Here is a 71,012-nt window from a genome sequence, read left to right as displayed (position 1 = left end):
TGTGCTATGTGCTATGTTGCTATGTGCTATTTGCAGCGGAGGTAGGAGATGAGAAAACGGCGCTTGACTTAATTGTCTAAGAAAAGTGAGGAGAGAGGAAACAGCAACATAATTAGGTCTTTAATCAATAACTGTTAAATGTGCCTGGCTTTATAAATCATCCATATATCTCTACAGGAAGAAGACAGATCCTGCTTCTGTTGCCTGTTTGAGTGTCTGTTGAATAGCCTACTGATTCCGTGCGCACCAAGCCTCGCGCAACCAAGTCGGATAAACAATTTCACAAATTTGTCTGTTTTTAATCTTTTTTAAGACTTTACACTTTTCCCTCGTTAGAACAGCCTCTCTTGTGTTATTTATAATCTATTTAGTGTTGTTTACACTGTTACAAAGTGTCAGAAAAATAATATTTATAATAATAATGACCCTCCTTTTTCTTGATCTCCTGATTGTTATTATTATGATCATCGGTAATATCATTATCATTAGTAGACTTACTATAGAACCACCATGTCATTATCATTAGTAGACTTAGTATAGAACCACCATGTCATTATCATTAGTAGACAGAACCACCATGTCATTATCATTAGTAGACTTACTATAGAACCACCATGTCAGTATCATTAGTAGACTTAGTATAGAACCACCATGTCATTATCATTAGTAGACTTAGTATAGAACCACCATGTCATTATCATTAGTAGACAGAACCACCATGTCATTATCATTAGTAGACTTAGTATAGAACCACCATGTCATTATCATTAGTAGACAGAACCACCATGTCATTATCATTAGTAGACTTACTATAGAACCACCATGTCAGTATCATTAGTAGACTTACTATAGAACCACCATGTCATTATCATTAGTAGACTTACTAAAGAACCAACATGTCATTATCATTAGTAGACTTAGTATAGAACCACCATGTCATTATCATTAGTAGATTTAGTATAGAACGACCATGTCATTATCATTAGTAGACTTACTATAGAACCACCATGTCATTATCATTAGTAGACTTACTATAGAACCACCATGTCATTATCATTAGTAGATTTACTATAGAACCACCATGTCATTATCAATAGTAGACTTACTATAGAACCACCATGTCATTATCATTAGTAGACTTACTATAGAACCACCATGTCATTATCATTAGTAGACTTACTATAGAACCACCATGTCATTATCATTAGTAGACTTAGTATAGAACCACCATGTCATTATCATTAGTAGACAGAACCACCATGTCATTATCATTAGTAGACTTAGTATAGAACCACCATGTCATTATCATTAGTAGACATACTATAGAACTCCCATGTCATTATCATTAGTAGACTTAGTATAGAACCACCATGTCATTGTAATTAGTAGACTTAGTATAGAACCACCATGTCATTGTCATTAGTAGACTTAGTATAGAACCACCATGTCATTATCATTAGTAGACTTAGTATAGAACCACCATGTCATTATCATTAGTAGACTTAGTATAGAACCACCATGTCATTATCATTAGTAGACAGAACCACCATGTCATTATCATTAGTAGACTTACTATAGAACCACCATGTCATTATCATTAGTAGACTTACTATAGAACCACCATGTCATTATCATTAGTAGGCTTAGTATAGAACCACCATGTCATTATCATTAGTAGACAGAACCACCATGTCATTATCATTAGTAGACTTAGTATAGAACCACCATGTCATTATCATTAGTAGACTTAGTATAGAACCACCATGTCATTGTCATTAGTAGACTTAGTATAGAACCACCATGTCATTATCATTAGTAGACTTAGTATAGAACCACCATGTCATTATCATTAGTAGACTTAGTATAGAACCACCATGTCATTGTCATTAGTAGACTTAGTATAGAACCACCATGTCATTATCATTAGTAGACAGAACCACCATGTCATTATCATTAGTAGACTTACTATAGAACCACCATGTCATTATCATTAGTAGATTTAGTATAGAACCACCATGTCATTGTCATTAGTAAACTTATTATAGAACCACCATGTCATTATCATTAGTAGACTTAGTATAGAACCACCATGACATTATCATTAGTAGACTTAGTATAGAACCACCATGTCATTATCATTAGTAGACAGAACCACCATGTCATTATCATCAGTAGACTTAGTATAGAACCACCATGTCATTATCATTAGTAGACTTACTATAGAACCACCATGTCATTATCATTAGTAGACTTAGTATAGAACCACCATGTCATTATCATTAGTAGACAGAACCACCATGTCATTATCATTAGTAGACTTACTATAGAACCGCCATGTCATTATCATTAGTAGACTTAGTATAGAACCACCATGTCATTGTCATTAGTAAACTTATTATAGAACCACCATGTCATTATCATTAGTAGACTTAGTATAGAACCACCATGAAATTATCATTAGTAGACTTAGTATAGAACCACCATGTCATTATCATTAGTAGACAGAACCACCATGTCATTATCATCAGTAGACTTAGTATAGAACCACCATGTCATTATCATTAGTAGACTTACTATAGAACCACCATGTCATTATCATTAGTAGACTTAGTATAGAACCACCATGTCATTGTCATTAGTAAACTTATTATAGTACCACCATGTCATTATCATTAGTAGACTTAGTATAGAACCACCATGAAATTATCATTAGTAGACTTAGTATAGAACCACCATGTCATAATCATTAGTAGACAGAACCACCATGTCATTATCATCAGTAGACTTAGTATAGAACCACCATGTCATTATCATTAGTAGACTTAATATAGAACCACCATGTCATTATCATTAGTAGACTTAGTATAGAACCGCCATGTCATTATCATTAGTAAACAGAACCACCATGTCATTATCATTAGTAGACTTAGTATAGAACCACCATGGCATTATCATTTGTAGACTTAGTATAGAACCACCATGTCATTATCATTAGTAGACAGAACCACCATGTCATTATCATTAGTAGACTAAGTATAGAACCACCATGTCATTATCATTAGTAGACTTACTATAGAACCAGCATGTCATTATCATTTGTAGACTTAGTATAGAACCACCATGTCATTATCATTAGTAGACTTAGTATAGAACCACCATGTCATTATCATTAGTAAACAGAACCACCATGTCATTATCATTAGTAGACTTAGTATAGAACCACCATGTCATTATCATTAGTAGACTTAGTATATAACCACCATGTCATTATCGTTCGTAGACTTAGTATAGAACCACCATGTCATTATCATTAGTATACTTAGTATAGAACCACCATGTCATTATCATTAGTAGACTTAGTATAGAACCACCATGTCATTGTCATTAGTAGACTTAGTATAGAACCACCATGTCATTATCATTAGTAGACAGAACCACCATGTCATTATCATTAGTAGACTTACTATAGAACCACCATGTCATTATCATTAGTAGACTTAGTATAGAACCACCATGTCATTAGTAAACTTATTATAGAACCACCATGTCATTATCATTAGTAGACTTAGTATAGAACCACCATGTCATTATCATTAGTAGACTTAGTATAGAACCACCATGTCATTATCATTAGTAGACAGAACCACCATGTCATTATCATCAGTAGACTTAGTATAGAACCACCATGTCATTATCATTAGTAGACTTACTATAGAACCAGCATGTCATTATCATTTGTAGACTTAGTATAGAACCACCATGTCATTATCATTAGTAGACTTAGTATAGAACCACCATGTCATTATCATTAGTAAACAGAACCACCATGTCATTATCATTAGTAGACTTAGTATAGAACCACCATGTCATTATCATTAGTAGACTTAGTATAGAACCACCATGTCATTATCATTAGTAGACTTAGTATATAACCACCATGTCATTATCGTTCGTAGACTTAGTATAGAACCACCATGGCATTATCATTTGTAGACTTAGTATAGAACCACCATGTCATTATCATTAGTAGACAGAACCACCATGTCATTATCATTAGTAGACTAAGTATAGAACCACCATGTCATTATCATTAGTAGACTTACTATAGAACCAGCATGTCATTATCATTTGTAGACTTAGTATAGAACCACCATGTCATTATCATTAGTAGACTTAGTATAGAACCACCATGTCATTATCATTAGTAAACAGAACCACCATGTCATTATCATTAGTAGACTTAGTATAGAACCACCATGTCATTATCATTAGTAGACTTAGTATATAACCACCATGTCATTATCGTTCGTAGACTTAGTATAGAACCACCATGTCATTATCATTAGTATACTTAGTATAGAACCACCATGTCATTATCATTAGTAGACTTAGTATAGAACCACCATGTCATTGTCATTAGTAGACTTAGTATAGAACCACCATGTCATTATCATTAGTAGACAGAACCACCATGTCATTATCATTAGTAGACTTACTATAGAACCACCATGTCATTATCATTAGTAGACTTAGTATAGAACCACCATGTCATTAGTAAACTTATTATAGAACCACCATGTCATTATCATTAGTAGACTTAGTATAGAACCACCATGTCATTATCATTAGTAGACTTAGTATAGAACCACCATGTCATTATCATTAGTAGACAGAACCACCATGTCATTATCATCAGTAGACTTAGTATAGAACCACCATGTCATTATCATTAGTAGACTTAGTATAGAACCACCATGTCATTATCATTAGTAGACTTAGTATAGAACCACCATGTCATTGTCATTAGTAGACTTAGTATAGAACCACCATGTCATTATCATTAGAGTTCAGTGTGTCAAATCGGAGGGTCTGCTGTCCGGACCTCTGGCAGTCTCTATGGGGGTGCCACAGGGTTCAATTCTTGGACCGACTCTCTTCTCTGTATACATCAATGAGGTCGCTCTTGCTGCTGGTGAGTCCCTGATCCACCTCTACGCAGACGACACCATTCTGTATACTTCCGGCCCTTCTCTGGACACTGTGTTAACAACCCTCCAGGCAAGCTTCAATGCCATACAACTCTCCTTCCGTGGCCTCCAATTGCTCTTAAATACAAGTAAAACTAAATGCATGCTCTTCAACCGATCGCTACCTGCACCTACCCGCCTGTCCAACATCACTACTCTGGACGGCTCTGACTTAGAATACGTGGACAACTACAAATACTTAGGTGTCTGGTTAGATTGTAAACTCTCCTTCCAGACCCATATCAAACATCTCCAATCCAAAGTTAAATCTAGAATTGGCTTCCTATTTCGCAACAAAGCATCCTTCACTCATGCTGCCAAACATACCCTTGTAAAACTGACCATCCTACCAATCCTCGACTTTGGCGATGTCATTTACAAAATAGCCTCCAATACCCTACTCAACAAATTGGATGCAGTCTATCACAGTGCAATCCGTTTTATCACCAAAGCCCCATATACTACCCACCATTGCGACCTGTACGCTCTCGTTGGCTGGCCCTCGCTTCATACTCGTCGCCAAACCCACTGGCTCCATGTCATCTACAAGACCCTGCTAGGTAAAGTCCCCCCTTATCTCAGCTCGCTGGTCACCATAGCATCTCCCACCTGTAGCACACGCTCCAGCAGGTATATCTCTCTAGTCACCCCCAAAACCAATTCTTTCTTTGGCCGCCTCTCCTTCCAGTTCTCTGCTGCCAATGACTGGAACGAACTACAAAAATCTCTGAAACTGGAAACACTTATCTCCCTCACTAGCTTTAAGCACCAACTGTCAGAGCAGCTCACAGATTACTGCACCTGTACATAGCCCACCTATAATTTAGCCCAAACAACTACCTCTTTCCCAGCTGTATTTAATTTTAATTTATTTATTTATTTTGCTCCTTTGCACCCCATTATTTTTTTATTTCTACTTTGCACATTCTTCCATTGCAAAACTACCATTCCAGTATTTTACTTGCTATATTGTATTTACTTTGCCATCTTGGCCTTTTTTGCCTTTACCTCCCTTCTCACCTCATTTGCTCACATTGTATATAGACTTGTTTATACTGCATTGTTGACTGTATGTTTGTTTTTACTCCATGTGTAACTCTGTGTCGTTTTATCTGTCGAACTGCTTTGCTTTATCTTGGCCAGGTCGCAATTGTAAATGAGAACTTGTTCTCAACTTGCCTACCTGGTTAAATAAAGGTAAATAAATAAATAATTAGTAGACTTAGTATAGCACCACCATGTCATTATCATTAGTAGACTTAGTATAGAACCACCATGTCATTATCATTAGTAGACTTAATATAGAACCACCATGTCATTATCATTAGTAGACTTAGTATAGAACCACCATGTCATTGTCATTAGTAGACTTAGTATAGAACCACCATGTCATTATCATTAGTAGACAGAACCACCATGTCATTATCATTAGTAGACTTACTATAGAACCACCATGTCATTATCATTAGTAGACTTAGTATAGAACCACCATGTCATTGTCATTAGTAAACGTATTAAAGAACCACCATGTCATTATCATTAGTAGACTTAGTATAGAACCACCATGTCATTATCATTAGTAGACTTAGTATAGAACCACCATGTCATTGTCATTAGTAGACAGAACCACCATGTCATTATCATCAGTAGACTTAGTATAGAACCACCATGTCATTATCATTAGTAGACTTACTATAGAACCACCATGTCATTATCATTAGTAGACTTAGTATAGAACCACCATGTCATTATCATTAGTAGACGTAGTATAGAACCACCATGTCATTATCATTAGTAGACTTAGTATAGAACCACCATGTCATTATCATTAGTAGACTTACTATAGAACCACCATGTCATTACCATTAGTAGACTTAGTATAGAACCACCATGTCATTATCATTAGTAGACTTACTATAGAACCACCATGTCATTATCATTTGTAGACTTAGTATAGAACCACCATGTCATTATCATTAGTAGACTTAGTATAGAACCACCATGTCATTATCATTAGTAGACTTACTATAGAACCACCATGTCATTATCATTAGTAGACTTAGTATAGAACCACCATGTCATTATCATTAGTATACTTAGTATAGAACCACCATGTCATTATCATTAGTAGACTTAGTATAGAACCACCATCTCATTATCATTAGACTTAGTATATAAACACCATGTCATTATCATCGGTAGACTTAGTATAGAACCACCATGTCATTATCATCAGTAGACTTAGTATAGAACCACCATGTCATTATCATTAGTAGACTTAGTATAGAACCACCATGTCATTATCATTAGTAGACTTAGTATAGAACCACCATGTCATTATCATTAGTAAACAGAACCACCATGTCATTATCATTAGTAGACTTAGTATAGAACCACCATGTCATTATCATTAGTATACTTAGTATAGAACCACCATGTCATTATCATTAGTAGACTTAGTATAGAACCACCATGTCATTATCATTAGACTTAGTATATAACCACCATGTCATTATCATCAGTAGACTTAGTATAGAACCACCATGTCATTATCATCAGTAGACTTAGTATATAACCACCATGTCATTATCATCAGTAGACTTAGTATATAACCACCATGTCATTATCATCAGTAGACTTAGTATAGAACCACCATGTCATTATCATTAGCAGACTTAGTATAGAACCACCATATCATTATCATTAGACTTAGTATAGAACCACCATGTCATTATCATTAGACTTAGTATAGAACCACCATGTCATTATCATCAGTAGACTTAGTATAGAACCACCATGTCATTATCATTAGTAGACTTAGAATAGAACCACCATGTCATTATCATTAGTAGACTTAGTATAGAACCATCATGTCATTATCATTAGACTTAGTATAGAACCACCATGTCATTATCATCAGTAGACTTAGTATAGAACCACCATGTCATTATCATCAGTAGACTTAGTATAGAACCACCATGTCATTATCATTAGTAAACAGAACCACCATGACATTATCATTAGTAGCCTTAGTATAGAACCACCATGGCATTATCATTAGTAGACTTAGTATAGAACCACCATGTCATTATCATTAGACTTAGTATATAACCACCATGTCATTATCATTGGACTTAGTATAGAACCACCATGTCATTATCATTAGTAGACTTAGTATAGAACCACCATGTCATTATCATTAGACTTAGTATAGAACCACCATGTCATTATCCTGCCGTACATACCTACACGTACGCTGCGGTCACAAGACGCAGGCCTCCTAATTGTCCCTAGAATTTCTAAGCAAACAGCTGGAGGCAGGGCTTTCTCCTATAGAGCTCCATATTTATGGAACGGTCTGCCTACCCATGTCAGAGACACAAACTCGGTCTCAACCTTTAAGTCTTTACTGAAGACTCATCTCTTCAGTGGGTCATATGATTGAGTGTAGTCTGGCCCAGGAGTGGGAAGGTGAACGGAAAGGCTCTGGAGAAATGAACCGCCCTTGCTGTCTCTGCCTGGCCGGTTCCCCTCTTTCCACTGGGATTCTCTGCCTCTAACCCTATTACAGGGGCTGAGTCACTGGCTTACTGGGGCCCTCTAATGCCGTCCCTGGAAGGGGTGCGTCACCTGAGTGGGTTGATTCACTGATGTGGTCATCCTGTCTGGGTTGGCGCCCCCCCTTGGGTTGTGCCATGGCGGAGATATTTGTGGGCTATACTCGGCCCTGTCTCAGGATGTTAAGTTGGTGGTTGAAGATATCCCTCTAGTGGTGTGGGGGCTGTGCTTTGGCAAAGTGGGTGGGGTTATATCCTTCCTGTTTGGCCCTGTCCGGGGGTGTCCTCGGATGGGTCCACAGTGTCTCCTGACCCCTCCTGTCTCAGCCTCCAGTATTTATGCTGCAGTAGTTTATGTGTCAGGGGGCTAGGGTCAGTTTGTTATATCTGGAGTACTTCTCCTGTCCTATTCGGTGTCCTATGTGAATCTAAGTGTGCGTTCTCTAATTCTCTCCTTCTCTCTCTCGGAGGACCTGAGCCCTAGGACCATGCCCCAGGATTACCTGACATGATGACTCCTTGCTGTCCCCAGTCCACCTGGCCGTGCTGCTGCTCCAGTTTCAACTGTTCTGCCTTCTTATTATTCGAACATGCTGATCATTTATGAACATTTGAACATCTTGGCCATGTTCTGTTTTAATCTCCACCCGGCACAGCCAGAAGAGGACTGGCCACCCCACATATGCTCTCTCTAATTCTCTCTTTTTTTTTCTCTCTCTCTCGGAGGACCTGAGCCCTAGGACCATGCCCCAGGACTACCTGACATGATGACTCCTTGCTGTCCCCAGTCCATCTGACTGTGCTGCTGCTCCAGTTTCAACTGTTCTGCCTTATTATTATACGACCATGCTGGTCATTTATGAACATTTGAACATCTTGGCCATGTTCTGTTATAATCGCCACCCGGCACAGCCAGAAGAGGACTGGCCACCCCACATAGCCTGGTTCCTCTCTAGGTTTCTTCCTAAGTTTTGGCCTTTCTAGGGAGTTTTTCTTAGCCACCGTGCTTCTACACCTGCATTGCTTGCTGTTTGGGGTTTTAGGCTGGGTTTCTGTACAGCACTTTGAGATATCAGCTGATGTACGAAGGGCTATATAAATACATTTGATTTGATTTGATTTGATTATCATTAGTAGACTTACTATAGAACCACCATGTCATTATCATTAGTAGACTTAGTGTAGTAGCCTGGTATAACCACCAAGTCATTATCATTAGTAGACTTAGTGTAGTAGCCTGGTATAACCATCATGGAGCTGTAGGCCTTAGAGCCCATTCTGTTTCGTCTTAATACCGTAATTTACTGAGACCTATATTTCATTGCTTATTATATAGGCTACAGTATCAATCAATCATTCATTTGTTCGTGTCATGACACAACATACGAGTCATGCATGATTTGAAATGCAAACAAGCATTTTAGTTTTTAAATAAAATAACAAAGCAACAGTTTGAATAATTAGTGCAAACAAATAAATAATCCTTTCCATTTCGTAAATTGCATTCACGAATGAATGCGGCCGCTTTTAGTCTTTGCTGCCTTTACAATTGTTTTGTTTTACAAATGTGACAATAGACTCTGGTATGCTTATCATTTATTTAGTGTTGTCTTCATTGTTCCAAACGGTCAGAAGAATTATATTGTAATCTAACAGCACACAATATGCAACAGCACCTGTTTGGCACACACAATATGCAGGAATGGGAGGATTTCTCGGGTGTTGTATTGGGCAGTTCAATGGTGAGAAATGTCTCAGTGCTTGGAGCAAAAATGTTGTGCTATCCAGGAGCAGGACATCAATTATCTGCTCCCAAATGTTTTAAGCCTGCATTAGGAAATTAAGTCTAACATAGTTCATGTGGGATTCAATTACATTATAAAATAGCCTACCAATCAGCCTGTAAGCTTCCTGCCATCCAGGACCTCTATACCAGGCGGTCAGAGGAAGAACCTAAAAATTGTCAGAGACTCCAGCCACCTTAGTCATAGACTGCTCTTTCTGCTACTGCACGGCAAGCGGTACCGGAGCGCCAAGTTTAGGTCCAAATGACTTCTTAATAGCTTCTACCCCCCAAGCTATAAGACTCCTGAACAGGTAATCAAATGGCTACTTGGACTATTTGCATTGTGTCCCCCCCCTCAACCCCTGCTTACACTACTGCTTCTCTCTGTTCATCATATATGCATAGTCACTTTAACTATACCTACATGTACATACTACCTCGGTTAGCCAGACTAACTGGTGCATGTATGTAGCCTCTCTACTTTTATAGCCTCTCTACTGAATATAGCCACTCTACTGTATATAGCCTCTCTACTGTATATAGCCTCTCTACTGTATATAACCTCTCTACTTTTATAGCCTCTCTACTGTATATAGTCTCTCTACTGTATATAGCCACTCTACTGTATATAGCCTCTCTACTGTATATAGCCTCTCTACTGTATATAACCTCTCTACTTTTATAGCCTCTCTACTGTATATAGTCTCTCTACTGTATATAGCCACTCTACTGTATATAGTCTCTCTACTGTATATAACCTCTCTACTTTTATAGCCTCTCTACTGTATATAGCCTCTCTACTGTATATAACCTCTCTACTTTTATAGCCTCGCTACTGAATATAGCCTCTCTACTGTATATAGCCTCTCTACTGTATATGGCCTCTCTACTGTATATAGCCTATATACTGTATATAGCCTCTCTACTGTATATAGCCTCTCTACTGTATATAGCCTCTCTACTGTATATAGCCTCTCTACTGTATATAGCCCCTCTACTGTATATAGCCTCTCTACTGTATATAGCCCCTCTACTGTATATAGCCTCTCTACTGTATATAGCCTCTCTACTGTATAGAGCCTCTCTACTGTATATAGCCTCTCTACTGTATATAACCTCTCTACTGTATATAGCCTCTCTACTGTATGTAGCCTCTCTACTGTATATAGCCTCTCTACTGTATATAACCTCTCTACTGTATATAGCCTCTCTACTGTATATAACCTCTCTACTGTATATAGGCTCTCTACTGTATATAACCTCTCTACTTTTATAGCCTCGCTACTGAATATAGCCTCTCTACTGTATATAGCCTCTCTACTGTATATAGCCTCTCTACTGTATATAGCCTCTCTACTGTATATAGCCTCTCTACTGTATATAGCCTCTCTACTGTATATAACCTCTCTACTGTATATAACCTCTCTACTGTATATAGCCCCTCTACTGTATATAGCCCCTCTACGGTATATAGCCCCTCTACTGTATATAGCCTCTCTACTGAATATTGCCTCTCTACTGTATATAGCCTCTCTACTGTATATAACCTCTCTACTGTATATAACCTCTCTACTGTATATAGCCTCTCTACTGAATATAGCCTCTCTACTGTATATAGCCTCTCTACTGTATATAACCTCTCTACTGTATATAGCCTCTCTACTGTATATAACCTCTCTACTGTATATAACCTCTCTACTGTATATAACCTCTCTACTGTATATAGCCTCTCTACTGTATATAACCTCTCTACTGTATATAACCTCTCTACTGTATATAGCCTCTCTACTGTATATAGCCTAGCTACTGTATATAGCCTCTCTACTGTATATAGCCTCTCTACTGTATATAGCCTCTCTACTGTATATAGCCTCTCTACTGTATATAGCCTCTCTACTGAATATAGCCTATATACTGTATATAGCCTCTCTACTGAATATAACCTCTCTACTGTATATAACCTCTCTACTGTATATAGCCTCTCTACTGTATATAGCCTCTCTACTGTATATAGCCTCTCTACTGAATATAGCCTCTCTACTGTATATAGCCTCTCTACTGTATATAGCCCCTCTACTGTATATAGCCCCTCTACGGTATATAGCCTCTCTACTGTATATAGCCTCTCTACTGTATATAGCCCCTCTACTGTATATAGCCTCTACTGTATATAGCCTCTCTACTGAATATAGCCTCTCTACTGTATATAGCCTCTCTACTGTATATAGCCTATATAGTAACTGTATTTATAGTTTATTAAGGTGTATATAACTGTATTTATAGTTTATTAAAAACAAGTTGTTGATTCATTATTCACTCTCTATCAACAGTGAATTGAGTCATGCTTATTGACTAGGTTTGACGTGTCCATGTCTCAGTTATAATACAACAGTAGGCCTTATATATCAGAGTGAATGTCATCTTTAACAATATATGTCCATATTGAAGCCATGCAATTGCTTAAAACAACGTGAACTACAAACATGTTTAACGTATTTAGTAAAGATGGGATAAGCCTACATTATATTATTTTGTTTCTGTAGGCTATTTAAATAACCAACTAGGCTATAACGCACTACCATTCCAACTGGAGTTGATGCCAACGCAATACGTACAAGAGCGTAAATACACAACTTGAAGCCACAACATGTGTCGCCATGGAGCCATGTTCTGATTGGCCAGTGAAGGGGGTCAAGCCTACTTTCTTCATCGAAACCCCAGCCTTTTCCCGCCACAGCCAGCTACTGCGCCCATAATTCCTTGTAGTGAAATTAGCAAAAATATTTCTGACACACCCCAGGACGTATAGCACTACCACCAGCGCTAAGATTTACCATTGAGTTAGGTTTAGAGCATCGAGCAAGTTGAAGTGAATATCAGGTACATCATTCACATGAATGTTTGTTACATATATTTTTTTTTATAGGAGTGGTAAGTAACTGAGGGATGGGAAGTAGACCTATTCTCGTTAGTTAGTTTGAGATCCAGAGGTGACAGTAAATGAAGTTGTAATGAGTTGACGATACTGATACTGAAGCTTTTCAACAACAACAAAAAACACTGACCGGTCGCTCCACTCCACTCTGTTTGCGGAATGTTCAATTAGAACGCTAGGTGTTGTGATGTAATAGCCAGTGATTATCTCAAAATGCTTAGACCTGCATTAGCAATTAACCTTTTCAACTAACGCTTTTATTTAAATGTGGGTCCCGGGTGCAAATGCAAGGAACACTGACCATTTTGTGTGGATGTTTGTAAATCTGTCATGCTAATTACATTTTTGGCAGCCAGGAAGCTAGATAGTTGCTCTAAAAAGTGTGTGGGTGTGTGTGTGTGTGTGTGTGTGTGTGTGCGTTTGTGTGCGCGTGTTTGTCCACTTAGCGACATATTGGCTGGCTCAGTAACAGCGGCCCACATTGCAGAACGTTGCAGGGCTGGATAGAGAGAGAAGCAGGAAATGACCTTTCCCAGGCCGGCCCCCTTGTCTCATCTCACCCAGAAACCCTTGCACCTGTCGTTAGGTCACCTGGCTAACATTCACCTCCATTAGCTACGCAGCACAAATCCAATAAAACTTATCAAACTTTATTTGTCACGTGCGTCCAAACAACAATACAACAACAAGTGTAGAACCTTACTGTGAAATGCTTTACTTACAAGCCCTTAACCAACAGTGCAGTTCAAGAAGAGTTAAGAAAATATTTACCAAATAAACTAAAGTAAAAAAATGTAAATACATTAAAAAAATATCTAAAAAGAAAGAATATATATATTTTTTAAATGATAAAAAAACAATGACAAATAACAAAAAGAAAGAAAACAATTCTGCTAAAAAGTAACACAATTACATGACAATAAGGAGGCTATATACAGGGTATTACGGTACAGAGTCAATGTGGAGGCTATATACAGGGTATTACGGTACAGAGTCAATGTGGAGGCTATATACAGGGTATTACGGTACAGAGTCAATGTGGAGGCTATATACAGGGTATTACGGTACAGAGTCAATGTGGAGGCTATATACAGGGTATTACGGTACAGAGTCAATGTGGAGGCTATATACAGGGTATTACGGTACAGAGTCAATGTGGAGGCTATATACAGGGTGTTACGGTACAGAGTCAATGTGGAGGCTATATACAGGGTGTTACGGTACAGAGTCAATGTGGAGGCTATATACAGGGGGTACCGGTACAGAGTCAATGTGGAGACTATATACAGGGTATTACGGTACAGAGTCAATGTGGAGACTATATACAGGGTGTTACGGTACAGAGTCAATGTGGAGACTATATACAGGGTATTACGGTACAGAGTCAATGTGGAGGCTATATACAGGGTATTACGGTACAGAGTCAATGTGGAGGCTATATACAGGGGGTACCGGTACAGAGTCAATGTGGAGGCTATATACAGGGGGTACCAGTACAGAGTCAATGTGGAGGCTATATACAGGGTGTTACGGTACAGAGTCAATGTAGAGGCTATATACAGGGGGTACCAGTACAGAGTCAATGTGGAGGCTATATACAGGGTATTACGGTACAGAGTCAATGTGGAGGCTATATACAGGGGGTACCAGTACAGAGTCAATGTGGGGGGTATATACAGGGTATTACGGTACAGAGTCAATGTGGAGGCTATATACAGGGTATTACGGTACAGAGTCAATGTGGAGGCTATATACAGGGTATTACGGTACAGAGTCAATGTGGAGGCTATATACAGGGTATTACGGTACAGAGTCAATGTGGAGGCTATATACAGGGTATTACGGTACAGAGTCAATGTGGAGGCTATATACAGGGTATTACGGTACAGAGTCAATGTGGAGGCTATATACAGGGTGTTACGGTACAGAGTCAATGTGGAGGCTATATACAGGGTGTTACGGTACAGAGTCAATGTGGAGGCTATATACAGGGGGTACCGGTACAGAGTCAATGTGGAGACTATATACAGGGTATTACGGTACAGAGTCAATGTGGAGACTATATACAGGGTGTTACGGTACAGAGTCAATGTGGAGACTATATACAGGGTATTACGGTACAGAGTCAATGTGGAGGCTATATACAGGGTATTACGGTACAGAGTCAATGTGGAGGCTATATACAGGGGGTACCGGTACAGAGTCAATGTGGAGGCTATATACAGGGGGTACCAGTACAGAGTCAATGTGGAGGCTATATACAGGGTGTTACGGTACAGAGTCAATGTAGAGGCTATATACAGGGGGTACCAGTACAGAGTCAATGTGGAGGCTATATACAGGGTATTACGGTACAGAGTCAATGTGGAGGCTATATACAGGGGGTACCAGTACAGAGTCAATGTGGGGGGTATATACAGGGTGTTACGGTACAGAGTCAATGTGGAGGCTATATACAGGGTGTTACGGTACAGAGTCAATGTGGAGCCTATATACAGGGTATTACGGTACAGAGTCAACGTGGAGGCTATATACAGGGGGTACCGCTATATACAGGGGGTTCCGGTACAGAGTCAATGTGGAGGCTATATACAGGGTGTTACGGTACAGAGTCAATATGGAGGCTATATACAAGGTGTTACGGTACAGAGTCAATGTGGAGGCTATATACAGGGGGTACCGCTATATACAGGGGGTTCCGGTACAGAGTCAATGTGGAGGCTATATACAGGGGGTACCGGTACAGAGTCAATGTGGAGGCTATATACAGGGTATTACGGTACAGAGTCAATGTGGAGGCTATATACAGGGTGTTACGTTACAGAGTCAATATGGAGGCTATATACAGGGTGTTACGGTACAGAGTCAATGTGGAGGCTATATACAGGGTATTACGGTACAGAGTCAATGTGGAGGCTATATACAGGGGGTACCGGTACAGAGTCAATGTGGAGGCTATATACAGGGTGTTATGGTACAGAGTCAACGTGGAGGCTATATACAGGGTATTACGGTACAGAGTCAATGTGGAGGCTATATACAGGGGGTACCTGTACAGAGTCAATGTGGAGGCTATATACAGGGTGTTACGGTACAGAGTCAATGTAGAGGCTATATACAGGGGGTACCTGTACAGAGTCAATGTGGAGGCTATATACAGGGTGTTACGGTACAGAGTCAATGTGGAGGCTATATACAGGGTGTTACGGTACAGAGTCAATGTGGAGGCTATATACAGGGGGTACCCGTACTGATTCAATGTGGAGGCTATATACAGGGTATTACGGTACAGAGTCAATGTGGAGGCTATATACAGGGTATTACGGTACAGAGTCAATGTGGAGGCTATATACAGGGTGTTACGGTAGGTAGCCTAGTGGTTAGAGTGTAGAGGAGGCAGGTAGCCTAGTGGTTAGAGTGTAGAGGTGGCAGGGTAGCCTAGTGGTTAGAGCGTAGAGGAGGCAGGTATCCTAGTGGTTAGAGTGTAGAGGGGGCAGGTAGCCTAGTGGTTAGAGCGTTGGACTAGTAACCGGAAGGTTGCAATATCAAATCTGTTGTTCTGCCCCTGAACAGGCAGTTAACCCACTGTTCCTAGGCCGTCATTGTAAATAAGAATTTGTTCTTAACTGACTTGCCTGGTTATATGTAATAGTCCAGTAATTAATTGTTCAGCAGTCTTATGGCTTTGTGGTTGAAGCTCTTAAGGAACCTTTTGGTCCTAAACTTGTCGCTCCGGTACCACTTGCCGTGCGGTAGTAGAGAAAAAGGTCTATAACTTGGGTGACTGGAGTCTGACAATTTTATGGGTTTTCCTCTGACACTGCCTATTATATAGGTCCTGGATGGCAGGAAGCTTGGACCCAGTGATGTACTGGGCCGTACGCACTTCCCTCTGTAGTGCCTTTTTCAGCATCTGGGGACCCATGCCAAATCTTTTCAGTCTCCTGAGGGGGAAAAGGTTTTGTCGTGCCCTCTTCACAACTGTCTTGGTGTGTTTGGACCATGATTGTTTGTTGTTGATGTGGACACCAAGGAACTTGAAACTCCCGACCCGCTCCACTACAGCCCCGTAACATGTTAATGGGAGCCTGTTTGGCCCTCCTTTTCCTGTAGTCCACGATCAGTTCCTTTGACTTGTTTCCTCTCTAGGTTTCTTCCTAGGTTTTGGCCTTTCTAGGGAGTTTTTCCTAGCCACCGTGCTTCTACACCTGCATTGCTTGCTGTTTGGGGTTTTAGGCTGGGTTTCTGTACAGCACTTTGAGATATCAGCTGATGGAAGAAGGGGGATTTATCAATACATTTCATTGATTTAATTAACTTGCTCATGTAACCGGTTCTGTAGCGGTACCTTTCTGGTTCTGGTTCTGTAGCGGTACCTTTCTGGTTCTGGTTCTGTACCGGTACCTTTCTGGTTCTGGTTCTGGTTCTGTACTGGTACCTTTCTGGTTCTGGTTCTGTACCGGTACCTTTCTGGTTCTGTACCGGTACCTTTCTGGTTCTGGTTCTGTACCGGTACCTTTCTGGTTCTGGTTCTGTACTGGTACCTTTCTGGTTCTGGTTCTGTACCGGTACCTTTCAGGTTCTGTATCGGTACCTTTCTGGTTCTGGTTCTGTACCGGTACCTTTCTGGTTCTGGTTCTGTACTGGTACCTTTCTGGTTCTGGTTCTGTACCGGTACCTTTCTGGTTCTGTACTGGTACCTTTCTGGTTCTGGTTCTGTACCGGTACCTTTCTGGTTCTGTACTGGTACCTTTCTGGTTCTGGTTCTGTACCGGTACCTTTCTGGTTCTGGTTCTGTAGCGGTACCTTTCTGGTTCTGGTTCTGTACTGGTACCTTTCTGGTTCTGGTTCTGGTTCTGTACCGGTACCTTTCTGGTTCTGTAGCGGTACCTTTCTGGTTCTGGTTCTGTACTGGTACCTTTCTGGTTCTGGTTCTGTACTGGTACCTTTCTGGTTCTGTACTGGTACCTTTCTGGTTCTGGTTCTGTACCGGTACCTTTCTGGTTCTGGTTCTGGTTCTGTACCGGTACCTTTCTGCGTTGTGTTCTGGTGAGGTGTAGGTGGAAGATAAGGCTCTGGACACAATTCTGCCGTTTGTCTCTCTTAATGACTGCATGGAATCAAATCAAATCAAATCAAATCAAATGTATTTATATAGCCCTTCGTACATCAGCTGATATCTCAAAGTGCTGTACAGAAACCCAGCCTAAAACCCCAAACAGCAAGCAATGCAGGTGTAGAAGCATGAATACAGATACAAGGCAAAAGTTACCGCTGTGGTCTGGACTTCCTACATTTACCTCTCCTCATAACGTGCTGAACAAACTCAGTAGTAAAAACATCAACAACAAAAAATACATTGTACAAAATGTTCATATTTTCAAAAGACTCGTTTTATAAATGTTGTCATACAAGTATATTTTCCTGATAAAAGACAAAAGACAATGCAGAATACCCGTGAGAAAATCATTTAAAAAACTCACAATGTTTGCACCTGAAAGAGACCCTCTCCCGCAACAAAGCTAACGGTAGCTGAGCTAGCCTTGCAAAATACACACACACACACACACATACACACACACACACACACACACACACACACACACACACACACACACACACACACACACACACACACACACACACACACACCTCTAATATAGCTGTATCTTACTGTCGTAACTCTGTGGAAAGGGGGAGAGTTTGTGTTTGTGTGTGTGTGTGTGTGTGTGCTCTGTGTGTGTGTGTGTGTGTGTGTGTGTGTGTGTGTGCTCTGTGTGTGTGTGTGTGTGTGTGTGAGTGTGAGTGTGTGTGTGTGTGAATACAAATAATCACACACCTACTTAGACATTCCATATTCCTGTAAGATTAAATACACATATATATATATACATACAGTATAAAAAAATAATATGTCTATTATCTAATCATATTTTGCATTATTAATCCAAAATAACACAATACCTTATTTTTAACTGCAGAAAACCAAACCAGACCTACAATAGTTACATTATGAAGGCAACGGGTGCTGGATGGAAACGGTAGGAGTATTTACAACACACACACACACACACACACACACACACACACACACACACACACACACACACACACACACACACACACACACACACACACACACACACACACACACACACACAGGAGCATTTACAAGGGGAATTATTTTGGGAAGCAGATCAAAGCAGGCCAGGAGAAAGAAGAGCACCGCATTGGGTGGCACGACTTACACACACACACACACACACACACACACACACACACACACACACACACACACACACACACACACACACACACACACACACACACACACACACACACACACACACACACACACACAGAGCACACACACACACACAACGTACGTTTGACAGCTGAGCATAGCTACTGTTTTAATGAAGGCAAAACTGCCAGTTTTGGACCCCGAAAAAGTAAAGCTAAAATCAACATGAACCCTTAATCTATAATATACTTTGTGGCAATGCCAAGGTTCAGTAGAACTTAAAATTGTGTTTGCGAATCCAATATCTGCCAATGTATTCTGTGATGTTTAATTAGGACTAATTGTTTCTTACGCTGTCTCCTAATAAGGTCTCCTGCCTCCCATCCTGCTATGGGATTTCATGTTAGAGGGAGTACCTGAATTCCACTGTTACGAGAGGGTGATATATTGGGCTCCAGTAGCATTTAAAAAAGATATATTAAATAAATATTTCATTTTTACTCATTAAAATGATGTAAATAATATTCAGTGATTATCGTTCATTACGAACAGACAGAAACAAAGTAATTCATAAATAACACGTACATTTTTTTTCTAAATTAGAATTTTGTTTTACTCTTTTAAATAGACTGAACCCCAAAAAAGTATATAAATTTACTTAAAATTAAATTTACTTAAATTTACTTATAAGTATGTAAATAGTCTCGTGCTTGGGGGGGGGGGGTCACGCCTTGGTCTTAGTATTTTGTGTTTTCTTTAATTATTTGTTCAGGCCAGGGTGTGACATGGGGTTATTGTATTGTCTTATTGGTTTTTTTGTAGGCATTGGGATTGTGGTTGATTAGGGGTGTGTCTAGTATAGGCTTGGCTGCCTGAGGCGGTTCTCAATCTGGAGTCAGGTGATTCTCGTTGTCTCGGATTGGGAACCGTATTTAGGTAGCCTGAGTTTCACTTTGTATTTCGTGGGTGATTGTTCCTGTCTCTGTGTAGTTTCACCAGATAGGCTGTATTAGGTTGGTGGGTGATTGTTCCTGTCTCTGTGTAGTTTCACCAGATAGGCTGTATTAGGTTGGTGGGTGATTGTTCCTGTCTCTGTGTAGTTTCACCAGATAGGCTGTATTAGGTTGGTGGGTGATTGTTCCTGTCTCTGTGTAGTGTTCACCAGATAGGCTGTATTAGGTTGGTGGGTGATTGTTCCTGTCTCTGTGTAGTTTCACCAGATAGGCTGTAATAGGTTGGTGGGTGATTGTTCCTGTCTCTGTGTAGTTTCACCAGATAGGCTGTATTAGGTTGGTGGGTGATTGTTCCTGTCTCTGTGTAGTTTCACCAGATAGGCTGTATTAGGTTGGTGGGTGATTGTTCCTGTCTCTGTGTAGTTTCACCAGATAGGCTGTATTAGGTTGGTGGGTGATTGTTCCTGTCTCTGTGTAGTTTCACCAGATAGGCTGTATTAGGTTGGTGGGTGATTGTTCCTGTCTCTGTGTAGTTTCACCAGATAGGCTGTATAAGTTTCACGTTCCGTTTGTTGTTTTGTATTTATTAAGTTATTTCATGTATCGTTCCGTTCATTCATTCATTAAAGAACATGAGTAACCACCACGCTGCATTTCGGTCCTCTCTTTCAACAAACGAAGAACGCTGTTACACGTGCTTTACGCTGGGCCTTCTTAAATACCTACCATATGGGCCATCTGTAACACAGTACCTGGAAGAGACAAAGATATAAACAAGAGTGATGTCCTTCGCCCTGTTCTCACTAACCAGTCCACTAGATAATAATGCAGACTACAGATGCTCCTTTTCCGTTTCTGTGTCCGTTGTTAAAACAATGTTTCAGGCCAGGCCAGAACATCCCTACCAAACCCAACTCTGTTCTTGTTTCCAGCCAGGCCAGAACATCTCTACCAAACCCAACTCTGTTCTTATTTCCAGCCAGGCCAGAACATCCTTACCAAACCCAACTCTGTTCTTGTTTCCAGCCAGGCCAGAACATCCCTACCAAACCCAACTCTGTTCTTGTTTCCAGCCAGGCCAGAACATCTCTACCAAACCCAACTCTGTTCTTATTTCCAGCCAGGCCAGAACATCCCTACCAAACCCAACTCTGTTCTTATTTCCAGACAGGCCAGAACATCCCTACCAAACCCAACTCTGTTCTTGTTTCCAGCCAGACCAGAACATCCCTACCAAACCCAACTCTGTTCTTATTTCCAGCCAGGCCAGAACATCCCTACCAAACCCAACTTTGTTCTTATTTCCAGCCAGGCCAGAACATCCCTACCAAACCCAACTCTGTTCTTATTTCCAGTGTGAAACAAAATGTCCTTATTTTACAGTGAGGTGAGGCGATCGGGACACGAGCGAACATGCAAAGACACACACACCTGTCTCTGACTTTGTCTGGTAGACACAGCTGGTCTCATTCCCAGTAGAACACAAATGGTTGATATAAATTTGAGTTCTTTTTGTTCATGCTTCACAACAATAATGCATAGCTGTTACTTTGGCAGACCCAGCTAGATAGTAGCCTTGGGGACCATTTCCAGAAGGAGGAATACATCATTGCTGCTGCTGTTTGAGTTCGGTGAACCTGCACCAGGGCTACTAGAAACATATTTAGAGTAATAAAGGAGGAGAAGAAATAGAGGAGAGAGAGGAGGGGAGATATAGGAGAGAGGAGGGGAGATATAGGAGAGAGGAGGGGAGATATAGGAGAGAGGAGAGAGGAGGGGAGAGAGAGGAGAGAGGAGGGGAGATATAGGAGAGAGGAGGGGAGATATAGGAGAGGGGAGAGAGAGGAGAGAGGAGGGGAGAGAGAGGAGAGAGGAGGGGAGAGGAGGGGAGATATAGGAGAGAGGAGGGGAGATATAGGAGAGGGGAGAGAGAGGAGAGAGGAGGGGAGAGAGAGGAGGGGAGATATAGGAGAGAGGAGGGGAGATATAGGAGAGGGGAGAGAGAGGAGAGAGGAGGGGAGATATAGGAGAGAGGAGGGGAGATATAGGAGAGAGGAGAGAGGAGGGGAGATATAGGAGAGAGGAGGGGAGATATAGGAGAGAGGAGGGGAGATATAGGAGAGGGGAGAGAGAGGAGAGAGGAGGGGAGATATAGGAGAGAGGAGGGGAGATATAGGAGAGAGGAGGGGAGATATAGGAGAGGGGAGAGAGAGGAGAGAGGAGGGGAGAGAGAGGAGGGGAGATATAGGAGAGAGGAGGGGAGGTATAGGAGAGGGGAGAGAGAGGAGAGAGGAGGGGAGAGAGAGGAGAGAGGAGGGGAGATATAGGAGAGAGAAGAGAGAGGAGGGGAGAGAGAGGGGAGAGGAGGGGAGATATAGGAGAGGGGAGAGAGGAGGGGAGAGAGAGGAGAGAGGAGGGGAGATATAGGAGAGGGGAGAGAGGAGACAGGATGGAGGACAGGGGATAGTGTAGAGAGGAGAGAGGAGAGAGGAGGGGAGATATAGGAGAGGGGAGAGAGAGGAGAGAGGAGGGGAGATATAGGAGAGGAGAGAGGAGACAGGATGGAGGATAGGGGATAGAGGAGAGAGGATGGAGGAGAGAGGATAGAGGATGGAGGAGAGAGGATAGAGGATGAAGGAGCGAGGATGGAGAAGAGAGGATGGAGGAGAGAGGATAGGAGAGGGGATAGAGGATAGAGAAGAAAGGATAGAGGAGAGGAGAGGGGATGGAGGAGAGAGGATGGAGGAGAGAGGATATAGGAGAGGGGAGAGGGAGGTGAGATATAGGAGAGGGGAGAGAGGATAGGGCATAGAGGAGAGGGGATAGAGGATAGAGAATAGAGGAGGAGAGAGGAGAGAGGATATAGGAGAGGGGAGAAAGGATAGGGCATAGAGAGGGGATATAGGAGAGGGGATGAGGAGAGAGGATAGAGGAGAGGGGAGAGAGAAGAGAAGAGTAGAGGGGATGGAGGAGAGGAGAGGGGATGGAAGAGAGTGGCGAGAGAAGAGGAGAGAAGAGGAGAGTAGAGGGGATGGAGGAGTGGAGGAGAGGGGATGGAGGAGAGGGGAGAGAGAAGGAGAGGGGGTGGAGGAGAGATGATAGAGTATGGAGGATAGATGATAGAGTATGGAGGAGAGAGGATAGAGTATGGAGGAGAGAGGATAGAGGACAGAGTATGGAGGAGAGAGGATAGAGTATGGAGGAGAAATGATAGAGTATGGAGGAGAGGGGAGAGAGAAGAGGAGAGGGGATGGAGGAGAGATGATAGAGTATGGAGGAGAGATGATAGAGTATCACAAAATATATAAAGCATCATTACACCTTAAAAAAACACACAAAAACGAAACAAAAAAATACCCTGTTTAAAAAATTGCAGAACAACAAAAAACAAACTGCCATTTCCAGGCTTGGTTTGATTAATGTTTTTTTTCTGCCTAATAAAAGGTTCACAAACCATCTGTTTTTCTCCCTGATGCCTTGCCCAAAGGTTTCTCCTTTCAATTTCAGGCATGGGGCCAACTGACTCTTTCCCACTCTCTCCCTTCTCTCTCTCTCTCTCTCTCTCTCTCTCTCACCCCCTCTCTTTCCCCCTCTCTGACTCACTCCCTTCTCTCTCTCTCTCTCTCTCTCTCTCTCTCTCTCTCTCTCTCTCTCTCTCTCACACCCCCCTCTCTTTCCCCCTCTCTGACTCGCTCCCTTCTCCCTTCTCTCTCTCTCTCTCTCTCTCTCTCTCTCTCTCTCTCTCTCTCTCACTCCCCTCTCTTTCCCCCCTCTCTGACTCCCTTCTCCCTTCTCTCTCTCTGTCTCTCTCTCTCTCACCTTCTCTGACTCGCTCTCTTCTCCCTTCTGTCTCTCTCTCTCTCTCTTTCCCCCACTCTGACTCGCTCCCTTCTCCCTTCTCTCTCTATCCTCCATCACTCTTTCCACAACGTGGTAAACAAGCCCCATCTCCTCTCCTTTTTTAATCTTGTGGTAACATTTCCTACTCATCATTATGCATATTCATTGCCAGTAAACATTTTCATCGACTGCATTTAATCTCTTCCACTAGCAATTACCATTGGCTGTTGTTCTGTAGTGCAGAAGGGCCATCGCTTCCCTCCTCTAGCAGCTGGGGCGCAGATGGGGCCTAGAGCCAAATGCACAAAATAAAAAAAATGTACAAGATGGCAGTGGAATTTATTTAAGAAGGAAAAAGCTTTTTTGAGGTGTTTTTTTTCTATTGTGATGTTTTATTTTCCTCACCAGACTGTCTCTTTCTCTATTTCCATCTCTCTATTTCTTTGTGTGTGTGTGTGTGTGTGCAAAGAGTCATAAGAATTGGTGGTTGGTGTGAAAATGGCGACGGAGACATTGATATTTCATCAGCAGGGTCAGGAAGGGAGCGCGGGCGGTGGGAAAGGGGAAGTGTAAAGAACAGGCGGATGTTATTAAGGGGGGTGTCGGTTTGACTGTCCTGCCCAGTCCTCGGGACCTGACTCTGCAGAGGAAGGAGAGATATTTTTATACTCTAGCAGCACACGAGAGAGAGAGAGAAATGGGGCACAGAGAAACATGTGAATGAGAAAGAAAGAAAGTTATGTTGGAGAATGAAAGATGTGAGACCAGTAGAGGAAGGGAGATAATTCTCTTCTCTGCAGACATCTAGTAAGCAGGTGTATTTGACCAGGCTGCCCTCTTTGCTCCCTTCCCTCTGAGAGCCTTCACTCTGAGAGCCTTCACTTTGAGAGCCTTCACTTTGAGAGCCTTCACTCTGAGAGTCTTCACTTTGAGAGCCTTCACTCTGAGAGCCTTTACTCTGAGAGCCTTCACTCTGAGAGCATTCACTCGGAGAGCCTTCACTTTGAGAGCCTTCACTTTGAGAACCTTCACTCTGAGAACCTTCACTCTGAGAACCTTCACTCTGAGAGCCTTCACTATAAGAGCCTTCACTCTGAGAACCTTCACTCTGAGAGCCTTCACTTTGAGAGCCTTCACTTTGAGAACCTTCACTCTGAGAACCTTCACTCTGAGAGCCTTCACTCTGAGAGCCTTCACTCTGAGAGTCTTCACTCTGAGAGTCTTCACTCTAAGATCCTTCACTCTGAGAGCCTTCACTCTAAGAGTCTTCACTCTGAGTACTTTCACTCTGAGAGAATCCTCTCTGAGAGCCTTCTCTGAGAGCCTTCACTCTTTCAGCCTTCCCTCTGAGAGCCTTCACTCTTTCAGCCTTCCCTCTGAGAGCCTTCACTCTTTCAGCCTTCCCTCTGAGAGCCTTCACTCTGAGAGCCTGTGGTGCTGTAGAGACTTCAGAGAGAGAGAGAGAGAGAGAGAGAGAGAGAGAGAGAGAGGCTAGGCCAGTGGCTCACTCATCCCCAGGGGGCACTGTTAGTCCATCTCTCTTTTATTTTCGTCCTCTTCTTTTCAGGCCTCCACTCCTTCTTTTCTTCCCTTCACCATCCCTCTCCTCCATGTGGGCCTCAACGAATCATTAATCAAGTAGGAAATAAGTAATGCAAACACACGTGTGTTGAAGACACTCAAATCACACACTTACACACACGTGATTAAACGCCCTCATATCCAGTGACAACATCATTCAGGGCATCATTTGAGCCTGCCCAGGTCAGCTAATAAAAATGTGTTTTGCATGTTATTTTGGCATTAATTCATGTCACATATCAGTTGCAAACAATGTAAAAAAATATATATATATTAAAAGACAGTCCTTGAGTTAGTAAAGCATGGTCTCTCCCTTGAGTTAGTAAAGCATGGTCTCTCCCTTGAGTTAGTAAAGCATGGTCTCTCCCTTGAGTTAGTAAAAGCATGGTCTCTCCTTGAGTTAGTAAAGCATGGTCTCTCCCTCGAGTTAGTAAAGCATGGTCTCTCCCTTGAGTTAGTAAAGCATGGTCTCTCCCTTGAGTTAGTAAAGCATGGTCTCTCCCTTGAGTTAGTAAAGCATGGTCTCTCCCTCGAGTTAGTAAAGCATGGTCTCTCCCTCGAGTTAATAAAGCATGGTCACTCCCTTGAGTTAGTAAAGCATGGTCTCTCCCTTGAGTTAATAAAGCATGGTCTCTCCCTCGAGTTAATAAAGCATGTTCTCTCCCTTGAGTTAGTAAAGCATGGTCTCTCCCTCGAGTAATAAAGCATGGTCTCTCCCTGGAGTTAATAAAGCATGGTCTCTCCCTTGAGTTAGTAAAGCATGGTCTCTCCCTCGAGTTAATAAAGCATGGTCTCTTCCTTGAGTTAGTAAAGCCGTATACAAGCATGGTCTCTTCCTTGAGTTAGTAAAGCATGGTCTCTCCCTCGAGTTAATAAAGCATGGTCTCTCCCTCGAGTTAATAAAGCATGGTCTCTCCCTCGAGTTAATAAAGCATGGTCTCTTCCTTGAGTTAGTAAAGCCGTATACAAGCATGGTCTCTTCCTCGAGTTAGTAAAGCATGGTCTCTCCCTTGAGTTAGTAAAGCATGGTCTCTCCCTTGAGTTAGTAAAGCCGTATACAAGCATGGTCTCTTCCTCGAGTTAGTAAAGCATGGTCTCCCTTGAGTTAGTAAAGCCGTATACAAGCATGGTCTCTCCCTTGAGTTAGTAAAGCAAGGTCTCTTCCTTGAGTTAGTAAAGCATGGTCTCTCCCTCGAGTTAGTAAAGCATGGTCTCTTCCTTGAGTTAGTAAAGCATGGTCTCTCCCTTGAGTAGTAAAGCATGGTCTCTTCCTTGAGTTAGTAAAGCATGGTCTCTCCCTCGAGTTAGTAAAGCATGGTCTCCCCCTCGAGTTAGTAAAGCATGGTCTCTTCCTTGAGTTAGTAAAGCATGGTCTCTTCCTTGAGTTAGTAAAGCATGGTCTCTCCCTTGAGTTAGTAAAGCAAGGTCTCTCCCTCGAGTTAGTAAAGCCGTATACAAGCATGGTCTCTCCCTTGAGTTAGTAAAGCATGGTCTCTCCCTCGAGTTAATAAAGCATGGTCTCTCCCTCGAGTTAATAAAGCATGGTCTCTTCCTTGAGTTAGTAAAGCATGGTCTCTCCCTCGAGTTAGTAAAGCATGGTCTCTCCCTCGAGTTAATAAAGCATGTCTCTCCCTCGAGTTAATAAAGCATGGTCTCTCCCTCGAGTTAATAAAGCATGGTCTCTCCCTAGAGTTAATAAAGCATGGTCTCTCCCTCGAGTTAATAAAGCATGGTCTCTTCCTTGAGTTAGTAAAGCATGGTCTCTCCCTCGAGTTAGTAAAGCATTGTCTCTCCCTCGAGTTAATAAAGCATGGTCTCTCCCTCGAGTTAATAAAGCATGGTCTCTCCCTTGAGTTAGTAAAGCATGGTCTCTCCCTCGAGTTAGTAAAGCATGGTCTCTCCCTCGAGTTAATAAAGCATGGTCTCTCCCTCGAGTTAATAAAGCATGGTCTCTTCCTTGAGTTAGTAAAGCCGTATACAAGCATGGTCTCTTCCTCGAGTTAGTAAAGCATGGTCTCTCCCTTGAGTTAGTAAAGCCGTATACAAGCATGGTCTCTTCCTCGAGTTAGTAAAGCATGGTCTCTCCCTTGAGTTAGTAAAGCATGGTCTCTCCCTTGAGTTAGTAAAGCATGGTCTCTTCCTTGAGTTAATAAAGCATGGTCTCTTCCTTGAGTTAGTAAAGCCGTATACAAGCATGGTCTCTTCCTCGAGTTAGTAAAGCATGGTCTCTCCCTTGAGTTAGTAAAGCCGTATACAAGCATGGTCTCTTCCTCGAGTTAGTAAAGCATGGTCTCTCCCTTGAGTTAGTAAAGCATGGTCTCTCCCTTGAGTTAGTAAAGCCATATACAAGCATGGTCTCTCCCTTGAGTTGTAAAGCATGGTCTCTTCCTTGAGTTAGTAAAGCATGGTCTCTCCCTTGAGTTAGTAAAGCATGGTCTCTCCCTCGAGTTAGTAAAGCCGTATACAAGCATGGTCTCTCCCTCGAGTTAATAAAGCATGGTCTCTTCCTTGAGTTAGTAAAGCATGGTCTCTCCCTCGAGTTAGTAAAGCATTGTCTCTCCCTCGAGTTAATAAAGCATGGTCTCTCCCTCGAGTTAATAAAGCATGGTCTCTCCCTTGAGTTAGTAAAGCATGGTCTCTCCCTCGAGTTAGTAAAGCATGGTCTCTCCCTCGAGTTAATAAAGCATGGTCTCTCCCTCGAGTTAATAAAGCATGGTCTCTTCCTTGAGTTAGTAAAGCCGTATACAAGCATGGTCTCTTCCTCGAGTTAGTAAAGCATGGTCTCTCCCTTGAGTTAGTAAAGCATGGTCTCTCCCTTGAGTTAGTAAAGCATGGTCTCTTCCTTGAGTTAATAAAGCATGGTCTCTTCCTTGAGTTAGTAAAGCCGTATACAAGCATGGTCTCTTCCTCGAGTTAGTAAAGCATGGTCTCTCCCTTGAGTTAGTAAAGCCGTATACAAGCATGGTCTCTTCCTCGAGTTAGTAAAGCATGGTCTCTCCCTTGAGTTAGTAAAGCATGGTCTCTCCCTTGAGTTAGTAAAGCCATATACAAGCATGGTCTCTCCCTTGAGTTGTAAAGCATGGTCTCTTCCTTGAGTTAGTAAAGCATGGTCTCTCCCTTGAGTTAGTAAAGCATGGTCTCTCCCTCGAGTTAGTAAAGCCGTATACAAGCATGGTCTCTCCCTTGAGTTAGTAAAGCATGGTCTCTCCCTCGAGTTAATAAAGCATGGTCTCTCCCTCGAGTTAATAAAGCATGGTCTCTCCCTCGAGTTAGTAAAGCATGGTCTCTCACTTGAGTTAGTAAAGCATGGTCTCTTCCTTGAGTTAGTAAAGCATGGTCTCTCCCTTGAGTTAGTAAAGCATGGTCTCTCCCTTGAGTTAGTAAAGCATGGTCTCTCCTTGAGTTAGTAAAGCATGGTCTCTTCCTTGAGTTAGTAAAGCATGGTCTCTCCTTGAGTTAGTAAAGCATGGTCTCTTCCTTGAGTTAGTAAAGCCGTATACAAGCATGGTCTATTCCTTGAGTTAGTAAAGCATGGTCTCTCCCTTGAGTTAGTAAAGCATGGTCTCTCCCTTGAGTTAGTAAAGCATGGTCTCTTCCTTGAGTTAGTAAAGCATGGTCTCTCCTTGAGTTAGTAAAGCATGGTCTCTCCCTTGAGTTAGTAAAGCATGGTCTCTCCCTTGAGTTAGTAAAGCATGGTCTCTCCCTTGAGTTAGTAAAGCCGTATACAAGCATGGTCTCTCCCTTGAGTTAGTAAAGCATGGTCTCTTCCTTGAGTTAGTAAAGCATGGTCTCTTCCTTGAGTTAGTAAAGCCATATACAAGCATGGTCTCTCCCTTGAGTTAGTAAAGCATGGTCTCTCCCTTGAGTTAGTAAAGCATGGTCTCTCCCTTGAGTTAGTAAAGCATGGTCTCTTCCTTGAGTTAGTAAAGCATGGTCTCTCCCTTGAGTTAGGAAAGCATGGTCTCTCCCTTGAGTTAGTAAAGCCGTATACAAGCATGGTCTCTCCAATGAGTTAGTAAAGCCGTATACAAGCATGGTCTCTCCCTTGAGTTAGTAAAGCATGGTCTCTTCCTTGAGTTAGTAAAGCATGGTCTCTTCCTTGAGTTAGTAAAGCATGGTCTCTCCCTTGAGTTAGTAAAGCATGGTCTCTCCCTTGAGTTAGTAAAGCATGGTCTCTCCCTTGAGTTAGTAAAGCATGGTCTCTTCCTTGAGTTAGTAAAGCATGGTCTCTTCCTTAAGTTAGTAAATCATGGTCTCTTCCTTGAGTTAGTAAAGACGTATACAAGCATGGTCTCTTCCTTGAGTTAGTAAAGCAGGGTCTCTCCCTTGAGTTAGTAAAGCATGGTCTCTCCCTTGAGTTAGTAAAGCATGGTCTCTTCCTTGAGTTAGTAAAGCACGGTCTCTCCCTTGAGTTAGTAAAGCATGGTCTCTCCCTTGAGTTAGTAAAGCATGGTCTCTTCCTTGAGTTAGTAAAGCATGGTCTCTTCCTTGAGTTAGTAAAGCATGGTCTCTCCCTTGAGTTAGTAAAGCATGGTCTCGTCCTTGAGTTAGTAAAGTAAGTTTTTCTCCCTTGAGTTAGTAAAGCATGGTCTCTCCCTTGAGTTAGTAAAGCATGGTCTGTCCCTTGAGTTAGTAAAGCATGGTCTGTCCCTTGAGTTAGTAAAGCCATATACAAGCATGGTCTCTCCCTTGAGTTAGTAAAGCATGGTCTCTCCCTTGAGTTAGTAAAGCCATATACAAGCATGGTCTCTCCCTTGAGTTAGTAAAGCATGGTCTCTCCCTTGAGTTAGTAAAGCATTGTCTCTTCCTTGAGTTAGTAAAGCCGTATACAAGCATGGTCTCTTCCTTGAGTTAGTAAAGCAGGGTCTCTTCCTTGAGTTAGTAAAGCATGGTCTCTCCCTTGAGTTAGTAAAGCATGGTCTCTTCCTTGAGTTAGTAAAGCCGTATACAAGCATGGTCTCTCCCTTGAGTTAGTAAAGCATGGTGTCTCCCTTGAGTTCGTAAAGCATGGTCTCTCCCTTGAGTTAGTAAAGCATGGTCTCTCCCTTGAGTTAGTAAATCATGGTCTCTTCCTTGAGTTAGTAAAGCATGGTCTCTTCCTTGAGTTAGTAAAGCCATATACAAGCATGGTCTCTCCCTTGAGTTAGTAAAGCATGGTCTCTCCCTTGAGTTAGGAAAGTTGTATGCAAGCATGGTCTCTCCCTTGAGTTAGTAAAGCATGGTCTCTCCCTCGAGTTAATAAAGCATGTTCTCTCCCTCGAGTTAATAAATTATGGTCTCTCCATTGAGTTAGTAAAGCATGGTCTCTTCCTTGAGTTAGTAAAGCATGGTCTCTCCCTCGAGTTAGTAAAGCCGTATACAAGCATGGTCTCTCCCTTGAGTTAGTAAAGCCATGGTCTCTCCCTCGAGTTAATAAAGCACGGTCTCTCCCTCGAGTTAATAAAGCATGGTCTCTCCCTCGAGTTAGTAAGCATGGTCTCTCCCTTGAGTTAGTAAAGCATGGTCTTTTCCTTGAGTTAGTAAAGCATGGTCTCTCCCTTGAGTTAGTAAAGCATGGTCTCTCCCTTGAGTTAGTAAAGCCGTATACAAGCATGGTCTCTCCCTTGAGTTAGTAAAGCATGGTCTCTCCCTCGAGTTAATAAAGCACGGTCTCTCCCTCGAGTTAATAAAGCATGGTCTCTCCCTCGAGTTAGTAAAGCATGGTCTCTCCCTTGAGTTAGTAAAGCATGGTCTTTTCCTTGAGTTAGTAAAGCATGGTCTCTCCCTTGAGTTAGTAAAGCCGTATACAAGCATGGTATCTCCCTTGAGTTAGTAAAGCATGGTCTCTTCCTTGAGTTAGTAAGCATGGTCTCTTCCTTGAGTTAGTAAAGCATGGTCTCTTCCTTGAGTTAGTAAAGCATGGTCTCTTCCTTGAGTTAGTAAAGCATGGTCTCTCCCTTGAGTTAGTAAAGCATGGTCTCGTCCTTGAGTTAGTAAAGTAAGTTTTTCTCCCTTGAGTTAGTAAAGCATGGTCTCTCCCTTGAGTTAGTAAAGCATGGTCTGTCCCTTGAGTTAGTAAAGCATGGTCTGTCCCTTGAGTTAGTAAAGCCATATACAAGCATGGTCTCTCCCTCGAGTTAGTAAAGCATTGTCTCTCCCTCGAGTTAATAAAGCATGGTCTCTCCCTCGAGTTAATAAAGCATGGTCTCTCCCTTGAGTTAGTAAAGCATGGTCTCTCCCTCGAGTTAGTAAAGCATGGTCTCTCCCTCGAGTTAATAAAGCATGGTCTCTCCCTCGAGTTAATAAAGCATGGTCTCTTCCTTGAGTTAGTAAAGCCGTATACAAGCATGGTCTCTTCCTCGAGTTAGTAAAGCATGGTCTCTCCCTTGAGTTAGTAAAGCCGTATACAAGCATGGTCTCTTCCTCGAGTTAGTAAAGCATGGTCTCTCCCTTGAGTTAGTAAAGCATGGTCTCTCCCTTGAGTTAGTAAAGCATGGTCTCTTCCTTGAGTTAATAAAGCATGGTCTCTTCCTTGAGTTAGTAAAGCCGTATACAAGCATGGTCTCTTCCTCGAGTTAGTAAAGCATGGTCTCTCCCTTGAGTTAGTAAAGCCGTATACAAGCATGGTCTCTTCCTCGAGTTAGTAAAGCATGGTCTCTCCCTTGAGTTAGTAAAGCATGGTCTCTCCCTTGAGTTAGTAAAGCCATATACAAGCATGGTCTCTCCCTTGAGTTGTAAAGCATGGTCTCTTCCTTGAGTTAGTAAAGCATGGTCTCTCCCTTGAGTTAGTAAAGCATGGTCTCTCCCTCGAGTTAGTAAAGCCGTATACAAGCATGGTCTCTCCCTCGAGTTAATAAAGCATGGTCTCTTCCTTGAGTTAGTAAAGCATGGTCTCTCCCTCGAGTTAGTAAAGCATTGTCTCTCCCTCGAGTTAATAAAGCATGGTCTCTCCCTCGAGTTAATAAAGCATGGTCTCTCCCTTGAGTTAGTAAAGCATGGTCTCTCCCTCGAGTTAGTAAAGCATGGTCTCTCCCTCGAGTTAATAAAGCATGGTCTCTCCCTCGAGTTAATAAAGCATGGTCTCTTCCTTGAGTTAGTAAAGCCGTATACAAGCATGGTCTCTTCCTCGAGTTAGTAAAGCATGGTCTCTCCCTTGAGTTAGTAAAGCATGGTCTCTCCCTTGAGTTAGTAAAGCATGGTCTCTTCCTTGAGTTAATAAAGCATGGTCTCTTCCTTGAGTTAGTAAAGCCGTATACAAGCATGGTCTCTTCCTCGAGTTAGTAAAGCATGGTCTCTCCCTTGAGTTAGTAAAGCCGTATACAAGCATGGTCTCTTCCTCGAGTTAGTAAAGCATGGTCTCTCCCTTGAGTTAGTAAAGCATGGTCTCTCCCTTGAGTTAGTAAAGCCATATACAAGCATGGTCTCTCCCTTGAGTTGTAAAGCATGGTCTCTTCCTTGAGTTAGTAAAGCATGGTCTCTCCCTTGAGTTAGTAAAGCATGGTCTCTCCCTCGAGTTAGTAAAGCCGTATACAAGCATGGTCTCTCCCTTGAGTTAGTAAAGCATGGTCTCTCCTCGAGTTAATAAAGCATGGTCTCTCCCTCGAGTTAATAAAGCATGGTCTCTCCCTCGAGTTAGTAAAGCATGGTCTCTCACTTGAGTTAGTAAAGCATGGTCTCTTCCTTGAGTTAGTAAAGCATGGTCTCTCCCTTGAGTTAGTAAGCATGGTCTCTCCCTTGAGTTAGTAAAGCATGGTCTCTCCCTTGAGTTAGTAAAGCATGGTCTCTTCCTTGAGTTAGTAAAGCATGGTCTCTTCCTTGAGTTAGTAAAGCATGGTCTCTTCCTTGAGTTAGTAAAGCCGTATACAAGCATGGTCTATTCCTTGAGTTAGTAAAGCATGGTCTCTCCCTTGAGTTAGTAAAGCATGGTCTCTCCCTTGAGTTAGTAAAGCATGGTCTCTTCCTTGAGTTAGTAAAGCATGGTCTCTCCCTTGAGTTAGTAAAGCATGGTCTCTCCCTTGAGTTAGTAAAGCATGGTCTCTCCCTTGAGTTAGTAAAGCATGGTCTCTCCCTTGAGTTAGTAAAGCCGTATACAAGCATGGTCTCTCCCTTGAGTTAGTAAAGCATGGTCTCTTCCTTGAGTTAGTAAAGCATGGTCTCTTCCTTGAGTTAGTAAAGCCATATACAAGCATGGTCTCTCCCTTGAGTTAGTAAAGCATGGTCTCTCCCTTGAGTTAGTAAAGCATGGTCTCTCCCTTGAGTTAGTAAAGCATGGTCTCTTCCTTGAGTTAGTAAAGCATGGTCTCTCCCTTGAGTTAGGAAAGCATGGTCTCTCCCTTGAGTTAGTAAAGCCGTATACAAGCATGGTCTCTCCAATGAGTTAGTAAAGCCGTATACAAGCATGGTCTCTCCCTTGAGTTAGTAAAGCATGGTCTCTTCCTTGAGTTAGTAAAGCATGGTCTCTTCCTTGAGTTAGTAAAGCATGGTCTCTCCCTTGAGTTAGTAAAGCATGGTCTCTCCCTTGAGTTAGTAAAGCATGGTCTCTCCCTTGAGTTAGTAAAGCATGGTCTCTTCCTTGAGTTAGTAAAGCATGGTCTCTTCCTTAAGTTAGTAAATCATGGTCTCTTCCTTGAGTTAGTAAAGACGTATACAAGCATGGTCTCTTCCTTGAGTTAGTAAAGCAGGGTCTCTCCCTTGAGTTAGTAAAGCATGGTCTCTCCCTTGAGTTAGTAAAGCATGGTCTCTTCCTTGAGTTAGTAAAGCACGGTCTCTCCCTTGAGTTAGTAAAGCATGGTCTCTCCCTTGAGTTAGTAAAGCATGGTCTCTTCCTTGAGTTAGTAAAGCATGGTCTCTTCCTTGAGTTAGTAAAGCATGGTCTCTCCCTTGAGTTAGTAAAGCATGGTCTCGTCCTTGAGTTAGTAAAGTAAGTTTTTCTCCCTTGAGTTAGTAAAGCATGGTCTCTCCCTTGAGTTAGTAAAGCATGGTCTGTCCCTTGAGTTAGTAAAGCATGGTCTGTCCCTTGAGTTAGTAAAGCCATATACAAGCATGGTCTCTCCCTTGAGTTAGTAAAGCATGGTCTCTCCCTTGAGTTAGTAAAGCCATATACAAGCATGGTCTCTCCCTTGAGTTAGTAAAGCATGGTCTCTCCCTTGAGTTAGTAAAGCATTGTCTCTTCCTTGAGTTAGTAAAGCCGTATACAAGCATGGTCTCTTCCTTGAGTTAGTAAAGCAGGGTCTCTTCCTTGAGTTAGTAAAGCATGGTCTCTCCCTTGAGTTAGTAAAGCATGGTCTCTTCCTTGAGTTAGTAAAGCCGTATACAAGCATGGTCTCTCCCTTGAGTTAGTAAAGCATGGTGTCTCCCTTGAGTTCGTAAAGCATGGTCTCTCCCTTGAGTTAGTAAAGCATGGTCTCTCCCTTGAGTTAGTAAATCATGGTCTCTTCCTTGAGTTAGTAAAGCATGGTCTCTTCCTTGAGTTAGTAAAGCCATATACAAGCATGGTCTCTCCCTTGAGTTAGTAAAGCATGGTCTCTCCCTTGAGTTAGGAAAGTTGTATGCAAGCATGGTCTCTCCCTTGAGTTAGTAAAGCATGGTCTCTCCCTCGAGTTAATAAAGCATGTTCTCTCCCTCGAGTTAATAAATTATGGTCTCTCCATTGAGTTAGTAAAGCATGGTCTCTTCCTTGAGTTAGTAAAGCATGGTCTCTCCCTCGAGTTAGTAAAGCCGTATACAAGCATGGTCTCTCCCTTGAGTTAGTAAAGCATGGTCTCTCCCTCGAGTTAATAAAGCACGGTCTCTCCCTCGAGTTAATAAAGCATGGTCTCTCCCTCGAGTTAGTAAAGCATGGTCTCTCCCTTGAGTTAGTAAAGCATGGTCTTTTCCTTGAGTTAGTAAAGCATGGTCTCTCCCTTGAGTTAGTAAAGCATGGTCTCTCCCTTGAGTTAGTAAAGCCGTATACAAGCATGGTCTCTCCCTTGAGTTAGTAAAGCATGGTCTCTCCCTCGAGTTAATAAAGCACGGTCTCTCCCTCGAGTTAATAAAGCATGGTCTCTCCCTCGAGTTAGTAAAGCATGGTCTCTCCCTTGAGTTAGTAAAGCATGGTCTTTTCCTTGAGTTAGTAAAGCATGGTCTCTCCCTTGAGTTAGTAAAGCCGTATACAAGCATGGTATCTCCCTTGAGTTAGTAAAGCATGGTCTCTTCCTTGAGTTAGTAAAGCATGGTCTCTTCCTTGAGTTAGTAAAGCATGGTCTCTTCCTTGAGTTAGTAAAGCATGGTCTCTTCCTTGAGTTAGTAAAGCATGGTCTCTCCCTTGAGTTAGTAAAGCATGGTCTCGTCCTTGAGTTAGTAAAGTAAGTTTTTCTCCCTTGAGTTAGTAAAGCATGGTCTCTCCCTTGAGTTAGTAAAGCATGGTCTGTCCCTTGAGTTAGTAAAGCATGGTCTGTCCCTTGAGTTAGTAAAGCCATATACAAGCATGGTCTCTCCCTTGAGTTAGTAAAGCATGGTCTCTCCCTTGAGTTAGTAAAGCCATATACAAGCATGGTCTCTCCCTTGAGTTAGTAAAGCATGGTCTCTCCCTTGAGTTAGTAAAGCATTGTCTCTTCCTTGAGTTAGTAAAGCCGTATACAAGCATGGTCTCTTCCTTGAGTTAGTAAAGCAGGGTCTCTCCCTTGAGTTAGTAAAGCATGGTCTCTTCCTTGAGTTAGTAAAGCACGGTCTCTCCCTTGAGTTAGTAAAGCATGGTCTCTCCCTTGAGTTAGTAAAGCATGGTCTCTTCCTTGAGTTAGTAAAGCATGGTCTCTTCCTTGAGTTAGTAAAGCCATATACAAGCATGGTCTCTCCCTTGAGTTAGTAAAGCATGGTCTCTCCCTTGAGTTAGGAAAGTTGTATGCAAGCATGGTCTCTCCCTTGAGTTAGTAAAGCATGGTCTCTCCCTCGAGTTAATAAAGCATGTTCTCTCCCTCGAGTTAATAAAGCATGGTCTCTCCCTCGAGTTAATAAATTATGGTCTCTCCATTGAGTTAGTAAAGCATGGTCTCTTCCTTGAGTTAGTAAAGCATGGTCTCTCCCTCGAGTTAGTAAAGCCGTATACAAGCATGGTCTCTCCCTTGAGTTAGTAAAGCATGGTCTCTCCCTCGAGTTAATAAAGCACGGTCTCTCCCTCGAGTTAATAAAGCATGGTCTCTCCCTCGAGTTAGTAAAGCATGGTCTCTCCCTTGAGTTAGTAAAGCATGGTCTTTTCCTTGAGTTAGTAAAGCATGGTCTCTCCCTTAAGTTAGTAAAGCATGGTCTCTCCCTTGAGTTAGTAAAGCCGTATACAAGCATGGTCTCTCCCTTGAGTTAGTAAAGCATGGTCTCTCCCTCGAGTTAATAAAGCACGGTATCTCCCTCGAGTTAATAAAGCATGGTCTCTCCCTCGAGTTAGTAAAGCATGGTCTCTCCCTTGAGTTAGTAAAGCATGGTCTTTTCCTTGAGTTAGTAAAGCATGGTCTCTCCCTTGAGTTAGTAAAGCCGTATACAAGCATGGTATCTCCCTTGAGTTAGTAAAGCATGGTCTCTTCCTTGAGTTAGTAAAGCATGGTCTCTTCCTTGAGTTAGTAAAGCATGGTCTCTTCCTTGAGTTAGTAAAGCATGGTCTCTCCCTTGAGTTAGTAAAGCATGGTCTCGTCCTTGAGTTAGTAAAGTAAGTTTTTCTCCCTTGAGTTAGTAAAGCATGGTCTCTCCCTTGAGTTAGTAAAGCATGGTCTGTCCCTTGAGTTAGTAAAGCATGGTCTGTCCCTTGAGTTAGTAAAGCCATATACAAGCATGGTCTCTCCCTTGAGTTAGTAAAGCATGGTCTCTCCCTTGAGTTAGTAAAGCCATATACAAGCATGGTCTCTCCCTTGAGTTAGTAAAGCATGGTCTCTCCCTTGAGTTAGTAAAGCATTGTCTCTTCCTTGAGTTAGTAAAGCCGTATACAAGCATGGTCTCTTCCTTGAGTTAGTAAAGCAGGGTCTCTTCCTTGGGTTAGTAAAGCATGGTCTCTCCCTTGAGTTAGTAAAGCATGGTCTCTTCCTTGAGTTAGTAAAGCCGTATACAAGCATGGTCTCTCCCTTGAGTTAGTAAAGCATGGTGTCTCCCTTGAGTTCGTAAAGCATGGTCTCTCCCTTGAGTTAGTAAAGCATGGTCTCTCCCTTGAGTTAGTAAAGCATGGTCTCTTCCTTGAGTTAGTAAAGCATGGTCTCTTCCTTGAGTTAGTAAAGCCATATACAAGCATGGTCTCTCCCTTGAGTTAGTAAAGCATGGTCTCTCCCTTGAGTTAGGAAAGTTGTATGCAAGCATGGTCTCTCCCTTGAGTTAGTAAAGCATGGTCTCTCCCTCGAGTTAATAAAGCATGTTCCCTCCCTCGAGTTAATAAAGCATGGTCTCTCCCTCGAGTTAATAAATTATGGTCTCTCCATTGAGTTAGTAAAGCATGGTCTCTTCCTTGAGTTAGTAAAGCATGGTCTCTCCCTCGAGTTAATAAAGCACGGTCTCTCCCTCGAGTTAATAAAGCATGGTCTCTCCCTCGAGTTAGTAAAGCATGGTCTCTCCCTTGAGTTAGTAAAGCATGGTCTTTTCCTTGAGTTAGTAAAGCATGGTCTCTCCCTTGAGTTAGTAAAGCCGTATACAAGCATGGTATCTCCCTTGAGTTAGTAAAGCATGGTCTCTTCCTTGAGTTAGTAAAGCATGGTCTCTTCCTTGAGTTAGTAAAGCATGGTCTCTTCCTTGAGTTAGTAAAGCATGGTCTCTCCCTCGAGTTAATAAAGCACGGTCTCTCCCTCGAGTTAATAAAGCATGGTCTCTCCCTCGAGTTAGTAAAGCCGTATACAAGCATGGTCTCTCCCTTGAGTTAGTAAAGCATGGTCTCTCCCTCGAGTTAATAAAGCACGGTCTCTCCCTCGAGTTAATAAGCATGGTCTCTCCCTCGAGTTAGTAAAGCATGGTCTCTCCCTTGAGTTAGTAAAGCATGGTCTTTTCCTTGAGTTAGTAAAGCATGGTCTCTCCCTTGAGTTAGTAAAGCCGTATACAAGCATGGTATCTCCCTTGAGTTAGTAAAGCATGGTCTCTTCCTTGAGTTAGTAAAGCATGGTCTCTTCCTTGAGTTAGTAAAGCCGTATACAAGCATGGTCTCTTCCTTGAGTTAGTAAAGCATTGTCTCTCCCTTGAGTTAGTAAAGCATGGTCTCTCCCTTGAGTTAGTAAAGCATGGTCTCTTCCTTGAGTTAGTAAAGCATGGTCTCTCCCTTGAGTTAGTAAAGCATGGTCTCTCCCTTGAGTTAGTAAAGCATGGTCTCTCCCTTGAGTTAGTAAAGCATGGTCTCTCCCTTGAGTTAGTAAAGCATGGTCTCTCCCTTGAGTTAGTAAAGCCGTATACAAGCATGGTCTCTCCCTTGAGTTAGTAAAGCATGGTCTCTCCCTCGAGTTAATAAAGCACGGTCTCTCCCTCGAGTTAATAAAGCATGGTCTCTCCCTCGAGTTAGTAAAGCATGGTCTCTCCCTTGAGTTAGTAAAGCATGGTCTTTTCCTTGAGTTAGTAAAGCATGGTCTCTCCCTTGAGTTAGTAAAGCATGGTCTCTTCCTTGAGTTAGTAAAGCCGTATACAAGCATGGTCTCTTCCTTGAGTTAGTAAAGCATTGTCTCTCCCTTGAGTTAGTAAAGCATGGTCTCTCCATTGAGTTAGTAAAGCATGGTCTCTTCCTTGAGTTAGTAAAGCATGGTCTCTCCCTTGAGTTAGTAAAGCATGGTCTCTCCCTTGAGTTAGTAAAGCATGGTCTCTCCCTTGAGTTAGTAAAGCATGGTCTCTCCCTTGAGTTAGTAAAGCATGGTCTCTCCCTTGAGTTAGTAAAGCCGTATACAAGCATGGTCTCTCCCTTGAGTTAGTAAAGCATGGTCTCTCCCTCGAGTTAATAAAGCACGGTCTCTCCCTCGAGTTAATAAAGCATGGTCTCTCCCTCGAGTTAGTAAAGCATGGTCTCTCCCTTGAGTTAGTAAAGCATGGTCTTTTCCTTGAGTTAGTAAAGCATGGTCTCTCCCTTGAGTTAGTAAAGCCGTATACAAGCATGGTATCTCCCTTGAGTTAGTAAAGCATGGTCTCTTCCTTGAGTTAGTAAAGCATGGTCTCTTCCTTGAGTTAGTAAAGCCGTATACAAGCATGGTCTCTTCCTTGAGTTAGTAAAGCATTGTCTCTCCCTTGAGTTAGTAAAGCATGGTCTCTCCCTTGAGTTAGTAAAGCATGGTCTCTTCCTTGAGTTAGTAAAGCATGGTCTCTCCCTTGAGTTAGTAAAGCATGGTCTCTCCCTTGAGTTAGTAAAGCATGGTCTCTCCCTTGAGTTAGTAAAGCATGGTCTCTCCCTTGAGTTAGTAAAGCCGTATACAAGCATGGTCTCTCCCTTGAGTTAGTAAAGCATGGTCTCTTCCTTGAGTTAGTAAAGCCATATACAAGCATGGTCTCTCCCTTGAGTTCGTAAAGCATGGTCTCTCCCTTGAGTTAGTAAAGCATGGTCTCTCCCTTGAGTTAGTAAAGCATGGTCTCTTCCTTGAGTTAGTAAAGCATGGTCTCTTCCTTGAGTTAGTAAAGCCATATACAAGCATGGTCTCTCCCTTGAGTTAGTAAAGCATGGTCTCTCCCTTGAGTTAGGAAAGTTGTATGGAAGCATGGTCTCTCCCTTGAGTTAGTAAAGCATGGTCTCTCCCTCGAGTTAATAAAGCATGGTCTCTCCCTCGAGTTAATAAAGCATGGTCTCTCCCTCGAGTTAATAAAGCATGGTCTCTCCCTTGAGTTAGTAAAGCATGGTCTCTTCCTTGAGTTAGTAAAGCATGGTCTCTCCCTTGAGTTAGTAAAGCCGTATACAAGCATGGTCTCTCCCTTGAGTTAGTAAAGCATGGTCTCTCCCTCGAGTTAATAAAGCATGGTATCTCCCTTGAGTTAGTAAAGCATGGTCTCTTCCTTGAGTTAGTAAAGCATGGTCTCTCCCTTGAGTTAGTAAAGCATGGTCTCTCCCTTGAGTTAGTAAAGCATGGTCTCTCCCTTGGGTTAGTAAAGCATGGTCTCTCCCTTGAGTTAGTAAAGCATGGTCTCTCCCTTGAGTTAGTAAAGCATGGTCTCTCCCTTGAGTTAGTAAAGCATGGTCTCTCCCTTGAGTTAGTAAAGCCGTATACAAGCATGGTCTCTCCCTTGAGTTAGTAAAGCCGTATACAAGCATGGTATCTCCCTTGAGTTAGTAAAGCATGGTCTCTTCCTTGAGTTAGTAAAGCATGGTCTCTCCCTTGAGTTAGTAAAGCATGGTCTCTCCCTCGAGTTAGTAAAGCCGTATACAAGCATGGTCTCTCCCTTGAGTTAGTAAAGCATGGTCTCTCCCTCGAGTTAATAAAGCATGGTCTCTCCCTCGAGTTAATAAAGCATGGTCTCTCCCTCGAGTTAGTAAAGCATGGTCTCTCCCTTGAGTTAGTAAAGCATGGTCTCTTCCTTGAGTTAGTAAAGCATGGTCTCTTCCTTGAGTTAGTAAAGCATGGTCTCTCCCTTGAGTTAGTAAAGCCGTATACAAGCATGGTATCTCCCTTGAGTTAGTAAAGCATGGTCTCTTCCTTGAGTTAGTAAAGCATGGTCTCTTCCTTGAGTTAGTAAAGCATATTCTCTACCTTGAGTTAGTAAAGCCGTATACAAGCATGGTCTCTTCCTTGAGTTAGTAAAGCATGGTCTCTCCCTTGAGTTAGTAAAGCATGGTCTCTCCCTTGAGTTAGTAAAGCCGTATACAAGCATGGTCTCTCCCTTGAGTTAGTAAAGCATGGTCTCTCCCTTGAGTTAGTAAAGCATGGTCTCTCCCTTGAGTTAGTAAAGCCGTATACAAGCATGGTCTCTCCCTTGAGTTAGTAAAGCATGGTCTCTTCCTTGAGTTAGTAAAGCATGGTCTCTTCCTTGAGTTAGTAAAGCCGTATACAAGCATGGTCTCTTCCTTGAGTTCGTAAAGCATGGTCTCTTCCTTGGGTTAGTAAAGCATGGTCTCTCCCTTGAGTTAGTAAAGCATGGTCTCTCCCTTGAGTTAGTAAAGCCGTATACAAGCATGGTATCTCCCTTGAGTTAGTAAAGCATGGTCTCTCCCTCGAGTTAGTAAAGCCGTATACAAGCATGGTCTCTCCCTTGAGTTAGTAAAGCATGGTCTCTCCCTCGAGTTAATAAAGCATGGTATCTCCCTTGAGTTAGTAAAGCATGGTCTCTTCCTTGAGTTAGTAAAGCATGGTCTCTCCCTTGAGTTAGTAAAGCATGGTCTCTCCCTTGAGTTAGTAAAGCATGGTCTCTCCCTTGGGTTAGTAAAGCATGGTCTCTCCCTTGAGTTAGTAAAGCATGGTCTCTCCCTTGAGTTAGTAAAGCATGGTCTCTCCCTTGAGTTAGTAAAGCATGGTCTCTCCCTTGAGTTAGTAAAGCCGTATACAAGCATGGTCTCTCCCTTGAGTTAGTAAAGCCGTATACAAGCATGGTATCTCCCTTGAGTTAGTAAAGCATGGTCTCTTCCTTGAGTTAGTAAAGCATGGTCTCTCCCTTGAGTTAGTAAAGCATGGTCTCTCCCTCGAGTTAGTAAAGCCGTATACAAGCATGGTCTCTCCCTTGAGTTAGTAAAGCATGGTCTCTCCCTCGAGTTAATAAAGCATGGTCTCTCCCTCGAGTTAATAAAGCATGGTCTCTCCCTCGAGTTAGTAAAGCATGGTCTCTCCCTTGAGTTAGTAAAGCATGGTCTCTTCCTTGAGTTAGTAAAGCATGGTCTCTTCCTTGAGTTAGTAAAGCATGGTCTCTCCCTTGAGTTAGTAAAGCCGTATACAAGCATGGTATCTCCCTTGAGTTAGTAAAGCATGGTCTCTTCCTTGAGTTAGTAAAGCATGGTCTCTTCCTTGAGTTAGTAAAGCATATTCTCTACCTTGAGTTAGTAAAGCCGTATACAAGCATGGTCTCTTCCTTGAGTTAGTAAAGCATGGTCTCTCCCTTGAGTTAGTAAAGCATGGTCTCTCCCTTGAGTTAGTAAAGCCGTATACAAGCATGGTCTCTCCCTTGAGTTAGTAAAGCATGGTCTCTCCCTTGAGTTAGTAAAGCATGGTCTCTCCCTTGAGTTAGTAAAGCCGTATACAAGCATGGTCTCTCCCTTGAGTTAGTAAAGCATGGTCTCTTCCTTGAGTTAGTAAAGCATGGTCTCTTCCTTGAGTTAGTAAAGCCGTATACAAGCATAGTCTCTTCCTTGAGTTAGTAAAGCAGGGTCTCTTCCTTGGGTTAGTAAAGCATGGTCTCTCCCTTGAGTTAGTAAAGCATGGTCTCTTCCTTGAGTTAGTAAAGCCGTATACAAGCATGGTCTCTCCCTTGAGTTAGTAAAGCATGGTGTCTCCCTTGAGTTCGTAAAGCATGGTCTCTCCCTTGAGTTAGTAAAGCATGGTCTCTCCCTTGAGTTAGTAAAGCATGGTCTCTTCCTTGAGTTAGTAAAGCATGGTCTCTTCCTTGAGTTAGTAAAGCCATATACAAGCATGGTCTCTCCCTTGAGTTAGTAAAGCATGGTCTCTCCCTTGAGTTAGGAAAGTTGTATGCAAGCATGGTCTCTCCCTTGAGTTAGTAAAGCATGGTCTCTCCCTCGAGTTAATAAAGCATGTTCCCTCCCTCGAGTTAATAAAGCATGGTCTCTCCCTCGAGTTAATATATTATGGTCTCTCCATTGAGTTAGTAAAGCATGGTCTCTTCCTTGAGTTAGTAAAGCATGGTCTCTCCCTCGAGTTAGTAAAGCCGTATACAAGCATGGTCTCTCCCTTGAGTTAGTAAAGCATGGTCTCTCCCTCGAGTTAATAAAGCACGGTCTCTCCCTCGAGTTAATAAAGCATGGTCTCTCCCTCGAGTTAGTAAAGCATGGTCTCTCCCTTGAGTTAGTAAAGCATGGTCTTTTCCTTGAGTTAGTAAAGCATGGTCTCTCCCTTGAGTTAGTAAAGCCGTATACAAGCATGGTATCTCCCTTGAGTTAGTAAAGCATGGTCTCTTCCTTGAGTTAGTAAAGCATGGTCTCTTCCTTGAGTTAGTAAAGCCGTATACAAGCATGGTCTCTTCCTTGAGTTAGTAAAGCATTGTCTCTCCCTTGAGTTAGTAAAGCATGGTCTCTCCCTTGAGTTAGTAAAGCATGGTCTCTTCCTTGAGTTAGTAAAGCATGGTCTCTCCCTTGAGTTAGTAAAGCATGGTCTCTCCCTTGAGTTAGTAAAGCATGGTCTCTCCCTTGAGTTAGTAAAGCATGGTCTCTCCCTTGAGTTAGTAAAGCATGGTCTCTCCCTTGAGTTAGTAAAGCCGTATACAAGCATGGTCTCTCCCTTGAGTTAGTAAAGCATGGTCTCTCCCTCGAGTTAATAAAGCACGGTCTCTCCCTCGAGTTAATAAAGCATGGTCTCTCCCTCGAGTTAGTAAAGCATGGTCTCTCCCTTGAGTTAGTAAAGCATGGTCTTTTCCTTGAGTTAGTAAAGCATGGTCTCTCCCTTGAGTTAGTAAAGCCGTATACAAGCATGGTATCTCCCTTGAGTTAGTAAAGCATGGTCTCTTCCTTGAGTTAGTAAAGCATGGTCTCTTCCTTGAGTTAGTAAAGCCGTATACAAGCATGGTCTCTTCCTTGAGTTAGTAAAGCATTGTCTCTCCCTTGAGTTAGTAAAGCATGGTCTCTCCCTTGAGTTAGTAAAGCATGGTCTCTTCCTTGAGTTAGTAAAGCATGGTCTCTCCCTTGAGTTAGTAAAGCATGGTCTCTCCCTTGAGTTAGTAAAGCATGGTCTCTCCCTTGAGTTAGTAAAGCATGGTCTCTCCCTTGAGTTAGTAAAGCCGTATACAAGCATGGTCTCTCCCTTGAGTTAGTAAAGCATGGTCTCTTCCTTGAGTTAGTAAAGCCATATACAAGCATGGTCTCTCCCTTGAGTTCGTGAAGCATGGTCTCTCCCTTGAGTTAGTAAAGCATGGTCTCTCCCTTGAGTTAGTAAAGCATGGTCTCTTCCTTGAGTTAGTAAAGCATGGTCTCTTCCTTGAGTTAGTAAAGCCATATACAAGCATGGTCTCTCCCTTGAGTTAGTAAAGCATGGTCTCTCCCTTGAGTTAGGAAAGTTGTATGGAAGCATGGTCTCTCCCTTGAGTTAGTAAAGCATGGTCTCTCCCTCGAGTTAATAAAGCATGGTCTCTCCCTCGAGTTAATAAAGCATGGTCTCTCCCTCGAGTTAATAAAGCATGGTCTCTCCCTTGAGTTAGTAAAGCATGGTCTCTTCCTTGAGTTAGTAAAGCATGGTCTCTCCCTTGAGTTAGTAAAGCCGTATACAAGCATGGTATCTCCCTTGAGTTAGTAAAGCATGGTCTCTCCCTCGAGTTAGTAAAGCCGTATACAAGCATGGTCTCTCCCTTGAGTTAGTAAAGCATGGTCTCTCCCTCGAGTTAATAAAGCATGGTATCTCCCTTGAGTTAGTAAAGCATGGTCTCTTCCTTGAGTTAGTAAAGCATGGTCTCTCCCTTGAGTTAGTAAAGCATGGTCTCTCCCTTGAGTTAGTAAAGCATGGTCTCTCCCTTGGGTTAGTAAAGCATGGTCTCTCCCTTGAGTTAGTAAAGCATGGTCTCTCCCTTGAGTTAGTAAAGCATGGTCTCTCCCTTGAGTTAGTAAAGCATGGTCTCTCCCTTGAGTTAGTAAAGCCGTATACAAGCATGGTCTCTCCCTTGAGTTAGTAAAGCCGTATACAAGCATGGTATCTCCCTTGAGTTAGTAAAGCATGGTCTCTCCCTTGAGTTAGTAAAGCATGGTCTCTCCCTCGAGTTAGTAAAGCCGTATACAAGCATGGTCTCTCCCTTGAGTTAGTAAAGCATGGTCTCTCCCTCGAGTTAATAAAGCATGGTCTCTCCCTCGAGTTAATAAAGCATGGTCTCTCCCTCGAGTTAGTAAAGCATGGTCTCTCCCTTGAGTTAGTAAAGCATGGTCTCTTCCTTGAGTTAGTAAAGCATGGTCTCTTCCTTGAGTTAGTAAAGCATGGTCTCTCCTTGAGTTAGTAAAGCCGTATACAAGCATGGTATCTCCCTTGAGTTAGTAAAGCATGGTCTCTTCCTTGAGTTAGTAAAGCATGGTCTCTTCCTTGAGTTAGTAAAGCATATTCTCTACCTTGAGTTAGTAAAGCCGTATACAAGCATGGTCTCTTCCTTGAGTTAGTAAAGCATGGTCTCTCCCTTGAGTTAGTAAAGCATGGTCTCTCCCTTGAGTTAGTAAAGCCGTATACAAGCATGGTCTCTCCCTTGAGTTAGTAAAGCATGGTCTCTCCCTTGAGTTAGTAAAGCATGGTCTCTCCCTTGAGTTAGTAAAGCCGTATACAAGCATGGTCTCTCCCTTGAGTTAGTAAAGCATGGTCTCTTCCTTGAGTTAGTAAAGCATGGTCTCTTCCTTGAGTTAGTAAAGCCGTATACAAGCATGGTCTCTTCCTTGAGTTCGTAAAGCATGGTCTCTTCCTTGGGTTAGTAAAGCATGGTCTCTCCCTTGAGTTAGTAAAGCATGGTCTCTCCCTTGAGTTAGTAAAGCCGTATACAAGCATGGTATCTCCCTTGAGTTAGTAAAGCATGGTCTCTCCCTCGAGTTAGTAAAGCCGTATACAAGCATGGTCTCTCCCTTGAGTTAGTAAAGCATGGTCTCTCCCTCGAGTTAATAAAGCATGGTATCTCCCTTGAGTTAGTAAAGCATGGTCTCTTCCTTGAGTTAGTAAAGCATGGTCTCTCCCTTGAGTTAGTAAAGCATGGTCTCTCCCTTGAGTTAGTAAAGCATGGTCTCTCCCTTGGGTTAGTAAAGCATGGTCTCTCCCTTGAGTTAGTAAAGCATGGTCTCTCCCTTGAGTTAGTAAAGCATGGTCTCTCCCTTGAGTTAGTAAAGCATGGTCTCCTCCCTTGAGTTAGTAAAGCCGTATACAAGCATGGTCTCTCCCTTGAGTTAGTAAAGCCGTATACAAGCATGGTATCTCCCTTGAGTTAGTAAAGCATGGTCTCTTCCTTGAGTTAGTAAAGCATGGTCTCTCCCTTGAGTTAGTAAAGCATGGTCTCTCCCTCGAGTTAGTAAAGCCGTATACAAGCATGGTCTCTCCCTTGAGTTAGTAAAGCATGGTCTCTCCCTCGAGTTAATAAAGCATGGTCTCTCCCTCGAGTTAATAAAGCATGGTCTCTCCCTCGAGTTAGTAAAGCATGGTCTCTCCCTTGAGTTAGTAAAGCATGGTCTCTTCCTTGAGTTAGTAAAGCATGGTCTCTCCCTTGAGTTAGTAAAGCATGGTCTCTCCCTTGAGTTAGTAAAGCCGTATACAAGCATGGTATCTCCCTTGAGTTAGTAAAGCATGGTCTCTTCCTTGAGTTAGTAAAGCATGGTCTCTTCCTTGAGTTAGTAAAGCATATTCTCTACCTTGAGTTAGTAAAGCCGTATACAAGCATGGTCTCTTCCTTGAGTTAGTAAAGCATGGTCTCTCCCTTGAGTTAGTAAAGCATGGTCTCTCCCTTGAGTTAGTAAAGCCGTATACAAGCATGGTCTCTCCCTTGAGTTAGTAAAGCATGGTCTCTCCCTCGAGTTAATAAAGCATGGTCTCTCCCTCGAGTTAATAAAGCATGGTCTCTCCCTCGAGTTAGTAAAGCATGGTCTCTCCCTTGAGTTAGTAAAGCATGGTCTCTTCCTTGAGTTAGTAAAGCATGGTCTCTTCCTTGAGTTAGTAAAGCATGGTCTCTCCCTTGAGTTAGTAAAGCCGTATACAAGCATGGTATCTCCCTTGAGTTAGTAAAGCATGGTCTCTTCCTTGAGTTAGTAAAGCATGGTCTCTTCCTTGAGTTAGTAAAGCATATTCTCTACCTTGAGTTAGTAAAGCCGTATACAAGCATGGTCTCTTCCTTGAGTTAGTAAGCATGGTCTCTCCCTTGAGTTAGTAAAGCATGGTCTCTCCCTTGAGTTAGTAAAGCCGTATACAAGCATGGTCTCTCCCTTGAGTTAGTAAAGCATGGTCTCTCCCTTGAGTTAGTAAAGCATGGTCTCTCCCTTGAGTTAGTAAAGCCGTATACAAGCATGGTCTCTCCCTTGAGTTAGTAAAGCATGGTCTCTTCCTTGAGTTAGTAAAGCATGGTCTCTTCCTTGAGTTAGTAAAGCCGTATACAAGCATGGTCTCTTCCTTGAGTTCGTAAAGCATGGTCTCTTCCTTGGGTTAGTAAAGCATGGTCTCTCCCTTGAGTTAGTAAAGCATGGTCTCTCCCTTGAGTTAGTAAAGCCGTATACAAGCATGGTATCTCCCTTGAGTTAGTAAAGCATGGTCTCTCCCTCGAGTTAGTAAAGCCGTATACAAGCATGGTCTCTCCCTTGAGTTAGTAAAGCATGGTCTCTCCCTCGAGTTAATAAAGCATGGTATCTCCCTTGAGTTAGTAAAGCATGGTCTCTTCCTTGAGTTAGTAAAGCATGGTCTCTCCCTTGAGTTAGTAAAGCATGGTCTCTCCCTTGAGTTAGTAAAGCATGGTCTCTCCCTTGGGTTAGTAAAGCATGGTCTCTCCCTTGAGTTAGTAAAGCATGGTCTCTCCCTTGAGTTAGTAAAGCATGGTCTCTCCCTTGAGTTAGTAAAGCATGGTCTCTCCCTTGAGTTAGTAAAGCCGTATACAAGCATGGTCTCTCCCTTGAGTTAGTAAAGCCGTATACAAGCATGGTATCTCCCTTGAGTTAGTAAAGCATGGTCTCTTCCTTGAGTTAGTAAAGCATGGTCTCTCCCTTGAGTTAGTAAAGCATGGTCTCTCCCTCGAGTTAGTAAAGCCGTATACAAGCATGGTCTCTCCCTTGAGTTAGTAAAGCATGGTCTCTCCCTCGAGTTAATAAAGCATGGTCTCTCCCTCGAGTTAATAAAGCATGGTCTCTCCCTCGAGTTAGTAAAGCATGGTCTCTCCCTTGAGTTAGTAAAGCATGGTCTCTTCCTTGAGTTAGTAAAGCATGGTCTCTTCCTTGAGTTAGTAAAGCATGGTCTCTCCCTTGAGTTAGTAAAGCCGTATACAAGCATGGTATCTCCCTTGAGTTAGTAAAGCATGGTCTCTTCCTTGAGTTAGTAAAGCATGGTCTCTTCCTTGAGTTAGTAAAGCATATTCTCTACCTTGAGTTAGTAAAGCCGTATACAAGCATGGTCTCTTCCTTGAGTTAGTAAAGCATGGTCTCTCCCTTGAGTTAGTAAAGCATGGTCTCTCCCTTGAGTTAGTAAAGCCGTATACAAGCATGGTCTCTCCCTTGAGTTAGTAAAGCATGGTCTCTCCCTTGAGTTAGTAAAGCATGGTCTCTCCCTTGAGTTAGTAAAGCCGTATACAAGCATGGTCTCTCCCTTGAGTTAGTAAAGCATGGTCTCTTCCTTGAGTTAGTAAAGCATGGTCTCTTCCTTGAGTTAGTAAAGCCGTATACAAGCATAGTCTCTTCCTTGAGTTAGTAAAGCAGGGTCTCTTCCTTGGGTTAGTAAAGCATGGTCTCTCCCTTGAGTTAGTAAAGCATGGTCTCTTCCTTGAGTTAGTAAAGCCGTATACAAGCATGGTCTCTCCCTTGAGTTAGTAAAGCATGGTGTCTCCCTTGAGTTCGTAAAGCATGGTCTCTCCCTTGAGTTAGTAAAGCATGGTCTCTTCCTTGAGTTAGTAAAGCATGGTCTCTTCCTTGAGTTAGTAAAGCATGGTCTCTCCCTTGAGTTAGTAAAGCATGGTCTCTCCCTTGAGTTAGTAAAGCATGGTCTCTTCCTTGAGTTAGTAAAGCATGGTCTCTTCCTTGAGTTAGTAAAGCCATATACAAGCATGGTCTCTCCCTTGAGTTAGTAAAGCATGGTCTCTCCCTTGAGTTAGGAAAGTTGTATGGAAGCATGGTCTCTCCCTTGAGTTAGTAAAGCATGGTCTCTCCCTCGAGTTAATAAAGCATGGTCTCTCCCTCGAGTTAATAAAGCATGGTCTCTCCCTCGAGTTAATAAAGCATGGTCTCTCCCTTGAGTTAGTAAAGCATGGTCTCTTCCTTGAGTTAGTAAAGCATGGTCTCTCCCTTGAGTTAGTAAAGCCGTATACAAGCATGGTATCTCCCTTGAGTTAGTAAAGCATGGTCTCTCCCTCGAGTTAGTAAAGCCGTATACAAGCATGGTCTCTCCCTTGAGTTAGTAAAGCATGGTCTCTCCCTCGAGTTAATAAAGCATGGTATCTCCCTTGAGTTAGTAAAGCATGGTCTCTTCCTTGAGTTAGTAAAGCATGGTCTCTCCCTTGAGTTAGTAAAGCATGGTCTCTCCCTTGAGTTAGTAAAGCATGGTCTCTCCCTTGGGTTAGTAAAGCATGGTCTCTCCCTTGAGTTAGTAAAGCATGGTCTCTCCCTTGAGTTAGTAAAGCATGGTCTCTCCCTTGAGTTAGTAAAGCATGGTCTCTCCCTTGAGTTAGTAAAGCCGTATACAAGCATGGTCTCTCCCTTGAGTTAGTAAAGCCGTATACAAGCATGGTATCTCCCTTGAGTTAGTAAAGCATGGTCTCTCCCTTGAGTTAGTAAAGCATGGTCTCTCCCTCGAGTTAGTAAAGCCGTATACAAGCATGGTCTCTCCCTTGAGTTAGTAAAGCATGGTCTCTCCCTCGAGTTAATAAAGCATGGTCTCTCCCTCGAGTTAATAAAGCATGGTCTCTCCCTCGAGTTAGTAAAGCATGGTCTCTCCCTTGAGTTAGTAAAGCATGGTCTCTTCCTTGAGTTAGTAAAGCATGGTCTCTTCCTTGAGTTAGTAAAGCATGGTCTCTCCCTTGAGTTAGTAAAGCCGTATACAAGCATGGTATCTCCCTTGAGTTAGTAAAGCATGGTCTCTTCCTTGAGTTAGTAAAGCATGGTCTCTTCCTTGAGTTAGTAAAGCATATTCTCTACCTTGAGTTAGTAAAGCCGTATACAAGCATGGTCTCTTCCTTGAGTTAGTAAAGCATGGTCTCTCCCTTGAGTTAGTAAAGCATGGTCTCTCCCTTGAGTTAGTAAAGCCGTATACAAGCATGGTCTCTCCCTTGAGTTAGTAAAGCATGGTCTCTCCCTTGAGTTAGTAAAGCATGGTCTCTCCCTTGAGTTAGTAAAGCCGTATACAAGCATGGTCTCTCCCTTGAGTTAGTAAAGCATGGTCTCTTCCTTGAGTTAGTAAAGCATGGTCTCTTCCTTGAGTTAGTAAAGCCGTATACAAGCATGGTCTCTTCCTTGAGTTCGTAAAGCATGGTCTCTTCCTTGGGTTAGTAAAGCATGGTCTCTCCCTTGAGTTAGTAAAGCATGGTCTCTCCCTTGAGTTAGTAAAGCCGTATACAAGCATGGTATCTCCCTTGAGTTAGTAAAGCATGGTCTCTCCCTCGAGTTAGTAAAGCCGTATACAAGCATGGTCTCTCCCTTGAGTTAGTAAAGCATGGTCTCTCCCTCGAGTTAATAAAGCATGGTATCTCCCTTGAGTTAGTAAAGCATGGTCTCTTCCTTGAGTTAGTAAAGCATGGTCTCTCCCTTGAGTTAGTAAAGCATGGTCTCTCCCTTGAGTTAGTAAAGCATGGTCTCTCCCTTGGGTTAGTAAAGCATGGTCTCTCCCTTGAGTTAGTAAAGCATGGTCTCTCCCTTGAGTTAGTAAAGCATGGTCTCTCCCTTGAGTTAGTAAAGCATGGTCTCTCCCTTGAGTTAGTAAAGCCGTATACAAGCATGGTCTCTCCCTTGAGTTAGTAAAGCCGTATACAAGCATGGTATCTCCCTTGAGTTAGTAAAGCATGGTCTCTTCCTTGAGTTAGTAAAGCATGGTCTCTCCCTTGAGTTAGTAAAGCATGGTCTCTCCCTCGAGTTAGTAAAGCCGTATACAAGCATGGTCTCTCCCTTGAGTTAGTAAAGCATGGTCTCTCCCTCGAGTTAATAAAGCATGGTCTCTCCCTCGAGTTAATAAAGCATGGTCTCTCCCTCGAGTTAGTAAAGCATGGTCTCTCCCTTGAGTTAGTAAAGCATGGTCTCTTCCTTGAGTTAGTAAAGCATGGTCTCTCCCTTGAGTTAGTAAAGCATGGTCTCTCCCTTGAGTTAGTAAAGCCGTATACAAGCATGGTATCTCCCTTGAGTTAGTAAAGCATGGTCTCTTCCTTGAGTTAGTAAAGCATGGTCTCTTCCTTGAGTTAGTAAAGCATATTCTCTACCTTGAGTTAGTAAAGCCGTATACAAGCATGGTCTCTTCCTTGAGTTAGTAAAGCATGGTCTCTCCCTTGAGTTAGTAAAGCATGGTCTCTCCCTTGAGTTAGTAAAGCCGTATACAAGCATGGTCTCTCCCTTGAGTTAGTAAAGCATGGTCTCTCCCTCGAGTTAATAAAGCATGGTCTCTCCCTCGAGTTAATAAAGCATGGTCTCTCCCTCGAGTTAGTAAAGCATGGTCTCTCCCTTGAGTTAGTAAAGCATGGTCTCTTCCTTGAGTTAGTAAAGCATGGTCTCTTCCTTGAGTTAGTAAAGCATGGTCTCTCCCTTGAGTTAGTAAAGCCGTATACAAGCATGGTATCTCCCTTGAGTTAGTAAAGCATGGTCTCTTCCTTGAGTTAGTAAAGCATGGTCTCTTCCTTGAGTTAGTAAAGCATATTCTCTACCTTGAGTTAGTAAAGCCGTATACAAGCATGGTCTCTTCCTTGAGTTAGTAAAGCATGGTCTCTCCCTTGAGTTAGTAAAGCATGGTCTCTCCCTTGAGTTAGTAAAGCCGTATACAAGCATGGTCTCTCCCTTGAGTTAGTAAAGCATGGTCTCTCCCTTGAGTTAGTAAAGCATGGTCTCTCCCTTGAGTTAGTAAAGCCGTATACAAGCATGGTCTCTCCCTTGAGTTAGTAAAGCATGGTCTCTTCCTTGAGTTAGTAAAGCATGGTCTCTTCCTTGAGTTAGTAAAGCCGTATACAAGCATGGTCTCTTCCTTGAGTTCGTAAAGCATGGTCTCTTCCTTGGGTTAGTAAAGCATGGTCTCTCCCTTGAGTTAGTAAAGCATGGTCTCTCCCTTGAGTTAGTAAAGCCGTATACAAGCATGGTATCTCCCTTGAGTTAGTAAAGCATGGTCTCTCCCTCGAGTTAGTAAAGCCGTATACAAGCATGGTCTCTCCCTTGAGTTAGTAAAGCATGGTCTCTCCCTCGAGTTAATAAAGCATGGTATCTCCCTTGAGTTAGTAAAGCATGGTCTCTTCCTTGAGTTAGTAAAGCATGGTCTCTCCCTTGAGTTAGTAAAGCATGGTCTCTCCCTTGAGTTAGTAAAGCATGGTCTCTCCCTTGGGTTAGTAAAGCATGGTCTCTCCCTTGAGTTAGTAAAGCATGGTCTCTCCCTTGAGTTAGTAAAGCATGGTCTCTCCCTTGAGTTAGTAAAGCATGGTCTCTCCCTTGAGTTAGTAAAGCCGTATACAAGCATGGTCTCTCCCTTGAGTTAGTAAAGCCGTATACAAGCATGGTATCTCCCTTGAGTTAGTAAAGCATGGTCTCTTCCTTGAGTTAGTAAAGCATGGTCTCTCCCTTGAGTTAGTAAAGCATGGTCTCTCCCTCGAGTTAGTAAAGCCGTATACAAGCATGGTCTCTCCCTTGAGTTAGTAAAGCATGGTCTCTCCCTCGAGTTAATAAAGCATGGTCTCTCCCTCGAGTTAATAAAGCATGGTCTCTCCCTCGAGTTAGTAAAGCATGGTCTCTCCCTTGAGTTAGTAAAGCATGGTCTCTTCCTTGAGTTAGTAAAGCATGGTCTCTTCCTTGAGTTAGTAAAGCATGGTCTCTCCCTTGAGTTAGTAAAGCCGTATACAAGCATGGTATCTCCCTTGAGTTAGTAAAGCATGGTCTCTTCCTTGAGTTAGTAAAGCATGGTCTCTTCCTTGAGTTAGTAAAGCATATTCTCTACCTTGAGTTAGTAAAGCCGTATACAAGCATGGTCTCTTCCTTGAGTTAGTAAAGCATGGTCTCTCCCTTGAGTTAGTAAAGCATGGTCTCTCCCTTGAGTTAGTAAAGCCGTATACAAGCATGGTCTCTCCCTTGAGTTAGTAAAGCATGGTCTCTCCCTTGAGTTAGTAAAGCATGGTCTCTCCCTTGAGTTAGTAAAGCCGTATACAAGCATGGTCTCTCCCTTGAGTTAGTAAAGCATGGTCTCTTCCTTGAGTTAGTAAAGCATGGTCTCTTCCTTGAGTTAGTAAAGCCGTATACAAGCATAGTCTCTTCCTTGAGTTAGTAAAGCAGGGTCTCTTCCTTGGGTTAGTAAAGCATGGTCTCTCCCTTGAGTTAGTAAAGCATGGTCTCTTCCTTGAGTTAGTAAAGCCGTATACAAGCATGGTCTCTCCCTTGAGTTAGTAAAGCATGGTGTCTCCCTTGAGTTCGTAAAGCATGGTCTCTCCCTTGAGTTAGTAAAGCATGGTCTCTCCCTTGAGTTAGTAAAGCATGGTCTCTTCCTTGAGTTAGTAAAGCATGGTCTCTTCCTTGAGTTAGTAAAGCCATATACAAGCATGGTCTCTCCCTTGAGTTAGTAAAGCATGGTCTCTCCCTTGAGTTAGGAAAGTTGTATGCAAGCATGGTCTCTCCCTTGAGTTAGTAAAGCATGGTCTCTCCCTCGAGTTAATAAAGCATGTTCCCTCCCTCGAGTTAATAAAGCATGGTCTCTCCCTCGAGTTAATATATTATGGTCTCTCCATTGAGTTAGTAAAGCATGGTCTCTTCCTTGAGTTAGTAAAGCATGGTCTCTCCCTCGAGTTAGTAAAGCCGTATACAAGCATGGTCTCTCCCTTGAGTTAGTAAAGCATGGTCTCTCCCTCGAGTTAATAAAGCACGGTCTCTCCCTCGAGTTAATAAAGCATGGTCTCTCCCTCGAGTTAGTAAAGCATGGTCTCTCCCTTGAGTTAGTAAAGCATGGTCTTTTCCTTGAGTTAGTAAAGCATGGTCTCTCCCTTGAGTTAGTAAAGCCGTATACAAGCATGGTATCTCCCTTGAGTTAGTAAAGCATGGTCTCTTCCTTGAGTTAGTAAAGCATGGTCTCTTCCTTGAGTTAGTAAAGCCGTATACAAGCATGGTCTCTTCCTTGAGTTAGTAAAGCATTGTCTCTCCCTTGAGTTAGTAAAGCATGGTCTCTCCCTTGAGTTAGTAAAGCATGGTCTCTTCCTTGAGTTAGTAAAGCATGGTCTCTCCCTTGAGTTAGTAAAGCATGGTCTCTCCCTTGAGTTAGTAAAGCATGGTCTCTCCCTTGAGTTAGTAAAGCATGGTCTCTCCCTTGAGTTAGTAAAGCATGGTCTCTCCCTTGAGTTAGTAAAGCCGTATACAAGCATGGTCTCTCCCTTGAGTTAGTAAAGCATGGTCTCTCCCTCGAGTTAATAAAGCACGGTCTCTCCCTCGAGTTAATAAAGCATGGTCTCTCCCTCGAGTTAGTAAAGCATGGTCTCTCCCTTGAGTTAGTAAAGCATGGTCTTTTCCTTGAGTTAGTAAAGCATGGTCTCTCCCTTGAGTTAGTAAAGCATGGTCTCTTCCTTGAGTTAGTAAAGCCGTATACAAGCATGGTCTCTTCCTTGAGTTAGTAAAGCATTGTCTCTCCCTTGAGTTAGTAAAGCATGGTCTCTCCATTGAGTTAGTAAAGCATGGTCTCTTCCTTGAGTTAGTAAAGCATGGTCTCTCCCTTGAGTTAGTAAAGCATGGTCTCTCCCTTGAGTTAGTAAAGCATGGTCTCTCCCTTGAGTTAGTAAAGCATGGTCTCTCCCTTGAGTTAGTAAAGCATGGTCTCTCCCTTGAGTTAGTAAAGCCGTATACAAGCATGGTCTCTCCCTTGAGTTAGTAAAGCATGGTCTCTCCCTCGAGTTAATAAAGCACGGTCTCTCCCTCGAGTTAATAAAGCATGGTCTCTCCCTCGAGTTAGTAAAGCATGGTCTCTCCCTTGAGTTAGTAAAGCATGGTCTTTTCCTTGAGTTAGTAAAGCATGGTCTCTCCCTTGAGTTAGTAAAGCCGTATACAAGCATGGTATCTCCCTTGAGTTAGTAAAGCATGGTCTCTTCCTTGAGTTAGTAAAGCATGGTCTCTTCCTTGAGTTAGTAAAGCCGTATACAAGCATGGTCTCTTCCTTGAGTTAGTAAAGCATTGTCTCTCCCTTGAGTTAGTAAAGCATGGTCTCTCCCTTGAGTTAGTAAAGCATGGTCTCTTCCTTGAGTTAGTAAAGCATGGTCTCTCCCTTGAGTTAGTAAAGCATGGTCTCTCCCTTGAGTTAGTAAAGCATGGTCTCTCCCTTGAGTTAGTAAAGCATGGTCTCTCCCTTGAGTTAGTAAAGCCGTATACAAGCATGGTCTCTCCCTTGAGTTAGTAAAGCATGGTCTCTTCCTTGAGTTAGTAAAGCATGGTCTCTTCCTTGAGTTAGTAAAGCCATATACAAGCATGGTCTCTCCCTTGAGTTCGTAAAGCATGGTCTCTCCCTTGAGTTAGTAAAGCATGGTCTCTCCCTTGAGTTAGTAAAGCATGGTCTCTTCCTTGAGTTAGTAAAGCATGGTCTCTTCCTTGAGTTAGTAAAGCCATATACAAGCATGGTCTCTCCCTTGAGTTAGTAAAGCATGGTCTCTCCCTTGAGTTAGGAAAGTTGTATGGAAGCATGGTCTCTCCCTTGAGTTAGTAAAGCATGGTCTCTCCCTCGAGTTAATAAAGCATGGTCTCTCCCTCGAGTTAATAAAGCATGGTCTCTCCCTCGAGTTAATAAAGCATGGTCTCTCCCTTGAGTTAGTAAAGCATGGTCTCTTCCTTGAGTTAGTAAAGCATGGTCTCTCCCTTGAGTTAGTAAAGCCGCATACAAGCATGGTATCTCCCTTGAGTTAGTAAAGCATGGTCTCTCCCTCGAGTTAGTAAAGCCGTATACAAGCATGGTCTCTCCCTTGAGTTAGTAAAGCATGGTCTCTCCCTCGAGTTAATAAAGCATGGTATCTCCCTTGAGTTAGTAAAGCATGGTCTCTTCCTTGAGTTAGTAAAGCATGGTCTCTCCCTTGAGTTAGTAAAGCATGGTCTCTCCCTTGAGTTAGTAAAGCATGGTCTCTCCCTTGGGTTAGTAAAGCATGGTCTCTCCCTTGAGTTAGTAAAGCATGGTCTCTCCCTTGAGTTAGTAAAGCATGGTCTCTCCCTTGAGTTAGTAAAGCATGGTCTCTCCCTTGAGTTAGTAAAGCCGTATACAAGCATGGTCTCTCCCTTGAGTTAGTAAAGCCGTATACAAGCATGGTATCTTCCTTGAGTTAGTAAAGCATGGTCTCTTCCTTGAGTTAGTAAAGCATGGTCTCTCCCTTGAGTTAGTAAAGCATGGTCTCTCCCTCGAGTTAGTAAAGCCGTATACAAGCATGGTCTCTCCCTTGAGTTAGTAAAGCATGGTCTCTCCCTCGAGTTAATAAAGCATGGTCTCTCCCTCGAGTTAATAAAGCATGGTCTCTCCCTCGAGTTAGTAAAGCATGGTCTCTCCCTTGAGTTAGTAAAGCATGGTCTCTTCCTTGAGTTAGTAAAGCATGGTCTCTTCCTTGAGTTAGTAAAGCATGGTCTCTCCCTTGAGTTAGTAAAGCCGTATACAAGCATGGTATCTCCCTTGAGTTAGTAAAGCATGGTCTCTTCCTTGAGTTAGTAAAGCATGGTCTCTTCCTTGAGTTAGTAAAGCATATTCTCTACCTTGAGTTAGTAAAGCCGTATACAAGCATGGTCTCTTCCTTGAGTTAGTAAAGCATGGTCTCTCCCTTGAGTTAGTAAAGCATGGTCTCTCCCTTGAGTTAGTAAAGCCGTATACAAGCATGGTCTCTCCCTTGAGTTAGTAAAGCATGGTCTCTCCCTTGAGTTAGTAAAGCATGGTCTCTCCCTTGAGTTAGTAAAGCCGTATACAAGCATGGTCTCTCCCTTGAGTTAGTAAAGCATGGTCTCTTCCTTGAGTTAGTAAAGCATGGTCTCTTCCTTGAGTTAGTAAAGCCATATACAAGCATGGTCTCTTCCTTGAGTTCGTAAAGCATGGTCTCTCCCTTGAGTTAGTAAAGCATGGTCTCTCCCTTGAGTTAGTAAAGCATGGTCTCTTCCTTGAGTTAGTAAAGCCATATACAAGCATGGTCTCTCCCTTGAGTTAGTAAAGCATGGTCTCTCCCTTGAGTTAGGAAAGTTGTATGGAAGCATGGTCTCTCCCTTGAGTTAGTAAAGCATGGTCTCTCCCTCGAGTTAATAAAGCATGGTCTCTCCCTCGAGTTAATAAAGCATGGTCTCTCCCTCGAGTTAATAAAGCATGGTCTCTCCCTTGAGTTAGTAAAGCATGGTCTCTTCCTTGAGTTAGTAAAGCATGGTCTCTCCCTTGAGTTAGTAAAGCCGTATACAAGCATGGTATCTCCCTTGAGTTAGTAAAGCATGGTCTCTCCCTCGAGTTAGTAAAGCCGTATACAAGCATGGTCTCTCCCTTGAGTTAGTAAAGCATGGTCTCTCCCTTGAGTTAGTAAAGCCGTATACAAGCATGGTCTCTCCCTTGAGTTAGTAAAGCCGTATACAAGCATGGTATCTCCCTTGAGTTAGTAAAGCATGGTCTCTTCCTTGAGTTAGTAAAGCATGGTCTCTCCCTTGAGTTAGTAAAGCATGGCCTCTCCCTCGAGTTAGTAAAGCCGTATACAAGCATGGTCTCTCCCTTGAGTTAGTAAAGCATGGTCTCTCCCTCGAGTTAATAAAGCATGGTCTCTCCCTCGAGTTAATAAAGCATTGTCTCTCCCTCGAGTTAGTAAAGCATGGTCTCTCCCTTGAGTTAGTAAAGCATGGTCTCTTCCTTGAGTTAGTAAAGCATGGTCTCTTCCTTGAGTTAGTAAAGCATGGTTTCTCCCTTGAGTTAGTAAAGCCGTATACAAGCATGGTATCTCCCTTGAGTTAGTAAAGCATGGTCTCTTCCTTGAGTTAGTAAAGCATGGTCTCTTCCTTGAGTTAGTAAAGCATGGTCTCTTCCTTGAGTTAGTAAAGCCGTATACAAGCATGGTCTCTTCCTTGAGTTAGTAAAGCATGGTCTCTCCCTTGAGTTAGTAAAGCATGGTCTCTCCCTTGAGTTAGTAAAGCATGGTCTCTCCCTTGAGTTAGTAAAGCATGGTCTCTCCCTTGAGTTAGTAAAGCATGGTCTCTCCCTTGAGTTAGTAAAGCATGGTCTCTCCCTTGAGTTAGTAAAGCATGGTCTCTCCCTTGAGTTAGTAAAGCCGTATACAAGCATGGTCTCTCCCTTGAGTTAGTAAAGCATGGTCTCTTCCTTGAGTTAGTAAAGCATTGTTCTCTTCCTTGAGTTAGTAAAGCCATATACAAGCATGGTCTCTCCCTTGAGTTAGTAAAGCATGGTCTCTCCCTTGAGTTAGTAAAGCATGGTCTCTCCCTTGAGTTCGTAAAGCATGGTCTCTCCCTTGAGTTAGTAAAGCATGGTCTCTCCCTTGAGTTAGTAAAGCATGGTCTCTTCCTTGAGTTAGTAAAGCATGGTCTCTCCCTTGAGTTAGGAAAGTTGTATGCAAGCATGGTCTCTCCCTTGAGTTAGTAAAGCATGGTCTCTCCCTTGAGTTAGTAAAGCCGTATACAAGCATGGTCTCTCCAATGAGTTAGTAAAGCCGTATACAAGCATGGTCTCTCCCTTGAGTTAGTAAAGCATGGTCTCTCCCTTGAGTTAGTAAAGCATGGTCTCTTCCTTGAGTTAGTAAAGCATGGTATCTCCCTTGAGTTAGTAAAGCATGGTCTCTTCCTCGAGTTAGTAAAGCATGGTCTCTCCCTTGAGTTAGTAAAGCATGGTCTCTTCCTTGAGTTAGTAAAGCATGATCTCTCCCTTGAGTTAGTAAAGCCGTATACAAGCATGGTATCTCCCTTGAGTTAGTAAAGCATGGTCTCTTCCTTGAGTTAGTAAAGCATGCTCTCTTCCTTGAGTTAGTAAAGCATGGTCTCTTCCTTGAGTTAGTAAAGCATGGTCTCTCCCTTGAGTTAGTAAAGCATGGTCTCTCCCTTGAGTTAGTAAAGCATGGTCTCTCCCTTGAGTTAGTAAAGCATGGTCTCTTCCTTGAGTTAGTAAAGCATGGTCTCTCCCTTGAGTTAGGAAAGTTGTATGCAAGCATGGTCTCTCCCTTGAGTTAGTAAAGCATGGTCTCTCCCTTGAGTTAGTAAAGCCGTATACAAGCATGGTCTCTCCAATGAGTTAGTAAAGCCGTATACAAGCATGGTCTCTCCCTTGAGTTAGTAAAGCATGGTCTCTCCCTTGAGTTAGTAAAGCATGGTCTCTTCCTTGAGTTAGTAAAGCATGGTATCTCCCTTGAGTTAGTAAAGCATGGTCTCTTCCTCGAGTTAGTAAAGCATGGTCTCTCCCTTGAGTTAGTAAAGCATGGTCTCTTCCTTGAGTGAGTAAAGCATGATCTCTCCCTTGAGTTAGTAAAGCCGTATACAAGCATGGTATCTCCCTTGAGTTAGTAAAGCATGGTCTCTTCCTTGAGTTAGTAAAGCATGCTCTCTTCCTTGAGTTAGTAAAGCATGGTCTCTTCCTTGAGTTAGTAAAGCCGTATACAAGCATGGTCTCTTCCTTGAGTTAGTAAAGCATGGTCTCTCCCTTGAGTTAGTAAAGCATGGTCTCTCCCTTGAGTTAGTAAAGCATGGTCTCTCCCTTGAGTTAGTAAAGCATGGTCTCTCCCTTGAGTTAGTAAAGCCGTATACAAGCATGGTCTCTCCCTTGAGTTAGTAAAGCATGGTCTCTTCCTTGAGTTAGTAAAGCATGGTCTCTTCCTTGAGTTAGTGAAGCCATATACAAGCATGGTCTCTCCCTTGAGTTAGTAAAGCATGGTCTCTCCCTTGAGTTAGGAAAGTTGTATGGAAGCATGGTCTCTCCCTTGAGTTAGTAAAGCATGGTCTCTCCCTCGAGTTAATAAAGCATGGTCTCTCCCTCGAGTTAATAAAGCATGGTCTCTCCCTCGAGTTAATAAAGCATGGTCTCTCCCTTGAGTTAGTAAAGCATGGTCTCTCCCTTGAGTTAGTAAAGCATGGTCTCTCCCTTGAGTTAGTAAAGCCGTATACAAGCATGGTATCTCCCTTGAGTTAGTAAAGCATGGTCTCTCCCTCGAGTTAGTAAAGCCGTATACAAGCATGGTCTCTCCCTTGAGTTAGTAAAGCATGGTCTCTCCCTTGAGTTAGTAAAGCCGTATACAAGCATGGTCTCTCCCTTGAGTTAGTAAAGCCGTATACAAGCATGGTATCTCCCTTGAGTTAGTAAAGCATGGTCTCTTCCTTGAGTTAGTAAAGCATGGTCTCTCCCTTGAGTTAGTAAAGCATGGTCTCTCCCTCGAGTTAGTAAAGCCGTATACAAGCATGGTCTCTCCCTTGAGTTAGTAAAGCATGGTCTCTCCCTCGAGTTAATAAAGCATGGTCTCTCCCTCGAGTTAATAAAGCATGGTCTCTCCCTCGAGTTAGTAAAGCATGGTCTCTCCCTTGAGTTAGTAAAGCATGGTCTCTTCCTTGAGTTAGTAAAGCATGGTCTCTTCCTTGAGTTAGTAAAGCATGGTTTCTCCCTTGAGTTAGTAAAGCCGTATACAAGCATGGTATCTCCCTTGAGTTAGTAAAGCATGGTCTCTTCCTTGAGTTAGTAAAGCATGGTCTCTTCCTTGAGTTAGTAAAGCATGGCCTCTTCCTTGAGTTAGTAAAGCCGTATACAAGCATGGTCTCTTCCTTGAGTTAGTAAAGCATGGTCTCTCCCTTGAGTTAGTAAAGCATGGTCTCTCCCTTGAGTTAGTAAAGCATGGTCTCTCCCATGAGTTAGTAAAGCATGGTCTCTCCCTTGAGTTAGTAAAGCATGGTCTCTCCCTTGAGTTAGTAAAGCATGGTCTCTCCCTCGAGTTAATAAAGCATGGTCTCTCCCTCGAGTTAATAAAGCATGGTCTCTCCCTCGAGTTAGTAAAGCATGGTCTCTCCCTTGAGTTAGTAAAGCATGGTCTCTTCCTTGAGTTAGTAAAGCATGGTCTCTTCCTTGAGTTAGTAAAGCATGGTCTCTCCCTTGAGTTAGTAAAGCCGTATACAAGCATGGTATCTCCCTTGAGTTAGTAAAGCATGGTCTCTTCCTTGAGTTAGTAAAGCATGGTCTCTTCCTTGAGTTAGTAAAGCATATTCTCTACCTTGAGTTAGTAAAGCCGTATACAAGCATGGTCTCTTCCTTGAGTTAGTAAAGCATGGTCTCTCCCTTGAGTTAGTAAAGCATGGTCTCTCCCTTGAGTTAGTAAAGCCGTATACAAGCATGGTCTCTCCCTTGAGTTAGTAAAGCATGGTCTCTCCCTTGAGTTAGTAAAGCATGGTCTCTCCCTTGAGTTAGTAAAGCCGTATACAAGCATGGTCTCTTCCTTGAGTTAGTAAAGCATGGTCTCTCCCTTGAGTTAGTAAAGCATGGTCTCTCCCTCGAGTTAGTAAAGCCGTATACAAGCATGGTCTCTCCCTTGAGTTAGTAAAGCATGGTCTCTCCCTCGAGTTAATAAAGCATGGTCTCTCCCTCGAGTTAATAAAGCATTGTCTCTCCCTCGAGTTAGTAAAGCATGGTCTCTCCCTTGAGTTAGTAAAGCATGGTCTCTTCCTTGAGTTAGTAAAGCATGGTCTCTTCCTTGAGTTAGTAAAGCATGGTTTCTCCCTTGAGTTAGTAAAGCCGTATACAAGCATGGTATCTCCCTTGAGTTAGTAAAGCATGGTCTCTTCCTTGAGTTAGTAAAGCATGGTCTCTTCCTTGAGTTAGTAAAGCATGGTCTCTTCCTTGAGTTAGTAAAGCCGTATACAAGCATGGTCTCTCCCTTGAGTTAGTAAAGCATGGTCTCTCCCTTGAGTTAGTAAAGCATGGTCTCTCCCTTGAGTTAGTAAAGCATGGTCTCTCCCTTGAGTTAGTAAAGCATGGTCTCTCCCTTGAGTTAGTAAAGCCGTATACAAGCATGGTCTCTCCCTTGAGTTAGTAAAGCATGGTCTCTTCCTTGAGTTAGTAAAGCATTGTTCTCTTCCTTGAGTTAGTAAAGCCATATACAAGCATGGTCTCTCCCTTGAGTTAGTAAAGCATGGTCTCTCCCTTGAGTTAGTAAAGCATGGTCTCTCCCTTGAGTTCGTAAAGCATGGTCTCTCCCTTGAGTTAGTAAAGCATGGTCTCTCCCTTGAGTTAGTAAAGCATGGTCTCTTCCTTGAGTTAGTAAAGCATGGTCTCTCCCTTGAGTTAGGAAAGTTGTATGCAAGCATGGTCTCTCCCTTGAGTTAGTAAAGCATGGTCTCTCCCTTGAGTTAGTAAAGCCGTATACAAGCATGGTCTCTCCAATGAGTTAGTAAAGCCGTATACAAGCATGGTATCTCCCTTGAGTTAGTAAAGCATGGTCTCTCCCTCGAGTTAGTAAAGCCGTATACAAGCATGGTCTCTCCCTTGAGTTAGTAAAGCATGGTCTCTCCCTTGAGTTAGTAAAGCCGTATACAAGCATGGTCTCTCCCTTGAGTTAGTAAAGCCGTATACAAGCATGGTATCTCCCTTGAGTTAGTAAAGCATGGTCTCTTCCTTGAGTTAGTAAAGCATGGTCTCTCCCTTGAGTTAGTAAAGCATGGTCTCTCCCTCGAGTTAGTAAAGCCGTATACAAGCATGGTCTCTCCCTTGAGTTAGTAAAGCATGGTCTCTCCCTCGAGTTAATAAAGCATGGTCTCTCCCTCGAGTTAATAAAGCATTGTCTCTCCCTCGAGTTAGTAAAGCATGGTCTCTCCCTTGAGTTAGTAAAGCATGGTCTCTTCCTTGAGTTAGTAAAGCATGGTCTCTTCCTTGAGTTAGTAAAGCATGGTTTCTCCCTTGAGTTAGTAAAGCCGTATACAAGCATGGTATCTCCCTTGAGTTAGTAAAGCATGGTCTCTTCCTTGAGTTAGTAAAGCATGGTCTCTTCCTTGAGTTAGTAAAGCATGGTCTCTTCCTTGAGTTAGTAAAGCCGTATACAAGCATGGTCTCTTCCTTGAGTTAGTAAAGCATGGTCTCTCCCTTGAGTTAGTAAAGCATGGTCTCTCCCTTGAGTTAGTAAAGCATGGTCTCTCCCTTGAGTTAGTAAAGCATGGTCTCTCCCTTGAGTTAGTAAAGCATGGTCTCTCCCTTGAGTTAGTAAAGCATGGTCTCTCCCTTGAGTTAGTAAAGCATGGTCTCTCCCTTGAGTTAGTAAAGCCGTATACAAGCATGGTCTCTCCCTTGAGTTAGTAAAGCATGGTCTCTTCCTTGAGTTAGTAAAGCATTGTTCTCTTCCTTGAGTTAGTAAAGCCATATACAAGCATGGTCTCTCCCTTGAGTTAGTAAAGCATGGTCTCTCCCTTGAGTTAGTAAAGCATGGTCTCTCCCTTGAGTTCGTAAAGCATGGTCTCTCCCTTGAGTTAGTAAAGCATGGTCTCTCCCTTGAGTTAGTAAAGCATGGTCTCTTCCTTGAGTTAGTAAAGCATGGTCTCTCCCTTGAGTTAGGAAAGTTGTATGCAAGCATGGTCTCTCCCTTGAGTTAGTAAAGCATGGTCTCTTCCTTGAGTTAGTAAAGCATGGTCTCTTCCTTGAGTTAGTAAAGCATGGTCTCTTCCTTGAGTTAGTAAAGCCGTATACAAGCATGGTCTCTTCCTTGAGTTAGTAAAGCATGGTCTCTCCCTTGAGTTAGTAAAGCATGGTCTCTCCCTTGAGTTCGTAAAGCATGGTCTCTCCCTGAGTTAGTAAAGCATGGTCTCTCCCTTGAGTTAGTAAAGCATGGTCTCTTCCTTGAGTTAGTAAAGCATGGTCTCTCCCTTGAGTTAGGAAAGTTGTATGCAAGCATGGTCTCTCCCTTGAGTTAGTAAAGCATGGTCTCTTCCTTGAGTTAGTAAAGCATGGTCTCTTCCTTGAGTTAGTAAAGCATGGTCTCTTCCTTGAGTTAGTAAAGCCGTATACAAGCATGGTCTCTTCCTTGAGTTAGTAAAGCATGGTCTCTCCCTTGAGTTAGTAAAGCATGGTCTCTCCCTTGAGTTAGTAAAGCATGGTCTCTCCCTTGAGTTAGTAAAGCATGGTCTCTCCCTTGAGTTAGTAAAGCATGGTCTCTCCCTTGAGTTAGTAAAGCATGGTCTCTCCCTTGAGTTAGTAAAGCATGGTCTCTCCCTTGAGTTAGTAAAGCCGTATACAAGCATGGTCTCTCCCTTGAGTTAGTAAAGCATGGTCTCTTCCTTGAGTTAGTAAAGCATTGTTCTCTTCCTTGAGTTAGTAAAGCCATATACAAGCATGGTCTCTCCCTTGAGTTAGTAAAGCATGGTCTCTCCCTTGAGTTAGTAAAGCATGGTCTCTCCCTTGAGTTCGTAAAGCATGGTCTCTCCCTTGAGTTAGTAAAGCATGGTCTCTCCCTTGAGTTAGTAAAGCATGGTCTCTTCCTTGAGTTAGTAAAGCATGGTCTCTCCCTTGAGTTAGGAAAGTTGTATGCAAGCATGGTCTCTCCCTTGAGTTAGTAAAGCATGGTCTCTCCCTTGAGTTAGTAAAGCATGGTCTCTTCCTTGAGTTAGTAAAGCATGGTATCTCCCTTGAGTTAGTAAAGCATGGTCTCTTCCTCGAGTTAGTAAAGCATGGTCTCTCCCTTGAGTTAGTAAAGCATGGTCTCTTCCTTGAGTTAGTAAAGCATGATCTCTCCCTTGAGTTAGTAAAGCCGTATACAAGCATGGTATCTCCCTTGAGTTAGTAAAGCATGGTCTCTTCCTTGAGTTAGTAAAGCATGCTCTCTTCCTTGAGTTAGTAAAGCATGGTCTCTTCCTTGAGTTAGTAAAGCCGTATACAAGCATGGTCTCTTCCTTGAGTTAGTAAAGCATGGTCTCTCCCTTGAGTTAGTAAAGCATGGTCTCTCCCTTGAGTTAGTAAAGCATGGTCTCTCCCATGAGTTAGTAAAGCATGGTCTCTCCCTTGAGTTAGTAAAGCATGGTCTCTCCCTTGAGTTAGTAAAGCATGGTCTCTCCCTTGAGTTAGTAAAGCATGGTCTCTCCCTTGAGTTAGTAAAGCCGTATACAAGCATGGTCTCTCCCTTGAGTTAGTAAAGCATGGTCTCTTCCTTGAGTTAGTAAAGCATTGTTCTCTTCCTTGAGTTAGTAAAGCCATATACAAGCATGGTCTCTCCCTTGAGTTAGTAAAGCATGGTCTCTCCCTTGAGTTAGTAAAGCATGGTCTCTCCCTTGAGTTCGTAAAGCATGGTCTCTCCCTTGAGTTAGTAAAGCATGGTCTCTCCCTTGAGTTAGTAAAGCATGGTCTCTTCCTTGAGTTAGTAAAGCATGGTCTCTCCCTTGAGTTAGGAAAGTTGTATGCAAGCATGGTCTCTCCCTTGAGTTAGTAAAGCATGGTCTCTCCCTTGAGTTAGTAAAGCCGTATACAAGCATGGTCTCTCCAATGAGTTAGTAAAGCCGTATACAAGCATGGTCTCTCCCTTGAGTTAGTAAAGCATGGTCTCTCCCTTGAGTTAGTAAAGCATGGTCTCTTCCTTGAGTTAGTAAAGCATGGTATCTCCCTTGAGTTAGTAAAGCATGGTCTCTCCCTTGAGTTAGTAAAGCCGTATACAAGCATGGTCTCTTCCTTGAGTTATTAAAGCATGGTCTCTTCCTTGAGTTAGTAAAGCCATATACAAGCATGGTCTCTTCCTTGAGTTCGTAAAGCATGGTCTCTCCCTTGAGTTAGTAAAGCATGGTCTCTCCCTTGAGTTAGTAAAGCATGGTCTCTTCCTTGAGTTAGTAAAGCATGGTCTCTTCCTTGAGTTAGTAAAGCCATATACAAGCATGGTCTAACCCTTGAGTTAGTAAAGCATGGTCTCTCCCTTGAGTTAGGAAAGTTGTATGGAAGCATGGTCTCTCCCTTGAGTTAGTAAAGCATGGTCTCTCCCTCGAGTTAATAAAGCATGGTCTCTCCCTCGAGTTAATAAAGCATGGTCTCTCCCTCGAGTTAATAAAGCATGGTCTCTCCCTTGAGTTAGTAAAGCATGGTCTCTTCCTTGAGTTAGTAAAGCATGGTCTCTCCCTTGAGTTAGTAAAGCCGTATACAAGCATGGTATCTCCCTTGAGTTAGTAAAGCATGGTCTCTCCCTTGAGTTAGTAAAGCATGGTCTCTCCCTTGAGTTAGTAAAGCATGGTCTCTCCCTTGAGTTAGTAAAGCATGGTCTCTCCCTTGAGTTAGTAAAGCATGGTCTCTCCCTTGAGTTAGTAAAGCCGTATACAAGCATGGTCTCTCCCTTGAGTTAGTAAAGCATGGTCTCTTCCTTGAGTTAGTAAAGCATTGTTCTCTTCCTTGAGTTAGTAAAGCCATATACAAGCATGGTCTCTCCCTTGAGTTAGTAAAGCATGGTCTCTCCCTTGAGTTAGTAAAGCATGGTCTCTCCCTTGAGTTCGTAAAGCATGGTCTCTCCCTTGAGTTAGTAAAGCATGGTCTCTCCCTTGAGTTAGTAAAGCATGGTCTCTTCCTTGAGTTAGTAAAGCATGGTCTCTCCCTTGAGTTAGGAAAGTTGTATGCAAGCATGGTCTCTCCCTTGAGTTAGTAAAGCATGGTCTCTCCCTTGAGTTAGTAAAGCCGTATACAAGCATGGTCTCTCCAATGAGTTAGTAAAGCCGTATACAAGCATGGTCTCTCCCTTGAGTTAGTAAAGCATGGTCTCTCCCTTGAGTTAGTAAAGCATGGTCTCTTCCTTGAGTTAGTAAAGCATGGTATCTCCCTTGAGTTAGTAAAGCATGGTCTCTTCCTCGAGTTAGTAAAGCATGGTCTCTCCCTTGAGTTAGTAAAGCATGGTCTCTTCCTTGAGTTAGTAAAGCATGATCTCTCCCTTGAGTTAGTAAAGCCGTATACAAGCATGGTATCTCCCTTGAGTTAGTAAAGCATGGTCTCTTCCTTGAGTTAGTAAAGCATGCTCTCTTCCTTGAGTTAGTAAAGCATGGTCTCTTCCTTGAGTTAGTAAAGCCGTATACAAGCATGGTCTCTTCCTTGAGTTAGTAAAGCATGGTCTCTCCCTTGAGTTAGTAAAGCATGGTCTCTCCCTTGAGTTAGTAAAGCATGGTCTCTCCCTTGAGTTAGTAAAGCATGGTCTCTCCCTTGAGTTAGTAAAGCCGTATACAAGCATGGTCTCTCCCTTGAGTTAGTAAAGCATGGTCTCTTCCTTGAGTTAGTAAAGCATGGTCTCTTCCTTGAGTTAGTAAAGCCATATACAAGCATGGTCTCTCCCTTGAGTTAGTAAAGCATGGTGTCTCCCTTGAGTTAGGAAAGTTGTATGGAAGCATGGTCTCTCCCTTGAGTTAGTAAAGCATGGTCTCTCCCTCGAGTTAATAAAGCATGGTCTCTCCCTCGAGTTAATAAAGCATGGTCTCTCCCTCGAGTTAATAAAGCATGGTCTCTCCCTTGAGTTAGTAAAGCATGGTCTCTCCCTTGAGTTAGTAAAGCATGGTCTCTCCCTTGAGTTAGTAAAGCCGTATACAAGCATGGTATCTCCCTTGAGTTAGTAAAGCATGGTCTCTCCCTCGAGTTAGTAAAGCCGTATACAAGCATGGTCTCTCCCTTGAGTTAGTAAAGCATGGTCTCTCCCTTGAGTTAGTAAAGCCGTATACAAGCATGGTCTCTCCCTTGAGTTAGTAAAGCCGTATACAAGCATGGTATCTCCCTTGAGTTAGTAAAGCATGGTCTCTTCCTTGAGTTAGTAAAGCATGGTCTCTCCCTTGAGTTAGTAAAGCATGGTCTCTCCCTCGAGTTAGTAAAGCCGTATACAAGCATGGTCTCTCCCTTGAGTTAGTAAAGCATGGTCTCTCCCTCGAGTTAATAAAGCATGGTCTCTCCCTCGAGTTAATAAAGCATGGTCTCTCCCTCGAGTTAGTAAAGCATGGTCTCTCCCTTGAGTTAGTAAAGCATGGTCTCTTCCTTGAGTTAGTAAAGCATGGTCTCTTCCTTGAGTTAGTAAAGCATGGTTTCTCCCTTGAGTTAGTAAAGCCGTATACAAGCATGGTATCTCCCTTGAGTTAGTAAAGCATGGTCTCTTCCTTGAGTTAGTAAAGCATGGTCTCTTCCTTGAGTTAGTAAAGCATGGCCTCTTCCTTGAGTTAGTAAAGCCGTATACAAGCATGGTCTCTTCCTTGAGTTAGTAAAGCATGGTCTCTCCCTTGAGTTAGTAAAGCATGGTCTCTCCCTTGAGTTAGTAAAGCATGGTCTCTCCCTTGAGTTAGTAAAGCATGGTCTCTCCCTTGAGTTAGTAAAGCATGGTCTCTCCCTTGAGTTAGTAAAGCATGGTCTCTCCCTTGAGTTAGTAAAGCATGGTCTCTCCCTTGAGTTAGTAAAGCCGTATACAAGCATGGTCTCTCCCTTGAGTTAGTAAAGCATGTTCTCTTCCTTGAGTTAGTAAAGCATTGTTCTCTTCCTTGAGTTAGTAAAGCCATATACAAGCATGGTCTCTCCCTTGAGTTAGTAAAGCATGGTCTCTCCCTTGAGTTAGTAAAGCATGGTCTCTCCCTTGAGTTCGTAAAGCATGGTCTCTCCCTTGAGTTAGTAAAGCATGGTCTCTCCCTTGAGTTAGTAAAGCATGGTCTCTTCCTTGAGTTAGTAAAGCATGGTCTCTCCCTTGAGTTAGGAAAGTTGTATGCAAGCATGGTCTCTCCCTTGAGTTAGTAAAGCATGGTCTCTCCCTTGAGTTAGTAAAGCCGTATACAAGCATGGTCTCTCCAATGAGTTAGTAAAGCCGTATACAAGCATGGTCTCTCCCTTGAGTTAGTAAAGCATGGTCTCTCCCTTGAGTTAGTAAAGCATGGTCTCTTCCTTGAGTTAGTAAAGCATGGTATCTCCCTTGAGTTAGTAAAGCATGGTCTCTTCCTCGAGTTAGTAAAGCATGGTCTCTCCCTTGAGTTAGTAAAGCATGGTCTCTTCCTTGAGTTAGTAAAGCATGATCTCTCCCTTGAGTTAGTAAAGCCGTATATAAGCATGGTATCTCCCTTGAGTTAGTAAAGCATGGTCTCTTCCTTGAGTTAGTAAAGCATGCTCTCTTCCTTGAGTTAGTAAAGCATGGTCTCTTCCTTGAGTTAGTAAAGCCGTATACAAGCATGGTCTCTTCCTTGAGTTAGTAAAGCATGGTCTCTCCCTGGAGTTAGTAAAGCATGGTCTCTCCCTTGAGTTAGTAAAGCATGGTCTCTCCCTTGAGTTAGTAAAGCCGTATACCAGCATGGTCTCTCCCTTGAGTTAGCAAAGCATGGTCTCTTCCTTGAGTTAGTAAAGCATGGTCTCTTCCTTGAGTTAATAAAGCATGGTCTCTCCCTTGAGTTAGTAAAGCCGTATACCAGCATGGTCTCTCCCTTGAGTTAGCAAAGCATGGTCTCTTCCTTGAGTTAGTAAAGCATGGTCTCTTCCTTGAGTTAATAAAGCATGGTCTCTCCCTTGAGTTAGTAAAGCCGTATACAAGCATGGTCTCTTCCTTGAGTTAGTAAAGCATGGTATCTTCCTTGAGTTAGTAAAGGATGGTCTCTCCCTTGAGTTAGTAAACCATGGTCTCTCCCTTGAGTTCGTAAAGCATGGTCTCTCCCTTGAGTTAGTAAAGCATGGTCTCTCCCTTGAGTTAGTAAAGCATGGTCTCTCCCTTGAGTTAGTAAAGCATGGTATCTCCCTTGAGTTAGTAAAGCATGGTCTCTCCCTTGAGTTAGTAAAGCATGGTCTCTTCCTTGAGTTAGTAAAGCATGGTCTCTCCCTTGAGTTCGTAAAGCATGGTCTCTCCCTTAAGTTAGTAAAGCATGGTCTCTTCCTTGAGTTAGTAAAGCCGTATACAAGCATGGTCTCTTCCTTGAGTTAGGCAGCTCCAAAATGCAGGTGTTTCAGTGGTGGAAGGGGACAGCCTGCAAAAGCACAGAGCATAGACACTGATAATATTCTTCAGTTGCGTCGTGATTGGGTCAGTGTTCTGTCACTCATTGGGACACTATGTCACCGCAGAATCTACAGGGAGAGCTAGGCAGTTCAAGCCCTCTTGGGTGCTGCCATAAATTTACACTGCCCATCCAAGAAGAAGTGCCCATCCAAGAAGACTCAAGGTCATCGGCCACAGATAAAATGACGTCAAATCACGTTATATCCAAATCACGTTATATCCAAATCACGTTATATCCAAATCACGTTTGATTGGATTGATCATGTCATCTACTTTCAAAATCAAACAACCTAGTT

Source organism: Oncorhynchus kisutch, linkage group LG23 (assembly GCF_002021735.2).
Source record: "Oncorhynchus kisutch isolate 150728-3 linkage group LG23, Okis_V2, whole genome shotgun sequence".
In the NCBI taxonomy this organism is placed as follows: domain Eukaryota; kingdom Metazoa; phylum Chordata; class Actinopteri; order Salmoniformes; family Salmonidae; genus Oncorhynchus; species Oncorhynchus kisutch.
This window is presented reverse-complemented; position numbering follows the sequence as displayed.